Source organism: Cyprinus carpio, chromosome B9 (genome assembly GCF_018340385.1).
Source record: "Cyprinus carpio isolate SPL01 chromosome B9, ASM1834038v1, whole genome shotgun sequence".
NCBI lineage: Eukaryota > Metazoa > Chordata > Actinopteri > Cypriniformes > Cyprinidae > Cyprinus > Cyprinus carpio.
This window is the reverse complement of record NC_056605.1, coordinates 15889439-15961527: the sequence shown is the minus strand read 5'-3', so window position 1 is coordinate 15961527 and position 72089 is coordinate 15889439. Positions and strand designations below refer to the sequence as shown.

General features: G+C 35.8%; 2 long non-coding RNA genes across 2 annotated transcripts; both read left to right on the top strand.

Annotated features, from left to right (window-relative positions):
* Window positions 1–32291: 32291 nt before the first annotated feature.
* On the top strand, window positions 32292–42831 carry LOC122138475. Its single transcript, XR_006155602.1, has 4 exons — window positions 32292–32380; window positions 39677–39786; window positions 41551–42219; window positions 42312–42831. It is a non-coding gene; the product is annotated as an uncharacterized LOC122138475 (long non-coding RNA).
* A 2515-nt stretch (window positions 42832–45346) lies between these two features.
* LOC122138474 lies at window positions 45347–57362 on the top strand. The gene is made up of 4 exons (XR_006155601.1): window positions 45347–45473; window positions 45572–45711; window positions 45822–45912; window positions 56540–57362. It is a non-coding gene; the product is annotated as an uncharacterized LOC122138474 (long non-coding RNA).
* Window positions 57363–72089: the final 14727 nt, after the last annotated feature.

The window sequence follows — 72089 nt, the reverse complement described above, 5'->3', positions numbered from 1 at the left end:
CAAGTCAGGTTGGAGCTGGAGCTGTTCTCCAACAGTCTGATGAAACACGGGGTTGTTCGGCCTGTCAGTTTCTTTTTCGCGCAAGTTCAACTCCTACCAGCTAAATTATTCCGTGGTGGAAAAGGGGCTCTAGCTTTGGTTTGGGCGTTACAGCATTTTGACATCTATGTTGGCTCAAGTCAAACCTGTTGTCATTTATACAGACCCACAACCCATTGACGTTTTTAAATTCTCTTCACTGTCCTAACCAAAGGCTGATACGTTGGTCTTTGTTTCTTCAGGCTTATTGCCTTGATATTAAGCACATTAGAGGGTCTGAAAACGTTGTGGCAGACGCACTGTCACGTTCCCCTATGAATGATGCTTAAGTTGGTGTTAAAAAACACCATTTTTGCTCTGGTTGCTGTCCTTGGTACTTTATTTTTTTTTTTTCTGTATGGGGCTTATGTTTTTGTTTTAATTGTTTGTGTTTGTTTGCAGGGATTCTTAACAGATCCCTGTTCTAAGGGGAGGAGTGTGACGACCTGGGTATTCATTGGGTGTTTTTTCCAGTAGAAGACTGATGACTCCGCCCCCCCGTAACCCGGTTGCATCCGTGACACCTGTGCCCAATTTTCCCTTGCCTCTTTAAGAGAAGCAAGCTCGATGGCAGGGGCGCGCGGGGCGGCCAACTTGATTGTTTTTCGTTATGGTTTGATAATGTTTCTTTTTGCATACATCACGAGATTACAGCACAGCACATTACATTTTCACACTTACCCTTAGGACGCAATTACTGACTTTTGGATACTACCATACTTTGTTTTGTATATCCTATTTGTCTTATTTAAATAAAACGTTTCTTTACGAATTGGCTCTCTTATGTCCCAGTTTTTGTTGCGTCCCCTTTTGAGTCACGGGGCGTAACAGTCTGTCTGTCTGTCTCTCTGTCCATCTGTCCATCTGTCTGTCTGTCTCAAAAAAGTGCACTTCCACAATGTCCTATTTTCACGCACTAATTTTGTACTTAATATACTAAAAATTATTGTTTAGTACTTCTTAAGATAAATTCTTATCACCGACAGTAAGTGTACTCAGCTATTTTGGAAGACCATGAAAATAAATATATATTGTCTGTTTATTTGTTTGTTTTTAAATACAAACATAGTATGTTAAAAGCACAATTTACTTCATATTCATGGTTTCCCAAAATAGGAATATATATATATATATTGGCTCTACACTGATCATCAATCACAGCTGGAAAACACTTTCTGACGTTTGACCTTTGTGCATTTTTTCCTCCTGTTTTCCTCTGTTTTATGCTCAGAAATATGGTTCAACTGACATTTTCATAAATGGCTTCATAGCTGACCTGACAAGTGTTGAGTCTTAGTTTGAAACTACCATTAATAAATCCTATTATCTCACATTACAACACAATTATTGCAGAGAGAAATTTCCTGTGGGGAATTCTGTATCATTTCTCCCAAGAGACCGAGAGAGAGAGAGAGAGAGAGAGAGAGAGAGAGAGAGAGAGAGAGAGAGAGATAATAGAAATAAAAAGAAAGTCTACTGCTCTTATCACAAAACACGTAAAGCAAGCATCAATCACTCTGAAGATCTATCAGAATAACTTTGTTATAGAAGCTTGACACTTGAATCTGGACAGAGCACTGTGTGTTTAATAATGTATTTTATTTGAATAGTCACATCTGCTTTAAAACATTAAAAATAGACAGAAGCTATTGAAATGTACCCAAGCAAATTTACAAAAATCTGATTCTTCTCCCTCATATTAATCCCTCTGGACTTAATAGCTACCTTACAGCTATCCTGGTTACACTTCCTCAACCTGTAGTCTCTGGTTGTCTAAAATATCCTAAACTTCCTCTCTTCAGGGGATGACCGGTGTCCACAGGAGGGCTGACCGTACCCCACTGACCCAGGCCCGATTTCCCCAGGGAGGACATGTCTAGAGTGCCAGGCCATTGAAATCTGACCCTCGTTCCTGCTAGGACATCCTTCGATGGGCTAAAGGCAGTGAGGTAATGTTGATGATATTACACACGCTCTCTCAGTGAGGGTTATGGATCAGTGCGGTTCACTGTACGGCTGGTGTACACGCTCTGTGCAGTCATACCCTTTAACCTATCAGCATATGGCCTGAGTTAGAGCTCATAGTGCCATATGGTTTCTCCCACTGTCCAAACTTCTCCAACTGCACTATGCAAATTTTTTATTTGCAAATGTGTTAATTTATACTGCCTTTCTCACCAGTTTGTGTCAAGGCTCTCAACAGAGATTTTATAAGGTTGCTAGCTAGAAAGAAAATGGAAAGTGTACACAGTAAACTCTGAAAATAATGAAATTGTGTTGTTACAATGAAGAAAGTAAGAAAAACACCTTTCTTAATATTTTATGCAATTTTGCCTCAGTATCATATTAATATGCCATCATTTTTTTTAGCTATTAATATATTTGTAGCTTTTTTATTTATTTATTTATTTTGGTAATACTTTATTTTAAGGTGTCCTTGTTAAACTACTTTTATAAAAACAATAAATTATGCATAATTACATCCAAATAACCCTAAACCAAACCCTAATCCTTACCCTAACCATAAAGTACACAATTAATATTACTTAGTACTTAAATGTAAGCATAATTTATATAATTATATATCTTTTCCAAAAACGTTTAAGACTTTTTCCCCCTGTATAGACAATTTACTGTAGCATGAAAGTAGTTTTTGTGTAAAGTTACCTGTTTACATCTTTTTACTTTGTTTTATTCATTTTTAGCTTATATATTTAGTCATTTCTATGTTTGCTGTTGTTTTTTTCTTTTTAATCAATCTAAAAAAAAGCCAGTTTAATCTTTAACAGCTTCCCATCTTCTCCTTCTTCTTTTTTAATTTTTTTTATTATTTTTTTTATATATATTTATATTTTTTTAGAGAGACTTTTTTATCATTATTATTATTCAATGAATACTAAAGAGCAGTATTAGAGTTTTGGAGTGGTTCATACAAGCAGTATTACTGTCAGATTTAATTTCATGCTTAATACTGAGGTCATATTAAAAAGACACATGCTGTTTTTTCATCTGCCCTTGTCATTTATACAAAAGAGTGAAATGACAGTGTGAGAAAGAAAGGATGAGAGGAGGAGAGCAGTACACAGAAGGGTGCACATGTCTACTGCAAGTAATGAGCAGAGAGAGGGAGTGAAAGGTAAAGGTCAGCAGTCTCTCTTGATAGTCTATGATGGTGGGACTTAGCTAAATCTTCCTCCGCTTCATTTAAAAGTCATTCTTTTGTAAAGTTGTCTGCCAGAGAAGGAGCAAACTAAGTAGCCAGGAGATTTAGTTGTCTGAAAAGATGGTGCAATATACGAATGAAACTGAGTATACAGTATTTTATGGGCCGTTAGATCTATTTCACGTTAAGAGCACTTAAGCCTCTTTTGTTGGTTGCTAGAATCCCATCACTGATAAGCCGTCAGTTTGACCTAATCATGCGCGTGTGTGTGTGTGTGTGTTTGTGTGTGCGTGTGTGTGTGTGTGTGTTTGTGTGTGCATGTGCGTTCATGCACAAAATGAATGTCACAAGCAAATCTTCGTTGAGAACAGTTTTCATACACCAACTTTAGTCATAATGATTTATATCCAGACTACAATGTGATTGTTTGGCCTTCAAGCTGACAGAACGTAATAACACACATCATGTGACGTCATTTCCGTGGCCAATCAGAACACAGAACTGCCATCACACACATTTCAGCACTGTATTCTTGTTGTACCGCTCAACAGGGGCATGTTTGATGACAAAATCCAGAGAAAGAGCAGAAATCATTTATAAAAGACTGAAAAAGTGCTTTTAGAGGTAGTGCACTTACTGTATTTGTGTGGGAAAGGATACGGATGAAGAGAAAAACTCTTGCTGGTAATCCATCTCTGACCTGGCCTTCACATCCAAAGGTTATTGGGTCTCTATCAAATCCTATCATGTATATTGCAATCCCACAATGCTCAGAGATGGCGCCGGCACCAATTGAAACAGTGTTTCTTTGTGTTTTCACATGAGATTAAAGACAGGGACATTATAGATGGGATTAGAGATGTGTGTGTGTGTGTGTGTGTGTGTGTGTGTGTGTGTGTGTGTGTGTGTGTGTGTGTGTGTGTGTGTGTCTGAGCAGGAGATATTGCGCTTCAGTTACAGTATTTGAGGTTGGGCGCTAACGTTTTCCTGTGTGGCGTTGAACTCATACAACAGACAAAAACAGATCAATTCAGTGTTATAGCATCTAGCACTGTGGTTTGGAACATAAAACCACTGACTCATGAACCACGGGAGAAATGTTTCTTTGGAAAGAGGACTTGTCTTGGTTTGAGGAGCTTATGTCTGAGGAAATTAATAATTCAGCCTTCTTTTTCACTCCTACTCAAGACTGGTCATTTGCTCTTGAGGGTCTTATTTGAGGTAATATGGATTATTATACCATATTCTCTCAGTTGACTCAAAAACATCTAGATGTTAATACATGCATTCTCAATAAGAATTCATTTATCTGTCTTATAATTTATAGAAGAAAAAACAAACACTTTTTTTCAATATTTCAACAAATTCTGTATGAAAATTAAAAATAAATTTTTACTTACCCTTAGTTTTTTTTTTTTTTTTTCAATCTTCTAAAAACAAAAAAAGTCAGTGGCGTCCAGTGTTGTATTATACTGTATGGACAAAAGATGTTTTTATTGTATAGAAGAAAAGCAGCTTCAAAATATATTCAGTTGAAATGAAAGTAACAAATACACATAGTTTATTGTGATGATAAAAAAAAAAAAAAAAAAAAACTTTTACTGTGGAAATGCCATAATGGAGTGATGATACCATGATAATTTGATATATGTATTTGCTTATTACATTTTAAAAGTTTGTGGTCAAAATGATTTTTTTTTTTTTTTTTTTTTTTTGATGGATTAAATTTAAATATATTTACATTTAAATATTTGCTTTAAATAAATAAATAAATAAAGATAGTAAAGGGATTTATAATGTTACAAAAGATTTTTTATTTCAAATAAATGCTGTTACACACACACACACACAAAATAATAATAATAATAAACAGCACAGCTCTTTCAATATTAATAATAATAAATATTATTTGATCACCAAATCAACATTTTAGAATGATTTCAGAAGGATTGTTTGGCACTGAACAGTAAAGACTGGAGTAATGGCTGCTGAAAATCAGCTTTGCCATCACAGGAATAAATTACATTTCAAAATATATTAAAATAGAATAAGTTAATTAATTAATTTATTTTATTATTTTTTTTTTTTTACTGTTGTTGTTTACTTTTTTTTTTTTTTTTTTTTGGTTAATCAGGTAAACAAAGCCTCATATAAGATAATTTTGAAAAGTTTTGTATGGTATTTTAAAGAATATCCTGTCATGGAATCCGAAAATACAGTGTAGTGCACCTGCACATTTTGAGATAAACTATTATTTATTTATTTTTTGTTTTATTGATTTTGTTTTCATGTCCATTCCACACTGTAATGCCGAGTAAAAGCCGTAATAATGTGCGGAAAGCATGTTCTAGAAGGTTAAAAGTCTTTTGGCTGCATCTGTTCTTGTGAGAGCAGCTCTGTGTGCCGCATTAGAGAGAGGCAGAGCCACAGGAGGAGCTGTTGTCTTGACAGCCTGTCACCGTGGCGACCGAGCACATTCCAGGTTTGTTTCCTTTGATTCGGTATTCAGGGAAACGTGCATTAGTCAGAAGCTCGCAAAGCAGGAGACTGCTGGTTTTATTTATGTCCATCATCATTCTCTCCCAAACCAAGATGGATTAGTATGCTAGTGTACTGAAACACAGCCCATGACAATCCTCAAAGAACTGGGGAAAGCTTTTAATGGCTGCAGGTGCACAATATAAGTTTAATGAATACTCTGGAAGCACACATAAATCCTTATGCACACATTTGCAAAGTGACAAGCATTGATTTCTCTGTAGGCTCATGGCTTTTGGACTCTTACACTCTCTAAAATGATCAAAGAAAATGAAGCTTTTTTTCTGTTGTGGTGTTAGGCGGTTTCTTATTCTCTTCATTGGTTAGATATCTGCATCACTTTCTTGCATCAGTTTAATTTCCACGTGTCACTAATGAAAATGCATACATGCATAAATAAATAAATAAATATATAGAATATGTTTGTTTGTTTTTTTGCCATAGTAGTGTCACACTTTTGGAAATTACCACGGTAATTTTATGGTATAAGGAATTCATATGGCATTGCCATCTTATATCATCACTGTACTATGTACACATGCTATGTACTTTTGGAGTTTCTCTTGTTGGTTAGGGATTTGCTTTGAGTTTCAGAATTTGTTTTGGCAATATTTTATTTTATTTTATTTTATTTTAAATGTATTTATTTGTGGGCTTTGGATTTATTGATGTATTTCAATGTATTTATTTTATTCTTATTCTTTTAAAATTCTTGTATAATTTTATTATTTTATAAATATTCTATAATTTAAAAATTTAAAAATTCCTTTATTATTATTATTATTATTATTATTAATTAATTAATCAGCAACCAGTGGGTAATACACAAAGCATATTGCATATACAAATCAGGATCACGACAAAAAAGCCAATAATAATAATAATAATAATAATAATAATAATAATAATAATGATGATGATGATGATGGAACATTATTATTAAACACAATGGAATAAGGAACAAAAACATCAAAAAAAAAAAAGAGCGAGAAAATACATGCAGAATATTCACCATAACACATAATGATGGAAGCTTAATTTTTCTAGGGATATATGGTCTTTTATCATAAATAGCCATTCCCTATATAAGGGAGTACTACTGTATCTCCAACCCATTTATTCATAATGGCTTACCTTGCCAGCATCAACAAAGGATGAATAATGTCTTTATGTTTATGTAAAGGAGGAGGCAAAATGCCTAGTTAACACATAATAGCTTTAACTGTAACTTTAAAAATGTCTGAAAGGGCCTCACAAATTAAAATCACATTTTTTTCCACCTTCTTACATTTCCACAGACAATGGAACTGAGTACCAAAGGAATTTTTTAAACGCCATACAGTTAGGTGACACCTGTTTGTTAATTTTGCTATATTAATATGGTGACACATAGGCTTGATGTACTATGTAAAACTGCATTTCTCTAAATTTGTTGCAAACAGAAATATTAACAGGGAGTTTAATAATATTTTCCCATGAAGCAGCATCGATATCATACACAATGTTTTTACTCCAGTATTTCTGGAGATCAGTAAGCTTGTTCTGCCTATGCTCATTTAACATAGAGTAAAATTTAGACACATTATTTTGAGTGACTGAACTACAAAGAAAAAAATTCTCCAAAAGTGATCAAAAGTTCCGATGGAGAGTCCACCATTCCTAATTTCATAATGTCTAACTTGTAAATATTTTTAAAAGTATTTTTGCACAATATGAAAATGAGACATAATCTTATCAAATGTCATAAATTCATCTGTGTAGAATAGATCATATATGTGATTTACACCAGCTTGCTTCTATGAGAAAAAAATATGCTCCCATTTTAGGACGCAAACCAGAGTTTTCTACCAGCAAGGAAAGAATAGATACGTTTTTTTTTATTTTTTTTTTTATATATATATATATATATATATATGATATATATAATTAAGAAATCTTTAATAGCAGACTAAGCTTGCAAAGTTGCAAATAAAAAGAGAAAAATTCTTCATTTCAGAAGAAACTGAGATCTTATCTTCTAAGAGATTCACTAATTCAGAAGTGCACATATGTCCAATTTCTATTTCAACCTACAAAGCATCAGGAGGTTTATGAATCCAGCTCATAATTATTCATGTTTGTATTGCCAAATCATACAATTTTTGGCACTGCCCATCCACCTTTACCTGTTGGTAAAGTTGGTAGAACATCCAATTTAATCTTAGGTTTCCTGCCTGCCAATATAAATTTAGATATTAATTAATTTATTACTTTAAGATCATTTAAAGAAGATCAAAGAAAGGACAAGAAAAGAATATATATGATTCTGGGCAGGGTAATCATTTAAATTACATTTATCCGTCCTAAGAGAGAAACAGGAAGAGTAGACCAGCGTATCAAATCTTCCATAACCTGTACTATCAAAGGTTTATAGTATAGTGTATATAGTGACACAAGTTTCTGTGGTATACATATACCCAGATATGTTATGCCTTGGGGTACCCATCTAAAAGGTTCAATATATAAAGTCTTAGTTTTACTATACATACCGTTTGGCGTGATTTCAGATTGATGAAAGTTAAATACATATAAAAATACCCACCAAAAAAATTAGATACCTTTAACAATTTCCATCAGTGAAATTTCAGGCTAACCAAAAACCAAAAATAACTCGCCCCCATAAAAAATCATTATTTTTTTGTTGGTTTTTCCCCAAATAGAAACCATGATTTTTTTTTTTTTTCATTCTGTCGTACAGTACATGTATTGCTAAAGGCTCTATAGGAATAGCAAACAATAAGGTTGAGAGTGGGCAACCTTGACATGTTCCACGGTGAAGATCAAATGAGGATGAACCAATATTATTAGTTATTATAGAGGCTTTAGGATTCATATACAGCAAGCTAATCCATTTAGAGAAGTTATCTCCAAAGCCAAATTTCTTCATAACCTCAGACAGGTAACCACACTACACCCTATTGAATGCTAGTTCTTCTGAGAGAGCTTCTGAATGCACTCTCGGTGAGTTCTTTCAAGATGGCTCATAATATGAAATAAACGTCAGGTATTATAATAAGATTGACAGCCTTTTACAAAGCATGTCTGATCAGGGTTAATTATACTAGGAAGAATCGATTCTAATCGTTTTGCTTACATTTTAGCCAGTATTTTTATATCAACATTTAATAAGCTTATGGGCCTGTACCAGCCACACTGTTCAGGGTCTTTCCCTTTCTTTAAGATAAGTGAAATTACTGCTTTATTCATAACATCAGAAACAGATTATTCTTCAAATGCTTTAGAAAAGTATGGAGACAGATTAGTCTCAAATATAATTCACGCAAAAAACACGATTCACACATGCGTAAACAATTTCACATGCATGAAACCTAATTCACGTACACACACAAAAAAAAAAATCACGTGCATGAAAAAATATATATATATTCACAAAAAGCAATTCACATGCGCAAAATAAAATTAATATATTCATAAAATACATTTCACAAATGCAAAACACAATTCGTAGATATAACACTGTGCACAAAACCCTTTGAATGTTTAAAATGTTACGAGTGTCTGAATGTACAAATCGTCATTACTACTCGAATCCACTCGGATTTTGTGTGTGTGTGTTTTTGAACTTTCCTGGCAGACCTCTCTTCCCACGTGAGTCTGTCGTACTCTTTAGCCAATCAGATGCGAGCTTACCATTCAACCAATCATATCATAAGCCACTGAGAGTGCATTCAAGGAGCATGATTCTGCACACCTTTTTGCGCAATATGGATTAATTAGAATGGAAATGTAAGCCTTTACATCAGTACTAATCCCATAGACAGTAAAAGAAATGGACACAGCGACACAATTGGAACTCAATTGAGACAATTGAAGCCCATTTTTAGCGATTTTTAGAACTTCCGTTTCTCGACGCGCAGACTCCAAACTAAGCTGATGACATCAGCAACCTGTCTGACAGATGTAAATCTTCTAGTAGCTGTGCGTGCAAACTGCCAATCGTTAATCTTGCAGAGGCGGCGAGCTTGAGCGGGAGTTCTTTGGCGTGAGTGAGCACGGGAGTAAGTATTCTGATTAATTATTTTGTATAGTATTTTAAAATGTAACGCCAGGGACTTCTATGGGCTTCTCTCTTGACGTCTCCCCGATTGCCTGCGAGCTTCTGAATGCCACTCTCAGTGGCTTATGATATGATTGGTTGAATGGTAAGCTCGCATCTGATTGGCTAAAGAGTACGACAGACCCACGTGGGAAGAGAGCTCTGCCAGGAAAAGTCTCAAAAACACACACACACAAATCCGAGTGGATTCATAGTAAATGACGATTTGTACATTCAGACACTCGAAAATTTTAAACATTTAAAGGTTTTTGTGCACAGTTGTATATCTACGAATTGTGTTTTGCATTTGTGAATGTATTTTATGAATATATAATTTTATTTGCGCGCATGTGAATTGCTTTTTGTGAATATATATATTTTTTTCACGCACGTGAATTTTTTTTGTGTGTGTACGTGAATTAGATTTCATGCATGTGAAATTGTTTACGCATGTGTGAATCGTGTTTTTTGCGTGAATTATATTTGAGATTAATCTGTCTCCATAGAAAAGGCCCTCAAAATGTTACCACTAAGCTTGTCATGCAATATCTGAAAAAAATCAGCAAGAAAACCATCAGGGCTTGAGGATTTCCCCAGTTGTAGAGAAGAAATAGCAGATTTAACTTCCATCAAAGAGAAAGGGGATTCTAATAAATCATGCTGTCTAGTAGTTATACTTGGGACCAATATTTATTTATTTATTTATTTTAAAAAGAGCTGTCTTTTAGACTGTATGCGTTACCTTCAGATGAATACAATTCAACATATAACTGTCATCAGTACACCTTCTGCCCTCTCCAGCTCTCACCAGAGATACTGTTCTTTATAACTTTTGCCAACAAACAGTTGGGTTTATTTCCCATCTTAAATAAACATTGTCCAGCAATTTCCAGAAATAAAAAGTTTTTGGACTATCTAATAAACGTATAAAGATAGATCATAGCATGATCAGAGCTGATAATGGGACCAATATCTGCTTGACTGACCAAATGAGCCGTATGACATGAAGTAAATATAATTAATTTGAGAGGCAGTCTGATGCGGGTGAGGAAAAAAGCAAAAAAAGTGAACTCTTTAGAAGTAGGATTATGAAACCTCCAAATATCAAGAAGATTCTGTTCATAACATGCGTCACAAAGCAAACTAGGAACCTATGGTGCAAAAGTTACTGAGGGTTAAGAAAACAATTAAAGTCGCCACCCAAAGTAACATTATTACAATGTAAATTTGCCAATCTACTTGTACAAAAAAATCATTAAGATTATTAGGGCCGTGTATACACCCAAAAAAAATCCCCTAACAAAAACTAAAACCCTTAAAAAAAATAATCAAACCTCCTACATCAGAATCTTGTGTTATTAGTGTGAACAGGAGGTTTTTATGTAGTAATATACAGACACCACAACTTTTTGGTCTGGGGCTGCATGAGTGCAGCCAGCACTGGGGAGATACAGTTCATTGAGGGAACCATGAATGCCAACATGTACTGTGACATACTGAAGCAGAGCATGATCCCCTGCCTTCGGAGACTGGGTAGCAGGGCAGTATTCCAACATGATAACGACCCCAAACCCACCTCCAAGACGACCACTGCCTTGCTAACGAAGCTGAGTGTAAAGGTGATGGACTGGCCAAGCATGTCTCCAGACCTAAACACTCTTGAGCAACTGTGGTGCATCCTCAAACGGAAGGTGGAGGAGCGCAAGGTCTCTAACATCCACCAGCTCCGTGATGTCATCAGGGAGGAGTGGAAGAGGACTGAGGGTTAAGGCAGTGCTGGAAAATAATGGTGGCCACATAAAATATTGACCCAATTTGGACATTTTCACTTAGGGGTGTACTCACTTTTGTGGCCAGCGGTTTAGACATTAATGGCTGTGCGTTGAGTTGTTTTGAGGGGACAGCAAATTTACACTGTTATACAAGCTGTACACTCACTACTTTGCATTGTAGCAAAATGTAATTTCTTCAGTGCTGTCACAAAATATATAATAAAATATTTACAAAAATGTGAGAGGTTTACTCACTTCTGTGAGATACTGCAGTTCATTCATAGACAAAACATTAAATCATTTACAAAGTACCTTAAAAATGGACACCTTACATAATTAACATCCAAACATAGGTGCATATTACAAACAAAGAAAAAAAGGAGAAATAATAATACATCTGTCCCAAAGAACACAACACAAATAAAATAAATGAGCTATTAAGTAGAAAGGTGGACCAAAAGCTAAGAAAGACATACGTTTAACTACCACATTGGCTGTTGTAAGAAAAGTAGAGCAGAAACAAAGCTCCTCACGTAGCAAACACAACAAAGTTTAAATCTCCAAAACATATCTTAAACTTCCTCTATATCAATATAAATATAAACCATGAAAGATAACACAGTAGTAGTAATAATAATAAAAATTATAATAACAATATCTTAAAAATTAAAGAAGAAGAAGAAGAAAAATGAAAGTAGGCCCATTGCTGTATAATAAGACCTTCCCAAAAGAGTCCAGTGAACTACTTAGTCATAATTTCTGACTTACAGAGTTGCGTTGGTGGTCCGTTGAGCTTCAATCGAATTAAGACAAGTCTCTGAATCATTCGTATTGTAAAGGTACACCGCCTTCACTGTAGGAGATTCAATCACCTTGATAGTAGCAGGATACATAAACGCATATCTGAAACCAGCTTCGCGTAACCGCTTTCGGATCTCTGACGTTTCAGCTCTCCTTTTTTGTACCCCTATGGAAAAGTCCTGGAAAAAGTAAACCTTTTTTCCACCGATGTTAATATCTGTATTTCTCCTTGCAGCTTCCAGGAGGCTCATCTTGTCTCTATAATTGTGAAATCTCACCAAGACCACTCTCGGTTTGCCATTAGAACAGCTCAAAGGACTGATACGATGAGCGCGTTTATCGTTTACCTTTAAACGATATGCCAAGGATATTGGGGATCCAAGACTCGAAGAACTTAATTGAATCTGTCCCTTCTATTCCTTCTCTCAGGTTTACGATTCGTACATTCTGTCAGCAATTTCTGTTCTTTAAATCCTCCAGGCATTCCGTCCCTTTTTCCAGGTCCTTTTCTAGATCTGAAACCCAGGTAACCATCGACATGCTCTGGTCTTCAAGATCAGAAATACGCTGCTCAGCATCACGTACTCTACTCTACCTAAGTAGAATATCGATTTTTGTCAGCAATTGGCTTGTGAAGTTTCCATAGTTTCATGTCCAATATTTCTGACATTCTAGATAATTCTAGATACAGCGTCTTCAGTCAGTACGGCAGTCTGAGAGCATGCCTCGTTTTCTTCCTCGGGCTCGCTGTCCGTGTTCTTAGTTTGGCAAGTTATTCTTCGCTGTACTTTCGCAGAGGAATCAGATAGATTCCAAAGTGTCTTCAGTGACATTTTATACTGTTTTTCTACATTTTAATCAGCATACAGCACCGATAGAAACAGTTTTGAAGAAGTAGTGACTTAATTAACTGAGGAACAAAATGCAGCGCATCTACACAGTATCACGCATTACCAGAAGTCTCCAAAATTCTTGTTTTTATTGCTGTGATTATTTTTTATGATTATTTTAATTCCTTTTATGTAAAGCATTTAAAAATCAATAAACTTTGCCTTGTCTTGCCTTGCCTTTTATTTAAATAATTCAACTTTTATTTAACTTAATTTATAACTATTTTTAAATGTTAAGTAAATCATTACATTTTTGCCAGTCAAGTAAGAAAAAATAATTTATATAATAATATATATTTCAAAATTATAATTCAAGATAGTTTTTCTCTTATCTTGCTGTAAATGTATTTATTTGTTTATTTATTTCAAGAAAACATTAATCAAGATACCCCCCTCCCATTCCTGTGTAGACATTTTTAGAACATTGAAGAAATTAAAATTATTTTATGATTTATTTAGCAACCAATCACAGTTCATTGCGTTTGGCATCACGTTCCGGGGCGTGGAAATGTCGCCACAATAACAGACCGGTGTGTAAAACTATTTTACGTATTTTAAAGATTCTATGCCGCAAACTTTAAATATTTTACATACTTTTGAAACTCCAGTGTTTAATTGATACTGATAAGTGCACCGTTGTAAAACCCCACGGCTTTCTTTTTTTTGAGGGGGTTTGGCCCCACAGCATCTTTGTTTCCAGTAGGAACGCGACACACACGTCTCCCGGAAATCCTGTAGAATTCAACCAATCTGATGACACTCCTGAAGTGTTTCCACTTTTGTGTCCCATATGCATCAGACATTTAGCCAACGGTCCTTGGGCGTGATGTCTGAGGCTGAGACTAATGGCTGTTTAGCTGCCCACAGTTTCCAAAATATCTTCTTTGTTTAGCAAAAAAATAAAAATAAAAAAAATAAGGCAATTCATACAGCTTTTGGACAACTTCATAGTGAATAAATGATGACAGAATTTACATTTTTAAAAATGTAAAAATAAAAAAAAATCCATGGAAACTATTTATGGTCAGCTGCTATTTTTATGCAGGAAACTCTCCACCAATGAGCTTGTCTTTAGATTAATAATAATTGAAACCCTTAATAATCGATTAATAATAATAAAAAAAAAAAAAAACTGCCAGTGAGTCGCCGACTCCTCAGGTTTTTGCTGTAGCTTATTATTTTCTGGCTGAAAAATGGAGAGGCTCTTTCTGAGGCTGCGCAGAGGGAACACTTAGGGCCCAAATGGGTCCTCACTTAAATGACTTCTGTATCTGTGTATCTGTCCCCTGCTGCGGCTGTCTTTCTCTCTCATTCGCTCACATATTCATATCTTAACACCGGGAGCGCTGAACACTGACGCTTTTGAGAAGGAATTAGGGGAAGATTTAAAAAATGATACGAACTGGCCATAATTTCAAGTCTCTCCTAATGTTTTATTAATTCGTTCAGATAAAAGAATATGAATTGAGCCGCTGTAACGACACCTAAAGTCTATACATTATGAAAATGGTTGGAGACGTTGTACACGTGTTATGAGAAAATATGAAAGAAGCTAAGGAGAGCCGGGACCTTTTAATGTGGAACTGAATGGGAGGTGGACTCTCTCTCTCTCATACACACACTCACACAAAGGTTTTGGCTCTTTGTATCTGGATGATTCAGTGGTAATTCTGGCTTCAGCTTTGAGAATCGGACATGTTCCCAGGCATGCCGCTCAGGAGGGTGTGAATAAATGAGCCTCTCTCTTTCTGGCCACGTACACATTCAAAAGCTTTGTGACAACCTCATTTATTTTCAGGAGTGAATCCCCTAAGTTATAATTCCATGTGTGAATGGAATAAAAGAGTGACTCCTACGACTCCAAACCTGTTGGCAGTGTACTGTAACTCTCCTTTGTAAACAAGGAAAGTGTTCAAACAGCTTATTGTTTTCAGTTTACCTGTTTACTGTTTTTACTATTTTTGATCAAATTAACATTAAATAACAAAGACATACTAATAGAACAAGACCACTAGTAAAATGCTTTTCTTTTGCAGTTTTTCTAGTAATAAAAAAAAATAAAATAAAATAAAATAAAAAAAAAGGAAGCCAGAGAGTTATCCAGCTTATTTAATGAGGAAAAGTGGTGATGTACTGCTGTTACCAACTCTGGCCCTTTACTCCGCATCATCTGTGGGACCTCCAGCCCATGGAGCTCCAGGTTTAGGTTCACAGTTCTCTCACAGCCCATGAGCAGCATCAGTGCTGCATGAGTTCTTTGTGTAGCATTGTTTCACACTGGTGTGAAGGAACACAAACACTGATGATCTTTTCTGTTTGTCTTCCACTGCTCTGAGTGCAGCACAGCCGTTAACGAAGGCCTGAAGTATGTGGTCAGACATTTAGAGGATACTATTGACCTTGTGCTGTGTGAGTGTGGCTTGTCTGGGAGCACATCTGTTCTCATTAGCTGTACATTGAAAGGCTATCTCAGAATGATAAATGAATACAAATTGATCACCAGAAAATCTTTCTGTAGTCCTGCACTGCTAGAATGTATAAAAATCAAGATAAACAGATTCAAGAGAGTTTAAAGATTTGAATCAAAGGCAGTAGTGATAAATTAATTACAGAAAATGTATACAGTATGTACATGTGAGTTGTAATTTGTACATGAAATAAAGAAAGCAGTCATCCCCCCGCCCTCTCCCAGGTTTTTTTTTTTTTTTTAAGCTTTGAACGCTCCAGTGCCCATTCAATGTAAATGCACTAAAAAAAAGTCATCAGTGCAGTTAGAAATGTCTTCTTTTTGTGTTCATGGAAGAAAGTACAGTAAGTAATATGGGTTTTAAATGATATGAGGGTGATTAAATGATGACAGAATGGTCATGCACTGCTTAAAAGAGAATTAAGGCAAACTGGGTTTGTTCTTTTTCGTTTTCACTTGTCTAAAGCATCTGAAGACTGTATTGTTTAATTCACTCTGAGACTAGTGGCAATCCATGTGTTAATTTCCCAATAGGAAATGTCCAAAGTCACACTGTGATAAACACAATCATCTCAATTATAATCAGCACTGTCTAACAAAAGCAATTATTTTGGGGGCTGTAAATCAGTTGGAATCAGTCGGATTAATAAAAGTGTAATTAATATTAATGAACTGCAGTACTGTCAACAGGGGACCATAAATTAAATGGAAGTTGAAAAACAAAGCTCACTTTGAGTTACACTCCATTTGTCTGCTGGTAAGACAGAGACCTTTTTATATACCTTTTCAGTGTTCTATCATGAATGTACATACATTTTATACATAAACTTCATTCATATATATATATATATATATATATATATATATATATATATATATATATATATATGTGATTCTAATTTGTGTGTGAAGAGTTAATTTGCAAAAGCAGATAACGCCATTTTCAAAAGTCATCTTTTTTCATTGCGTTTTCCAATTAAACTAAATCAAACTGCAGTTGGTTTATTTTAATTAGGTTAAAAAATAACTAAAAAATACAGCTAACTAACACAATAAAACAATAAAAACATGATAACATAAGAAAAAACTTGATTGTTGAATATTAAAAAAAAAAATCTGTTCATATATATATGTGTGTTTGTGTGTGTGTGTGTGTGTGTGTGTGTGTGTGTGTTTTTCTCGCTTTTTTTTTTTTTATTCTCCACCACTAACAAGATTCCTATTAACGATTTCACTAGACAGTAAACAAGACAAGTAAACAGCTTATAAACCATTATAGTTGACAGTACAAGATGAATTTTCAAAATTTTGGTCTGTATTTGACATATTCTAGAGAACGATCTGTGATCAAAATCTTAAGAATTCTATTCTATTTATTGTTTTGTTATTTACTGCCATCTATGTGAGCAGATTTTATTTTCAAGCTTGTAGACTCTGAAGGGAATTGGTTTGATATCTGTGCAATTCTGTAATGGTCATTACGGTCCCTTTGGAGTGAGCTCTTGTACACACTTCTGATATGAACATTCCTACAAATGGTATCACCGCCCTGTGTATTGGGTTCAAAATGTGTTTGGATCACTGTGTATGGAACTGAGAGGAGGAGGGCCATTTTAACTGAGATGTAGCTTGTTCCTAATGAAAACTTATGGGGTTTGCTGTTTGCTGAGTCTTCAGGAACCAACTGACCAATTAGGTCTCTCAGGAAAGCCAAAACACTCAGTGCAGGTGAGCAATAAACAACAAAAACATCTGGACACATAAGACCCTGATGCAATTCTGTAAACAATTATAGCTTTGTTGCATCATTGGCCCCCATGAGCCATAAACACAGTGGCTTGTAAAAACAGTAATACAGTGCTGTCCATATGTTGCAAGGTATTTCATGGTTTCACAAGTAAAACTATATTGCTTATCAAATCAGATGTGTACATTTGATATGTCTATCTTTGTATTTTTCATTAACACATACATGAAGTCAACAGTAATTGTCGCTAGCAGACTGTTTTGCTTTTTTAATGCGACAATGTGATTATTTTTCAGGAATTAACCAGGTGGTGAAAAGTGGTTATGACATACCAAAAAAAAAAAAAAAACATAATGAAACGCTTTTTTAGCTGTTGGTTTACATCAATATTATTTTAATAACTGGATTTTACTTTTTGTTCTTAAAAATACCAGAAACATTAATTAAGAATGTAAATTCTGTAAAAAACAAAAATAAATAAACAAATTAAAAATAAATAAATAAATATATGAGATGGCATAAAGTGTTTAAAAAGTGTCCAGATTGCATTAGAATTAAAAGACAGAGGTTGAAGTTCAGTTAAGATAAACATTAGTGAATAGTCCCATGCACATTTTATCCCAAACCATCTAGAGAAAATCCAAACTGTATGTCTGCATCTGTTTTCATAATCTAACACATTTTCTTTGCTCTGCTTTCATATTCTCTGTGCTTCCATCAGCTCATCTTGCATTCTCTAATCACCCCCGTGATGCCTTCATCCTGACCCATCACCTCTGCAAAATTAAAGTCCTCCTTTTCCATCTTCCTGTGCCTGTGTCATCAGTGCACAGCAACCGGCGGGGGTAGTCCTATTTGATTTGATTGTCTTCTGGATTGATTTGAACGCATGCAGGAGTTCAAGTGTGATCCAGGGGCTCATCTTGCTAGGTTGTGTGAAGTTTGTCAGCTGGAAATCACAGTGTCAGGGCAGACGTTCCCCTCAGGGGATGGAAGCAGATACATAGGACAGCCCTAATGGGGTATATTGATGGAAAATAAGTGTTTGCATGTGGAAGAGGAGGAGGAAAGATGTCAATGTATGTGGAAATATTAGTGCGATGCCACAAAAGTTTGAATTGAACGACTGGCTTTCTTTCAGTTCATGAGTGTGAACTGGAATTCAAATGGCCACATCTGTCTGTCTGTTCATTCATTCTGTTGTTCTATTAATCATACTGCCACTGGATTCTTGATATGATTTTGAATGGCATACAACCCTGGCAGATGATTCAAGGGTGTTGGTACTGATTGCATAGATGACAAGTAACATACTGTATAAGTGTGTGAATGAACGTGCTACCGCTAGAAGTAAAGGATGGCGCGTGAGTAGCTCCACATGATAAGGGCTATCTGCAGTACAAGTGTTATCTGTCAAATCAGACCTAGGAGCTGCTTGATTTAATCTGAACATGCTGTTTATTGTTGCAGATGCTCAGACAGCAAGCTTCAAAGCAAGAGTAGTATCTAAACCTCTCTTACTGTAGTACAATCTTGCACACTGATTAATTGCAGGATGTGCAGCCGCTGGTTTGATGGGAATGTAAATTTGGGGCTTAGTATATCTGGGAGTGCTGTAGGTTAGTGTGATGTATGTCTGCACTGGAGGTCTCTGTCCATGGCCGGCACCACATATCAAAAGAACAACCGCCTCTGTTCCTCTGCTATAGACTGTTCTGGGCTCCTTCAGAGCACTTTTGTAGAAAACATCATTGCTTAAGAGCTAACCCTGGTTAATATTTTATTATATTCTGTCTCCTGTGCATTCCTCTTTAATCTCGTTTTCTTCTTCTTTTTCAAAATTTTCCCCTCCTATTGGTGTTTTATGGAATTACACCCTAATTACACTCTAATGCTAATTTGCCCTGTTTAGTAAATCACTCCCAAAGTATGTCATGGCACCACTTTTTTGGATAGAAATGTTCTTAAAAGATAACAAGCACTATTTTCAAGTGAAATGTTTGAAAAAAAAAAAAAAAAAAGGTTTAGGTTTTAACAATAAACATACTTTTTAAAATGAATATAAAACATATTTGGACCCTTACTAGTTACCAAAGGTTAGTGGATCATGTTCATAGCTGAATTACACCTGTGGTTACTCTGCTAGGACTTGAAGAGAACTGACTTCATATATCTATTAAAAATGACCTTGAAACGAGTTGATTAAAAGTCACAAAAAAAAAAAAAAGGCTCAGAGTGAAGTGTCCTATTTCATTTCAGAGCCACTGTTCACATCAGATACCCATCCTGCTGTTTCCTCTGTTCTGTCAGTTTTTATTTTTTGGACAGTGTCTCCCGGCTCACACAGTATTAATATAAGGGATTGGCTTCCATGTAGTTTTTGGCACAACCTAATGGGTGATAAACCAGATATTAAAAAGGAGTCAAGTAAATCTTTTCCTGGAGAAAAGCAAATCTCAGGAGTATCATAACATCGGGTGATGTATTGGAAGTAGTGAAGTTATAATAGCTGAACAATCACACTGAAAATATATTTTATCCATCTAATAACAGAGAAAATGACAGAATGGAAGGAAGGCAGACTGACTTATATGCGCACACACACACACACACACACACACACACACACACACACTAGTCACTATATTAATATATATCCACTAAAGTAAAGGTCATCAACCCTCAAAATACCAGGAAAAGAGTAAAAATCCCTCAGCTTCCTCTTTTATTTCTGTTTGATATGTATTCACCGAATACTCTTTCTGAGTCTCTGACCTTATCTGAGATGCAGGCCGTCAACGCACCTGATGGAGAGCAAATTCATTTTTAGAGAAGCATGCTCTAATATGTTAAGTTAATTCCAGTTAAATGTCAAATGCAGTAGCGGTTAGGGCTGTGCTGCTACCTCTGCGCTCCTCTGAACAATCTGGACCATGTAAAGCACCGCTGATATTGATCGTTCTTTGTAACTTAACCTTCGACTCCATGGAATGGCTGATTTGTGGGTTGAAATTGTTTTATGCCCTTTGCTGTTGTTTAAAATGTGCAGCGACGAGAGTTTGGCATGCGTCACGTTGACCCGTCTGAACCTGTAAGCAACATGCTAATTCAAAACAGTTTCCAGTCCAGTGTGATGTTGACAAACTGCTGTCTCGCTGTTTGTGTTTTCCAGGTCATTTTTAAGCAGGTTTAGTGTCAGGGAGAGCAGAGGTGCTTGTAACACTTTTTTTTTTTTTTTTTTTGTCTAACTGCGAATAATAACCCTGGGAGTTTTGGTCCTAGAGATCTCAGTTTTTAACAAAAGGTAGCCTCATCAGTCTACTACAGATATCAGCTGCTTTTATATAAGTATAGTGTATTTTATATGCTATGTCTGTGTGACAGTAAATACAATTTAAGTTGTATGTTTACCCTCAAATTGGACATCAGACTTCAAGTGTTGCTTTTTTGCACTTTTCCAGCTCACCAGCGTGCACGCAGGTGTATGATGCTAAAATGGTGGCAGCTTGGGGTGATATGAAAAAATAATATTTTAATACTGATATGTTTGCTATTTTAATACTGATATGATATGAGTTACTTTATGGCTGCTATTATAGCTGCACAGGCTAAAGGTTTTCTTTTTTAGCTTATTTTCAGCTTGATTTTATCTACAGAAAATGACAAAGGAAATGCATCAGGCCTTGCAGACTTAAACTGCAGCCTTTTTCAGAATGTATCCTGAAATCTTTAATTCCTTATGTTTCATTTCTTATGATGTGTTTTCAGTATAGGTTGGTTTTACAAGGCTTTACAACTGACATTAAATTAATAGGAAGAAAATCCATCAAAATATATTTAAAAGGTTTTTTTTTTATTTTTTTATTTTTTATTTTATTTTATTTACCTTTAGACCATCATTCAGCAGATGTTTTTTTTTTTCAAAGTGACAAATGAGGACAATAAGCAATTAAACCAACAAAAGGACAACAATATGTGAGTCATGTGGCAATCCCAGTTAGTCTAAAATTGTATACTTAGCATTATTTATTTATTTATTTATTTGTTTATTTTTTAGGGGGATTCTTTTGCAAGGATGCAGTACATTGTTAAAGACATTAATACAGTTGCATAAAACTTCTATTTTAAATAAATGCTGTTGTTTTAAATTTTACATTGCTCAAAGCATCTTGAAAAAAAGTACCAACTTTGCCATCACAAGAGAAAATGGCATTTTAAAATAAATCAAAATGGAAAACAGTTATTTTAGATTGAAATAACATTTCACAATATTTGTATTTTTGCTTAAATAAATGTAGCCTTGGTAAGCCTTCTTTCAAAAACATGAAGCATTTTATTATTTTTAAAGTAAAAAAATGAACAGATTTTATTTTTCATTCTATCTAATCTATCTATCTATCTATCTATCCTTCTATCTATCTATCTATCTATGCTATCTATTATCTATCTATCTATCTATATCTATCTAAAACTAACTAACTACACTGTAGTGCATATACTTATAACAGAAAAAAAATCAGTAGTATTATATACATTTTTTTTTTTTTCACATTTTGTTTTACATGCAAATGCATTCACTTGCCACAAAGTAAACATGCTGATCTCACACGTCCATGAAAATACATCTTTATGGATGGAAGTTACTCAAGAACCTCCTGTTTCCACCCTCGTCTCTGTAGATCTCTCCCTCTCCATTACGATTATCTTTTTTCACCATTATTCCTCTTTCCAGTTGTCCTCCCACCCTGTTCTCTCCTCCCAGTCACTCGCCCTGTTATCGTTGGAAGCACCAGGCCTGTTTTTGTGACCAACAGAGTCGGACGGAATTTTGGCGGCCGTTCACTCCAAACACACAAGGCCTTGGCGCATGTAATTAATGCTCAGCAAACACTATCCAGAAAATAGAGAGCGCAGAGCGACGCAGGGCCGGGTGAGAGAGAAGGAGCAGGGAGGTTAGCTCCCAGATGGTGGACTTGTCTTTCATCACTTCCCCTTTTATTTTGGAAATCCTTTTTGTCGTGACAAACAATGGGCAGAATGGACATGTGTGTTTGTGATATGTGTGTATATGTGACATTAGAGTTGCTTTGCTGTCCTCGTCTGTTACGCGGACCGTCTGCTAGCGACTCGCTCTGTCAAGGAATTCAGGGCTTCCAGATGTTCTGTGTCGAAGGTGTCCACAGGCTTGACAGACTGCGGCCACTGTTTGTTGTGCAGACACTTCAAAGCATTCTTCTTCCGTCTGAGATGGACAGCATCTGCTAACGCTGCCCCTGAGCGATATGTTAAATTTGAGGATGGAGGCAGGATAAAGCTAGAAGGAGGGATGATACTGTTTAAATGCTATTTTAAAGTTATGAACTGTAACTACTGTAAGGTACAACTGTCTACATAATAGTTCAAACAAAAATTAAAAATCTGTCAATACTTACACACCTTCATGCTCCAAACCCTCATTCATTCATTCATTCATTCATTCTGTGAAAAAATCTGTTGGTTTCTATGCAGTTATTGGAGATTGAAGCATTGACCTACACACAGAAAAAGAAAAACACCATAAAATATAAAAATAATACTTAAATTTATGATACTTACTATAAAAACATTGTCATACCATAAAATAAAAATTGTTTCATCGTGTTAATCCAACTCCCAAATTTATTCCAGAAGGTTAGTGGTTGCTCTTTTCTATCGAGTCATTGGAGACTGAAGCTTTGTCACCAAAAATGACACAAAAGCACCATAAATATAAATAATAATTATTTTATGATATTTTTAATTATAAAAATGTCATCATACTATAACATAGAAATGTATTCAACATAGTCATCATCATTTAGTCAAAATATCATTTACTTTGTTTATAGGTAATTCTTAATACAATATATATATATATATATATATATATATATATATATATATATATATATATATATATATATATATATATATATATATATATATCTTATATTCTCCATAAAATAATGCTATTTTATTATAAAATTGAATTCATATGGTGTAATTCAGCTATGAACATGATCCACTAACCTTTGGTAACTAGTAAGGGTCCAAATATGTTTTATATTCATTTTAAAAAGTATGTTTATTGTTAAAACCTAAACCTTTTTTTTTTTCAAACATTTCACTTGAAAATAGTGCTTGTTATCTTTTAAGAACATTTCTATCCAAAAAAGTGGCAACATGACATACTTTGGGAGTGATTTACTACAAATTAGGCAAATAGCATTAGAGTGTAATTAGGGTGTAATTCCATAAAAACACCAATAGGAGGGGAAAATTTTGAAAAAGAAGAAGAATTAAAGACGAGATTAAAGAGGAATGCACAGGAGACACCTAACACCATAAAATAATGCTATTTTATTATAAAATTGAATTCATATCATAAAATATCATATATCCCTTGAACATTTTGACATATACCCTACGTTTTTATCTTTTTCGAAGATTGAAAGTCCCTATTGTGTGTAATAGTCTCATTGTATGAAAAAAAAAAAAAAAAAAAAAAAGCTAATTAATATGTGGTTTGCACTGAAATTTAAGAAACCAATATAGTTACTCTATTTAGACCTAATATACTGCATGGCTTATTTGGATTTACTTACAAGAAAGTTTACTTCCTTTAAGGGTATATTTTACTTCTGAAACATCATTACAAACAAGTCAAAATATGCAAGTTAAAGCACCTTTGCCTTTTAGCCTGTTGTTGCCTGAAACACTTAAGAATTGAATGTTGTCTTAATCAATCAACTTGTGATAGCTGGTAGGACAAAATGAGAGGTCTGACTGACCCTGCTGACCTGTAGTCATTGAACCATGTTTCACAGAACTGGAAATGTGTCAAGTGTATCAGCATAATCAAATGAGAATCTTTCTTTATTATGATAAGTAATTGAATAATTACTTCTTTCGTTCTTACTTTGAGCCAATTGACCCCCATTAACATTGACTCTTGAGACAGTAAGAGTCATTTTTATCTCACTGACAATGGGCTCGACTAATCCTGCAATTACAACAATGTTAATCACTCACACGCTTTCACACACACACACACACACACACACACACACACACACACACACACACACACACACAACACACACACACACAGACACACACACACACACACACAAACAAACACACAAACACACACCTTAGCCTCTGACATTTAAACAAACTCTCAAAGAGCTGTTCAGACACACACACACACACACACACACACACACACACACACACACACACAGATGCCAGTTGAATAAAATTAACATGAAATATTATATTTAGAGTACCTTGGAATACAATGACTATACCATGGTACCGTATACAAATATTTGAATCATTCAGTATTATAATATACATAAAATTATATAATACCATCACTATGCAAGCCTGTTTACGCCGCAGGATGAAAAAATAAAACACGTTATTGCAGCATTTTATCTCGTTTATCTCAGACTTACTTTCTAATTATTATTGTTATTATTATTTTTCCCACTAACAAAATAAAAATAGGTACAGTAATTGTACACACAATTCAGACTTTTCTTCTCAAAAAGGTTTTTATTATTTTTATTTTTTTATTTTTTTGTTATTATTATTATTAGAAGCTCCATACATCACTGTTTGATGGTACCACAACAGTACTTATTTGTAAAAGGAATACACACGTTTTGAGTGGTGCAACAATCCACATTAAATGTCTAGGATTCAAAATCAAATTTAAATCTGGAAATTAAGTAAGTTTCTGAATTTAAAAAGGCAATATTAAAGATAAAATAAATAAATAAAACTTTCTGCAGATTAATGCAATTTGAGACCTTCGGATCATCTTAAAGTGTGCAGCTCACACTGTGTGTGTGATCAGAACATGATCATCATGTTTAACAGAAGCTTCTGGAGTTCAAGTCTTAAATTAGAAAAATGCAATATAAAAGCATTTTCACTAGTTGACTTTTATGCCCCCCTGTCTGTCTTGTACATAAACATGAATAAATAAGCCGCATAAATGTGTGGGAGGTACTGTACACACCAGATTTTTCTTCCGCCCTCAAAACAGAAATGCACTGATGTATGTAGCATAAGAAGGATTTGTCTCCATTCTTCAGGGAGAGGCTTCGTCTCCATCTCAATTAGTATTGGAGAGACTGAGAAGCAGTGTTTTGAGAGGGAGACATCTTTATTCATGAGTGCATCACTGTGATTGGCATGGCCTCCAGACATGATTTCTCCCTTCTCAGGAAGCCAGCCAGATGTTATTGATATTCACAAATATCTGAAATTTGCATCTGAATCTGTTCTCTACCCAGACCGATATTACAACATGAATGAGAGCCATGGCATTAGGTTCAAGGTGAGGTGGGATCGGAGAACAACCGGATGTGAGCTTAGTTTATTGTGCGTAAACTGTGTGTGTGTGCATTTCCCGTGGCATCTCTGATCCTTGCTTATGTGCAAATGCAAAAGGGTTGTTTTGTTTCGGTGTGAACATGCAGTGCATTTGTAAAGGTGTGTAGTGTGTGTCTATTATGGCATATACTGTATGCATGCAAAGTTGTTAACTGTGCAGTCTTTCTTCCTTTGGTTAATATGGAAGTGTGGTTGTAGTTTTACACATCTCTCAATCAGTCTATCGTTTGTTCGATTTATATAATTATTAGAATGATGGCTGCTGAAAATCCAGCTCTGCATCACAGGAATAAATTACATTTTAAAATATATTTACTAGAAGAAATAAAATAAAATTATATATATATATATATATATATATATTATATATAATATATATATATATATATATATATATATATATATATATATATGTATGTATATATATATATATATATATCTATATATATATATACAAAACAAACAAACAAACAAACAAACACACACATAAATTAATTAATAGTATTACTGTTTTTACTGTATTTTTTCATAAAATAAATGGATAAAAACAAACAAACAGAAAACAGTAATGTTGTGTATAAAATTCACTTAAATTTGTTTTAACGTTTTGATGATGAAAGAAGTTTCCTATGCTTTAGATTTCATAATTTATAACTTTCATAACACAGATCTGTGTTGTTTAGTGATGTGCCTTCTCACAGTCTTCAGCAATACTGATGACATGAAGCAGCCCGCTAATACAGGAAGTTGGGAAATCTGAGCCCTGCCCAATCAGCAATCATGCAAATTGACGATGAGCTGATTGAAGATAGGGGCTGTGTTCTCACAGCGCAGATTTTACAGAGCACATGAGACAACATGATCAAAGAGTTCTTGATTAAGCAGTAAGTTTGGTTAATGGAAGCTTTTATTGATTTTGCCTTTGCTGCACACTCTGCTACTAGGAACCGTAATTGAAAATATATTATTGTGCTGAGCATCAAGAACAGATAACAAGAGATTCACGCATTATGAAATGAAGGTTCTGGGTATTGCTTGTAAAGTTAGGGCATTTAAATCGAACAGTACCATCAATCATAAGCATTTACATGAAACTACCTCATTTTTCTTTCTGTGGAACACAAACGATGATGTTTCGAAGTTTTTAGAATACACTGAAATACAGTGGACCCATACATTGTATGAATCATGATCCACTAAAGAAAGCAAGCCATGCAGGTTTGGAAAGGCGTGAGGGTCAATAAATGATGATTTTCTTGGGTCAGTGTTCTGGATCTATGTTTTGTATTAAGCCCATCCCCTTGTAGATCCACATCCATAACACATTAAGCTAACTGCAAATGCTTCACCACCTGTTGTTTGGCCTTTTGGATCAAGCACTTCTGTCAGCACCAGCTACTGTATTGAATTTACAGTATTTACATAGTGTTCAGAAAATCTAAATTCAACAAATGATTGATAATTCATTAATTTGTGCATGTATCCAGATCAACTTTGCCTTCTTCAGAAATAACCCACCGATTTGGCATCAGTACCGCTATCAGTTCAGCTACCGGATTAATTACAGGATAATACATTCATTTATCCTTTCCTTTGGTGATGGTTTGAAGGCTGATCTATGATTGAGCTGTACAGTTTATAGAGATTTCGCTTCAAAAATCTTAACTGACAGCAAACCACCCAATAAGCTATTACTGTTCCACTCAGCACCTACCAAAATATTTAAAAATGAACTATAATTATGGGTAATGGACTTAGTGTAATATTTACAGTTATGTGAGCAAATTAAAAAGTCATGAATACTCTTTTCGGTTCCAGTTTTTCAGCGCACTTGACTGCCGAAATCTTTCATGCAGAGTTTATGCGTGTGTGTTTGATTAGCAGTCGATGCCAAGCTCATATGATAGAGTCTAGTGCTGACCCGAGGTCAGATTTGTATTTTATTTTTATTTTTTTTAAGCTCTATAGTTCATTTACGACGTGAACAGTGTCGGCATGCTGCGTTAATCTAGTGTTTTCTCAGTGGTGTGTGCCAATGTTAACATTAATCCTGATTAATCCTCATTACCCCTAAATGCGCTGTACTCTAACCCCTCCGTCCTGCCCAACCAGACACGTCTATCAAACCCTGGTGCCGTTCCTCGCCTTCGATCTCTGCGCTGAACATCGCCAGCTAATCAGCTAGCATAAATAAACTGTTCAGCCAACTCCTAGCCCCAGCTATTTCCTCAAGGAGTGAACAGTTCAAATGAAAGGAAAGGATTTGTGTTTCTCTCCAAGTAAATGGAGAAACTGCAGTGTTTGATCTCTGCTTCCCTCTTGTTTGAAAAAAATCTCCTCCAAGTACTGTAGATCCATTTATCGAATAATTTTTTAGCACCACTTAAAAAACTGTTTCAATAAAACCTTCTAGGCACAACAGCGTCTTAGAGGTTATTAAATATGATATTGTTTGTGTAAACCGCTTATGATAGAGAAATAGGAGGTGTGGTTTGGTTTCACCAAACTTCTACTCACTGGAATGCACATCATATTCCTCGACGCCCTCCCATCACTCTCTCCTCCCTCTCTTATTTTCTTTGTTCCGCTTGGCTTCCATTAATATAGGGCCCATCTGGCTTTCCAGTGGATATTTAAAATGAAACCCCATCAAGGAGTTCAGTCAAAGCCATATGCTGCTGCTTCTACTGTACACGGTGGAAGAGGAGAAGCATTTAATCAATGGTGATTGAAAGGTTGAAAACCTGTATGATCAGAGTCTCCCTGCAATGGCTGGAATACACGGACAGATTTGCTTTCAGACGTGCAAAGTCTTGGAGATTTGCTTCTAATATGGTGGTTATGAAGTGTCCTTTGAGTTTGAGCTGAACATACAATGACGAAGCTATTGTGAAAATTCTTTCATCATTTACCAGAGATGGAAACTGGAGTCTGTGACCTCGAGTCACTCTTAAATTGTGAATAACTGACTGGAGACCTGAACTTGACTTAAAGACCCAAGTCTTCATTTAACAGCATCAAACACCATATTTTTTTCTATTCATTGCTCATTCATTCATTCCCTATCAGTATGTGCTGCAGCAACAAGTATCACAACAATTGTTCTCTAAACACATCAAGTCCGCATTATTGAGATGCATCTAAGGCATGCATGTTCATCACCCAACTGGGAATGACTAACAATATAGCATAGGCTTACCTTGGGATAATCTTTGTGTCATTTAATTTGAAGTGTTTCTCATTAATCGCCTACTCTGGTGGCCAACGCAGTTTCACAATGAATGGAATATATTTTTACACTTTTCATAATAACATAAACTGCCTTTGAAGTTATTGATTTGGCAAAGCATCTGTCAAATGAACAAAAATCAAAAGCGTGGTTTGGCTTAGCGTCCTTACCCCATCAAGGAAAAGACTTTGATTTAATTAAATATGTATTCTGTTTGTGCTGAATGTGTCAATTAGAAGCGCTCATGTGATTAGCTTGTGATCCAGTGTTTGTGGTGTATCAGTCAATGCACTCTATGTGCTGTAAGTTAAACAGGCATTTAGGAAAGCAACAGGCACCATTATTTTCACATTTGCATTTTTTTTTTTTTTAGTATTATTATTATTTTTTTGTAGACAGATTATTACAGTATTTCACCAGATATGTTATGACACATTTTTAAACCTGTTTTCTCTGAAACCGTAGGTTTCCTCCAGAAAATTAGCTTGATGGTTTAACTCTTGCATGTGAAAAAAATTAAGACAAAATTTTATAAATTTTCCTATTATAAAATTGAATAATATATGTATTATAAAATATTCATTTTTTATTTACATTTATTTTACATTGAGGTTGTATTACAGTAGTAATATATTACTGCATACTACTACTAATATATAAACACAAAGTATAATTATTATATTTTAATTGCTTAGCTATTGCTAAAAATAGAATAAAGGCGTGAGACTTGACTTGGACCTTAGGAACTTGTGAACATATCTGTCATTTACTCACCCTCATGTAATTTATAAGAAAGTGAAGTGGAAGTAGTGATATTTGCCAAGTATGGTTACCCATATTCAGAATTGGTTCTCTGCATTTAACCCATCCAAGTGCACACACACAGCAGTGAGTAGGGAACACACACACACACACACATACCGTGAACACACACCCGGAGCAGTGGGCAGCTATTTGCTCCAGCACCTGGGGAACAACTAGGGGTTCAGCGCCTTGCTCAAGAGCACTTCAGCCTCATTGAGGGTGGAAGAGCGCTGTTCTTTTACTCCTCTCACCTACAACTCCTGCCGGCAATGAGACTCGAACCTGGGACCTTCGGTTCTCTAACCATTAGGCCAGTTCCACAATTTCAAACCTGAATGACTTTGTTTTTATCTATGAAACAAAAATAAATGTTTTGAAGCTTTAGTCAGCTGGGGCCAAAACAACATTTTATTTTATTTACCTTTTTCAAAACACCTTGTCTTTTTGTGTTCTACAGAATAATGTCACACAGGTTTGGACTGACATAAGAGTTACAAACCCGATTCCAAAAAAGTTGGGACACTGTACAAATTGTGAATAAAAACAGAATGCAATGATGTGGAAGTTTCAGATTTCAATATTTTATTCAGAATACAACATAGATGACATATCAAATGTTTAAACTAAGAAAATTTATAATTTTAAGGGAAAAATAAGTTGATTTTAAATTTCATGGCATCAACACATCTCAAAAAAGTTGGGACAAGGCCATGTCTACCACTGTGTGGCATCCCCTCTTCTTTTTATAACAGTCTGCAATCGTCTGGGGACTGAGGAGACAAGTTGCTCAAGTTTAGGAATAGGAATGTTGTCCCATTCTTGTCTAATGCAGGCTTCTAGTTGCTCAACTGTCTTAGTTCTTCTTTGTCGGATCTTCCTCTTTACGATGCGCTAAATATTTTCTATGGGTGAAAGATCTGGACTGCAGGCTGGCCATTTCAGTACCCGGATCCTTCTTCTACGCAGCCATGATGTTGTAATTGATGCAGTATGTGGTCCGGCATTGTCATGTTGGAAAATGCAAGGTCTTCCCTGAAAGAGATGACATCTGGATGGGAGCATATGTTGTTCTAGAACTTGGATATACCTTTCAGCATTGATGGTGCCTTTCCAGATGTGTAAGCTGCCCATGCCACACACACTCATGCAACCCCATACCATCAGAGATGCAGACTTCTGAACTGAGCGCTGATAACAACTTGGGTTGTCCTTGTCCTCTTTAGTCCGGATGACATGGGGTTCCAGTTTTCCAAAAAGAACTTCAAATTTTGATTAGTCCGACCACAGAACAGTTTTCCACTTTGCCACAGTCCATTTTAAATGAGCCTTGGCCCAGAGAAAATGGTTATGGTTTTCCAGCTTTGACCCTTACGCACAGAGATTGTTCCAGATTCTCTGAATCTTTGGATGATATTATGCATTGTAGATGATTATATCTACAAACTCTTTGCAATTTTTCTCTGAGAAACTCCTTTCTGATATTGTTCCACTATTTTTCGCCGCAGCATTGGGGGAATTGGTGATCCTCTGCCCATCTTGACTTCTTAGAGACAGTGCCACTCTGAGAGGCTCTTTTTATACCCAATCATGTTGCCAGTTGACCTAATAAGATGCAAATTGGTCCTCCAGCTGTTCCTTATATGTACATTTAACTTTTTCTGGCCTCTTATTGCTACCTGTCCCAACTTTTATGGAATGTGTAGCTCTCATGAAATCCAAAATGAGCCAATATTTGGCATGACATTTCAAAATGTCTCACTTTCAACATTTGATATGTTATCTATATTCTATTGTGAACAAAATCTAAGTTTATGAGATTTGTAGATTATTCCATTCCTTTTTTACTCACAATTTGTACAGTGTCCCAACTTTTTTGCAATCGGGTTTGTAGTAAATCATGCCGATTTTGATTTGTGGGTGAGCTGTTATGTGTTGATATGTTCTGAGGTTTTGGTCATAATCTATTATTTGTTTCTATATAGTGTTAAAGAGGGTTAGTAAATGTCATGGATTAGACTTTATTGTATTTACCCCCTGAAAAATAAATTATTATAATAATTCCTTACATTTATGTAGCGCTTTTATGTAATTTATTGGGGGGAAGGGGGGGGATCTCCTCAACCACCACCAGTGTGCAGCATCCACCTGGATGATGTGACAGCAACCATATTGCGCCAGAACACAGATGAGGGTTATTTTGCCCCATACAGTGAATTGGAGACCATATGGAATATGTTTCTAGAGGCATTCATAAGAGTGACCTCATTTAGAGATCTTGGCTGCAAAGTATGTTGAGAAAACAGAGTCATTTTCAGTCTTCCATCTAGGACGATGGTTCTCAACCTTTTTACTCAAAGGGTGTCCATATAAGGTAAGAAATTTCTGGTATTTATGCTGCAATTATGTCAAAACTGTTGATCAAAAATACATCAAAAACAGTAATATGAAAAATTATTACAGTTTAGAAGAATTGTTTTCTGTTTTTACATATATTTTAATGTATTTTCTTCCTGTACTGGCAAAGCTGAATTTTCAGTATCCATTAATCCAGTATACAGTGTTACATGATCCTGCATAAATCATTCTAATATGCTGATTTGATGCTCAAGAAATATTTCTTCATAGCTATATTGACAATATAGAAATCGCAATACATTTGTCAGGATTCTCTGATGAATAGAAAGATGAATAAATGTATTTATTTATTAAAAAAATTAATTGATTGAAATCTATTGTAACATTATAAATGTATTTACTTTTGATCAATTTAATGTATCCTTGCTGAGAAATTTTTTTACTGACCCCAAACTGTAGCCTAGGCATGCAGTTTCTCTTCCTGTACCTGACAAACACTGAACTGTGTTCAACATGCAGCCTGGCATCAGAGATAAGAGGTTCACTGTCAAATGGCAAACTGGAAAGGTCATGGTGGACCTCGGTCTCCTCAAACCTCAGATAGCTGTATGTGTGCTCCATTTCCACTCTGAGATCTTGAGGGTGCACATGTGTGTCCATCAAAGAGACAGTTTGTGTCCCAAAAGCAGTTCAGGAGCACTGTGACAGTTGCTCCAGCTCTTTCCGTATGACCAGCTGAAATTATCTCTGACTCCAGCGGCGATAAACTCAGACGGGTCTGCCTACTCCTTCTATTTTATCAAAATTTCTCTCATTTCCCCCCCGCCTCCCAGTTCCTCAAGTCATGCTACTTTAAGCCAAAGCATGTAATTTCTAATATATTGAAAGTTGCAGGTATATTGCACCATTGGACCATCCTTTGAGACCACTTATGAGAAGCACCACTTGGCGCTTCACACAAATAGGCTACAAAATAGGGCCTCTCTTATACTCTTATTATTACTTTGTTTATGTATTTATTTATTTTCTCTCAGTAGTCCAAGTGTTTTAGACTGTAAATGTAAAAAATATGTATTAATTTCGTAAAAATACTTTATTTATTTATTTATTTATTTGCTTGCTTGCTTGCTTATTTATTTTAGACCCTGAGTAACGGTTGCTCAGTATACACTACAAGAGTGAAAAATTGGTAAAATTAAATTAGATTTAATTTACTTGTGATCCTGCTATGTTGGAGAAAGGGTTGAAATAATCTTGATTTTGAGGATGTCGAATTTTAAGGACAGCTATTATTTTGTTTATTTTAGAGATATTAATTTCTGTCAATTTGTCTTGCTGACTATATATAGTCGGCAACTACACGTGCTTATAAATGAATGAATGAAAGAAAAAATGAATGAATGAATGAATGAATGAATTGTTGAATAGGTGCCCCCATGAGTTAACAGATATATCTAGCTTATTTTACCAAAAATTTTTTGCATATATATATTTTTATATAATAAAAATTATTATTATTTTATTATTATTATTATTATTATTATTATTATTTTACTGTAATGGATTAAACATTAATTTAGTCATTTATTTTATTTTATTTTATTTTATAAAAAAAAAAAAACGGCACAAAATACCCTGATGGTGGAAAGTGCTACTTCCACTTTGTCCATGTGAGTGATTTTAGTCGACAAATGTGTCATTGCCCTGTTGATGCAGTCGTGTCTGTTCGCCCCCGATAACCTTCGACCTGATGCTAGAACAGTCATGCTTTCTTCCTGCTCCCTCTATCTCTATCTATCCCTTTATTTCCTGCCCACTGACATTCCAAATCTTGCTTACAGTGGCTTTGGTCCAGGACACACTGAAACGTGTTTCTGTAGCCAAAATAATGACTCAATACATTGGTAAGGACAGCTTACATTTTAGGAGATCTCTTGAGCCATTTTGCAACTACCAGCCCAAGAGCAAATAGTATGTTGATTCCAAAAATATGACTAAATATTTTATTTGTGTGTATATGCACTGGCATTCAGGTAACGGCAGCCGCTGTATGTTCTCATACTCCTCATCCAACTCTCTAACACTCTCGTTCAAGCCCAGACCTGTTTCTACTCCAGCATACAGGCGTATTTTCTCTTTTTTAAAACGCTGAGCTTTATAAATAAACCTCTGATTCTGCTCATCTCTCACGTCGCTGCTCTCCACTGTAGTGCCTCCAATACTGGCCACGCGCAATTTCCCCTGGCTTGGCCGAGTCTCCAAAAACCTCGGTCCCTCTGTCTTTTACAACAACAACCTACCTATTTATACTCCCTCTGCTTCGGCTCTTTCTTTCCCTGCTTTTCTCCGATCCCTCTTTAAAAGCATCGTGTCAGATTTCTTTCCTTACTGTTTATTTGTCTCGGCATCCTAGGCCATCCTGGTGAAAATAATTGCTGATTTTTTCCCCCTCTTTTTTTATAAAGATAGATGGTTGAGCCAGAGGTTTGATGGATGTTCTATCACAACAAATAAAAGCCAGAGAATGCAAATAAAAAAAAAAGAAGTTTGGGATTCCAGTAGGAAACCGGTTTGGATGGTGCAGGTGGCAGTGCGAGGATGATATTTCAGCCGAGATCGGTCCTCTTAAAGCACACACGTGCATGTCAGAAGCCATCATTTTGATGCAAAGGTAATCTCAGCATTTTGTCTTTGGAGATGACGTACCTTATCCGCACCATATGCTAACCGGGCCTGTCGTATTCTCTGGTAATTTCTTTAATAAATGCCATAAGCAGAGACTGCTGGGCTCACTGTAACCATACTCTCTGCACCTCCACTCTATGTGGGAGTTTTATATTGAGCGCAGTCTGTTCAGCTTGGCAAGAGGATGCGGGTGGCTGGCATTTGGAGCTAACCATGCATCTCACCCTATTACAGTAAATGTTACTGTGTCAGGCAAGCAATTCAGCAACAAATAAAGCACAGCAAACATTATTTCAAAAGCTCCAAAACAGGCAGAATGGAAATGCTGCCTTTTTTTTGTGTCCAGTGATCCTTGAATACATGAGATTCACTATCAAAACTGGAACAAATTAAGAATATGCATCATGTATTTCATTAAATGTGTCATTTGTCATTTCTGGTCTCTATTATTCGATTTTAGAGAAGCTTTTTTACTCATTAGAACTATTTTCTTGCTCAAATCATTAGTGTTCAACAGGTCAAGTCAACATGAAATAGCTTTACAACCCATTTTGTTTTGTGATTTGACTTACACTAACACATTTTTTCCTCACTGAACATCTAGTTTCGGTATATACAGTAGGATGTGATTAGAGCCTAGAATATAGAATAATTTCAGTGTAATTTTAGTTAAACTGTGTTAAAAAGCTAAACAGCTCTCTCTGGCCATTGGTTTACATACAGTAGTTTATTATTTCTCAAATGTGAAAAAATCAGTCATAAGGGTCAGTTTTTTGAAACTGAGATGTATAAATAATCTGAAAGTTAAATAAATTAGCTTTCCATTGATGTATTGTTTGGACAATATTTGGCCAAGATACAACTATTTGAAAATCTGTAATCTGAGGGTGCAAAAATATCAAAATATTGTGAAAATCACCTTTAAAGTTGTCCAAATTAAGTCCTTAACAAATCAAAAAACAAATCAAAAAATAATTACAAATAAATTTAAAAAAAAATTACATAGAACATAAACTAAAAAATATACTAATGAAATAAAAAATTAAAATAAAAACCCAACAAATTTACCCTACAATGTATTGTTGGCTATTGTTAAAATATATCTTTGCTATGTATAAAATTATACATATTTTGCAATAGTTATATTGTTATATATACAGTCTCAAATATAATCGAAATATATGGCAATAAAATTATACATATTTTGCAATAGTTATATTGTTATATATACAGTTTTCTTTCCCCCTCTCGCTCTTTGGAATAACATGCATTGATTAATTGTGCACAATAAGAAAGTGTTAGGGACATGTACTAAAAAAGGGGGTGATTTTATGTTGACTTTAAAATCAACAGTCTCATTATATTTCAGGCAGCATGTGAAAAGTAAAAATGGCTTTTTATGGAATGTGGAAGCAGGTGTACAAGAGGAAAAGGCATTAGGTGAGTGGGATAAAGTTGTGTTAAAGAAACAGATGGAGGGAGATTTATAAAAGGAATTGTGAAAGAAAAGCAGGAGACATTGGCAGTACATTAGCAGCAGTGATCGAGTGGCCTTGAAATAGACTCAATTTTTCCTTGAGTGTTGAGGACAACCGACCCGACAACCACAGGGTGAGCAGTGTCACCAGCCGACTGTGTAAGAGCGCGATACATTGATCATGTCATATGTCTGGGCTCATTGGGTAGTAATTTACTCCATGAGAAAGAGTGTGTATGAGAGAAAAAAGAGAAAGGAGATGGTTTGGCAGCAGATCCTGAACGTGTGGCTTTGGTTTGGAATGAGGTAATCTAGGCCATACCACAATCCCATATATTCTCATAATCGTCACCCTCTCTCTCTCTCTCCTTCTCTGTTTGATCACCCTCATTCCCTATTTTTTTTTTTTATTCATGTTTTCACCCCTGAGCCCTGTTTTTTTTTTTTTTTTTTTTCATAAAAGGGGATTATTTTTGTTACAATATGTAATTGTGGCATAAAACCTCCACAGTCTATGAGCTGCACTTCCTGTACACAGAGTCTCTCATTAGTCTCCAGTTGGCTGACCTGTTTTTGAATTGCCATAAATTCAGGAGTTATTTCATCTTAACAGATTCACAAATATACAGTGCGTGTTTAAAAAAGTATTGGCCGCATGGTTGATTGACCAGAGGGAACCTAAATATGAAATTGAATCTTTTTTAAGGCAGAAAAAAAGTAGACAGCTACTAAACAGTATAGAGAAATCACATATAAGTTTACACAGTACAATTTTGCATGTTGTATTAAGTGTGAGATGCTGAAAATACACAAGACGTGAGCACAACATTCAAGCATGTCAGTGCTTTGGTCCAAAAAAAATAAATAAATAATAAAATCAGCTCAATGAAATGTAAAAATTAATTCTGTATTCATGGCCCCTTGTTGTTTTCATTCAGTATCTACAGTATGTGATATTTAATCATCAGTATATATATACATTTTTTTTTTTTTTTATCTTTTAAATTCAAATCACTGATTTACAGTGGAATTCCTTCTCTAAATCTTCATTCTCCAACCGAAATCTGGTCAATATTTTGCCACCTCAAATCTGAACCACACTGGTAAATTCTTCATTCTCCAACCGAAATCTGGTAAATATTATGCCACCTCAAATCTGAACCACACTGGTAAATTTTTTTTTAAAAACAGTATATGCAAAAAATCACCTGTTTTGTTTGTATGGAACAACAGCAGGGTAAATAATAACAGAATTTTCACCTATGTCTTAACTTAGTCAACCTTTCTTGCCTTTATCTCCTAATCTTTACTTAGTCAACCTTTCTTGCCTGTTCTCAAGCTGCTTTGTGGGAAGGGTGCATAGAAGGGAGGAAAAGGGGTTATTTTATTTTTCTACATTGTCTCCCAGTGAGTAGAGGGCAAATACACAGATGCTGACTGGGTCAGTGTGATCTACTTGTTATTGAGAGTGTGTTTGTGTGTATATGTGAGGTGAGTGTGTTTATGTGTGTGAGTTTGTTGAATTAAGGGGAAAGAGTCTTGCCCCTCACTTCCTGCCCATACGCCTCCACATGACGCTGGACAACCACAGAGAGAGAATAAAAGACAAACTCTTGTGTGTAGAACCTTTGTGTGCTTATTTGTGTGGGTAATGCAGAATATCCAGCGGGACTTACTGTAGGAGAAATGCAAACACAAATTGTGCAATGCAAATCGACTGTTAGAGAACAATACTTTTTTGTGTGTATTATTACATTAGAGGGAGAGAGTGAATTTCAGTAAACAGTTTGTAAATGTTTAGATTCAGAATGATTACAGGATCGGCATGTACACAGATGCACACCAGCATGTCAAAACATATATCAGATCAACTCAGTAGAGTCTGCCTGCAGCTCACATGCACTCTCTGCTGTCTGTCATTTCATGTGCACTTGCAACAGAAAATCCCGGAACAAGTTTTCTAATGGAACTGAAAAGGTTTTAACAAAAGACTGTTGTGGTTATACATAATAACTCTCCTATTTTAAATCACCACAGTGCATTTCAAAGTGACATCAGTTTCATCTGATATATCTGCCACAACAACACCCCCCCCCCCCCCCCACCACACACATCCAGCAACAGAAGTTAAATGAAGTGGCCCCCTGCCTAAAAGTGATTCAAATCGTAAATATGTATTTTCAGATATCATCGTAGCAATAAAACATTAATTTACTGTATACAAAAATGATGTTTATGCTATGTTTATGTTTCATTCGTTCATTTTTAAGAAAAAAAAAATATTCAGCAAAGATGCAATATTGATCAAATAAATAAATGTTATTGTTTTGAACTTTCTATGCATAAAAAATCCTGGAAAAATTAATTTATGTTTCCAAAAAAACTATTAAGAAATACAACTGTTTTCAGCATTGATAATCATAAGAAACATTTGAAATCAGCGCCAAATCAGCATTTTCAAATGTATTGAAATAGAAAATGTTATTTTAAATTTAAAGTATTTAAGAATAGTTTTTTACAGTTACAAATTTCAAATGTATTTTAAATAGAAAATAATTGGCCAAAAATAATATTATATAAGTAATATTTAATAAACAGAATTCATCAATAAATGACATAGACAAATCTTTTAAAAACGATAAAAAATTAAATACATACATACATACATACATACATACATACCCACCCACCACAAACTTATTAACAGTAATGTCCACCTTTTTTGAGTAATTAAACACCCACTTTTCATTAATCTGCACAGAGTGTATGTACTGTATATATGTATGGCTCACAGCATTCATCTCTATGGATATGTCGTGGATACTGATAGGACAGTGGCTCTACAAATACTGTAGGTCAGTTACAAACAGTGTTTTTATGTCCTTGAAAGGCACTATGGAAAAGGAACACTACTCAAAGAGTCCTATTAGAAAAAAAATAAAAAATAAAAAAATAAACAATAATAAAATGGACTCAGCTTTGCGAAGGGTAAATGCAAGTCACTTCAAGGAAGGACATTTGCATTTAAGAGCAGCTTGACCTTATGATTCAGTTAGAAACTGTAGTGATACACATATTTCTACAAATCTATTCTAGTCTTTAAAATACTACACATTTTATGTTTTGTTTTGTTTTGTTTTTTCTTCTTAGATATGCAACTCCAGCTCTGTGGTCAGTGCTTGTCGGTCTCCCTTTCACATTCTTGGCTGGCTAAAGGGCAGAATCTGACAGAAAGAGTAATGATGCAGCCTAGTGTTAATGTGAGCCTTTATCTGCACTCATTATTAGCCTCATCTCCACAACGTCAATGTACTTTTAGTGCTGCCTCTTCTAGCAGGCCATGCTAATTGACAGATAGCTACAAAAAGCAAACACGTGGTTAAGCCTTGTAAGACACAAACGTTTCCTGTACCAGATAACCAGCCAGACCTCCCATTGCATCCATTGCCTTTTCATTCGCACATACACACATTGTCAGTCTATCCATTTGAAGTCTAATTCAAAATTACTCTGAGAAGCTCTTTTAATAGCAGTGACGCTGTGGCTTGCGGCTGTGTCTGCGGCGTCCCAGCTCTATTAGGCCGCGCTGTGGGAAAAAAAAGAGGAATCGATATCATATCAGCATCCAACGGAACACCTGACAGTTCCATTTCGCAGCCATTCTTGAGAATCGATTGCATGGGAATAGTTTGGGACCCTCTCAAAGGTTGACTGTTGTAGTTAATCTATAGCACCATTTGCACGGGTCACTGCATTCATGGTCATTAAGACTGTATGTAATAACTGAGTGCTACATGAAGGCTAGCACCTTTTTGCCAATAGTTTGTTTCTAATCGAGATAAACAAATACTAAATACAAACATGTGGCGTGAAGGATGTCATGCTTCGTAAGCTCTTACAAATCTATTCAACGTCTTGATCTTAGACAAGTCTGCTACATAATCATGCTTGAAGTGATAATGGAGGACATGAGGATGAAGACAAAACAAATGCTTTTTGAAGTCATCTGTCCTTGAAGTGTTGCCAAATTTGGATGATTCTGATCATAGTTGAATAAGGGAAGACACTCATATAATAACTTGCATCATCTCTCTAATATGAAGGTTTGATAGAACAAATTGACATGTTTCCTAATTTTCACTCACAGGCAGGATCAGATAAAAAAAGTTAGATTGAAAAAGCCCTTCTCATTGATGAAAGTCAACCTTTGTTTAAATAAATGAGAAAAGGAGGGGATGGTGGGTAAAATGACGCAAGCTTCTGGAACTGAAGCAGACTTTTAGAACTGATAAATGCCCAGCTTATAATGGCATTGCACTTTACAAGGTATGAACAACATTATGAATGATCCTTAAAAGGACAGTTAACCTAGAAATGATACATTTCTGTCATCATCTACTCACTCTAATGTTCTTCTAAACCTGTATGCCTTTATTTAACTTTATTTAAAGGAGATGTTCTGAAATTGCTGCTAGTTGCTTTTTATCCATCCAGTAACTCTCAACAGGGACTGAAGCTGCAAAGCGTCAAAAAGGATGCAAAGTACCAAATTATCATAAATATATGCATTAGAATAATGCACTTAATTCCAGTCTTCTGAAGTCAAATGTAACCTTTTACAATACACATTACAGATGTAAGTCATTATGAGCTATATCAGTCCAAGTCATCAACAGATCATTTCTTTTTTACTTTGAACCAGATCAGTTAATCGATTGAGAAGATCCAGTTTAAAATAATGCTTCTTTGATGAATCGAACATTGCTTGTCTCATGATGTCAAATGTCAACATTTTAAGTGGATAGCATCTTAAATTTCTTACATTTATTATTTATTTACTTACAGTACTGCAGACTATCAAAAATGATGATAATAGGCTATGCATTGGATCTGAATGAAGAGTTGAATCAAAATTGACAGCAGAATTATAAAATAGCCAAACTTTGAAACTTTTTTCTTTAAATATTAAAGGTTGTTAGCAATGAGAAAGCCACTTTCTTCTTCACTTCTTTCTGTTGTAACAGTAGGACCTTTCCTGCTGTCGCTCCCCAGAAGCGCTTCTCTCTGCTGGGCTACGGTGGTGTTTCTTCAGCCTATTAAAGCTCCAGACGCTGGGCGTGAAGTTCAGCTCTGTGGCTTTCTTCTTTGAATCCGCACAATAGGGGAATGGTTTGATGAGTCTTTCAATATTAAGAAATAAGGCCTCTGAATCCTATAAAAGAATCTTCTGGAAATTTAAGTCAAAATTTGACACTAATACTGCCGTGGTTTGTAATTACATGGTCTGTTTGTGTCATAGTGCATTTGATTTGTAGTCCTCTGAAGGTATTAATATTACAAATACTTTTGTGAATCTGAAGCAACAGTTGTCAGGTAATTTTCCACACATGTTAAATGCATGAGCACACACACACACATGTACAACACATAAACACTATTTCCTTATACACTGAAAAGTGATTATAAAGTGATTTTCTCACTCCCACACAGACACTGTGGCCCCACCACAGTGTGTAAAGCAGAGGTCATGATGGCGTCACTGTGGGATCAGACTCAACGGGAGAGGATGATACCCTCAATAAACCCGTCCAGCTGAAAGCTGTAAAAGTCCCAGGAATGCTACAGCAGCGTGGTGCGAGAACCATCAGAGACGGAGAAAACCCTTTACGGGAGAAGCGCGACTCCAGAGCAGGGTGGGTGTGGGCTGCTTACCGGCACTCCTTTAGATCATCCGACTATCGCTCTTGCCAAAATTCCACTCAACCGGAATTCCGATCCCTTGCAGAGCTCCGGGAGATCCGGGAACGTGCTATCCACAGAGCCCGGCAGCGGATACAGGCCCTGGGCTGTGAAACCCAATCAGGCCATCCTGGACACATGTGATGGGTTGAAGTAGACAGGGTCACTGTTCCATTACAAAATATGCACATCTGTGAGAGTCGTCCAGTGATGCATCTATTTGATCATCTGAAATCGTTTGACATAAAAGACACAACCTCATAATCTTGGGAGTTTATTGTTTGATTAGCATAGCATGTGGTGTAAAAGCAGCGTAGCATGTAGTCTCATTGTTTAATCTCTAATGACACACACCTGAGGCACGAGCAGGATAAATTTATGGAATTTCTTTCTGTTTGATGTCTTCATCCAGTAACTTTTACAATAACTTACCTACAATCCAACTGACCCTTCACTGGGAGTTTGATTGATGGGGGATCTGACCAATCATTATGCCTAATCTGCCATATCTGTCCAACAAACAAACCAGACAGGAGGTCAGATTAACGACAGTGGATTTAAACCTGAAAAATGCATTTTATTGTATTGTATTGTATTGTATATTGTGTGTATGTATATACAATATATATATATATATATATATATATATATATATATATATATATATATACATACATACACCTTATTATTTATATAGCGCATTTTGACTAGTGTAGCGCTTTACATATGATACTGTATATGTGTCAGCATCCACCTATGATGTAATGGTCACATCTTGTGCCAAACGCTCACCACACACCAGCTTTCTGGTGGAAGGAGACACAGTGATGAAGCCAATCAGCAGATATGGGTGTTAGGAGGCTTATACTGAATGCCGATACCACTCTTTTCGAAAGACTGGTTTTTAATACCACAGATTCGGTTTAACGATGTGTTGTTGACAGTTTAGTGGTCCTCATAACTTGGGGCGCTAGGACCCACCTGTGCTGTGGCCTCACTGCAGTGTCCAACCTGGGATTTTCCCAGGAAGTCTCCCATCCAGGTACTGACCACTCAGCCCTGCTTAGCTTCAGTGGGCAAAGCTGATTTAATACACACACACACACACCACGTGAAGTCATATTTTATGTGTTCATATCTATGTGATGTCACATCTTTGTGCTTTACATGGATTTTCCCCTCACCTCCTATCACCCAAACCTACTTTATTAAAAAACACCAATTTATTACACCACAACTCCTGTTATCCTCTGGTTTCTAATTTAACCACGTCACTCCATTTTGTGTGTTCTATTGAACCTTTTTCTGGAATGAACTTAAAATGTCTGTTAGAAACCACAGAGCCCTCACCTCCTGTAGGCAAAGCTCTGTGAGAAGTGTGTGTTCCTCTGTGTGTGTGTGTGTGTCTGTGTGTGAGCCAAAGTGTGAGTGTGTGTGTGTGTGTGTGCGTGTGTGTGTGTGCGTGTGTGTGTGTGCGTGTGTGTGTGCGTGTGTGTGTGTGTGTGTGAAATAAGTACATAAATCTAGCCTGACTGAAACTGCTGCTGTGGGTGCAAATGAATTGAACTGATCACTGAGATGAGTGTAATGATGTGATGAAGGTCGGATTGTGTGTGTATGTGTGAACGCACGTGTGTGTGTGAGAGTGAGTGTGTGCACACACGCATTTGTGTGTGTGTCCTGTGGGGCTCTTTATGGCTCTAAACAGAGTAATGAGGCCTGTGTTAGAGCCAGAGCTGTGGGACCATACACACTCTCTTCTACAGATAATTACACTTGCTCTCTTTCTTGATCTCTCATCTCACTCTTTCTTGCTCTCATAAAACAGTCATTTATTACATGGATAATTCTTGTAGTAATCAACCTGTTTGTAGCAATTAATACATTATTAGACCCAAATGTTTACTGTTCTTACAGTCAGTCTTTATAGGTTTGGTTTGAACTGATGTTACAGCATCTCTGACCTTGATGAAACTGTGAAATATTTAAAATCTGTTTGAACAACAAGAGCGGTGGAGTCGGCCAGTGTCTGTTTATTAAAACAGTACACATTGTTTGGAGATGACCGTATAGGCCAGACAGTTCTAAGAACACTGTTTTGGTTTTATGCCTCACTCAGAGTAACATAGAATAATGAGTCTCATATATTTTAAACATATATGAAAAAGGAATATTTTATCACTCTGTGGTTGCTCTTTGGGAGCTTGAGAGACTTAAAGTTTTCAGTTATGTTTCATTTATTAAGCAACAACTTTTGAGACGGCTCTTCTTCTGAAACAAATGAGAAAATTGTTAATGTATAATATGAAGTTATCGCTACAGCATAATTTTGGATATTGCACTTTACAGTGCTGTATAGAAATACAAGATGCAAATAAAGTTTCCAAAGTTTAAAAAAAAAAACACACACTCAATTGGATTTTATATCCCCCCCTCCAGTAGGATGAGATTAGGAAAGCAACAAAATGGCATAATTCATGGAGTTTTGAAACCAGAATATTTTGGAATTGTATTTATAAAATGTTTAATTAGATATGTGTAGTTCTTGCATAAATGTACATCTTGGTTGAAAACATAACCTGCAAATGAATGGTACTATTTCCTTTTATTTCCAGACGAATTGTATTTATAAAATGTTTATTTAAAGCTGCAGTCGGTAACTTTTGGGGCTCGCGTCTGGCGGAAGAACATTGTAGCTGGAGCTACTTCTCTCCAATATAAACTTCTGGTCCAATCAGCGCAGGGCTGTTGTTTTGTGTTGAAAATGTAAAAATATATATATATATAATGAGCGAGTACATCATGAATCCATTTTCCAAACCGTGTTTTTGTCTTATCCTGAATCACTACGGTACACCTATAATAAATGTTTATATTCGGACTATTTTAGTCTTGTTGGGGTCGGCAAAGCTGCAGAGTAGCACAGTACCTGCGTGACTCACCATAGATGTAAACAGAGAGAAGTAGCTCCGGCTACAATGTTCTTCCATCAGACGCGAGCCCCAAAAGTTAAAGACTGCAGCTTTAATTAGATATAAATATAGTTTTTGCATAAATGTACATCTTGGTTGAAAACATAGCCTGCAAATGAATGATAATATTTCCTTTTATTTCAAGACTTTAGAATCTGAACACAGTTTGAGACATTATTCAGATTTGTTGAACCCCTACAGAAGACACATCAGGAAACAAATCTCTAGTTGTTCTCGTTGGTGTCAATGAGGAAATGATTAAGATATTAAAGATTTCTTATTTCTGACGTTTCTTTCCTTCAGTAAAACTCTCCCTCTCTGCATTTGTCTTCAGTCTTCTTCTTCATCCTCCTCTCTACCTGCCCATCGAGGTCTGCAGTGGTCAGCCAGGAAACAAAGTGCACATGACTCTACCACTTGTTGGACGAGGTGAAGGGGAGGGTGACGGGGACAGGAGATGCTAAGATGGAAAAGGTGATTGCATTGTGCTGTGGCACAGCTTGTACCAATTTCCTGAGTTAATGGGATATTTTTGCCTCACTTCCCCTTCCATGTTTTCTTTCGCTCATCTCATTGGGCACTAGCAAAAAAAGTTACCACCCTGGCTAAGAAAGATGGACAGTCTGCGAAATCGGTGGATGGGCTCTCCATGTGTAAACAGTTGTTGATTTGGAGGTACGTGATGGGGACCGTTGTCAGGTAGATGGAGGATTGTGATTAACTTGCATCTGTTACACACTTGAAATACAAGATCATAGACAAGCACAGTGTGAAGAAAACAAGGCCAATATTTATTATATTTTTGAAAGAAAAAAAAAAGAAAAAAATATATATACAGTATATATATATCAACATTATTCATAATATCTTCTATCTACATGTCTATTCAAACTATCTTCTATCTTCTATCTACACTATCTACACCTACAAACAGTTTTGGTTCCCACTGACTTCCATTGTATTTTTGGCCAACATTATCTTCAGATATCTTCAACAGAAGAATGTATGGACTATCCCTTTAAATCAACCTATAATAACTGCTCTTACAAAGTAGTTGATATAGACTGTCAACAATTGTCTCCACGTATATCAAACAAAGAAATAATCTTCAAGGTTTCAGTCAGAGAGGGTATATTTTCCAGGATGCATGAAGACAAGAGTGGGACATATATTATTTTGGGATGGGAAGTATCAGACAAAAAGAATGACAGAGTGTGAAAGAGAGTAGGAGAGAACATTGTGTATCTGTTTGTGTTTGCGTAAACACAGCAGCCAGACGCTGAGTCACCATGATGCTGGACAGTTATGTCCCTCTGTTGAACAGTTGTGTCCTTCTGTTCCGTCTCGCATGGTTTACTCTCAGGTTGCTATAGTGAGCGTCCATGACTCAGGACGACTGTCGTATTTCACAAAAGTGCTCTTCAGCTAGCAGTCTTATCAGATAGTTCAGCTTGTTCCTTGCATATTTACTTTTCTTTAAGACTATTATAGCCTAAAATATATAGAAAAACCCTTTCTGTTGATTTAAACATTAATGATTGATCAAACATGATAGTATAGACAATATTTAGGTATTTCATATCAGTCATCCTAAAAATATGTGATTATAATTCTGGAATTGCAGTCATTTTAGTTAGGAATGTACACAATTTGGAGTTGGGCATGAAGGCAAAAGATTTCACAATGCAGATTTTGCAGCATGTTTAAGCTGATGATGCAAATTTGCAGCATTTGCCGTGTCTAACACCAGAAAGCTGCTTGCTTTGAAATTGGCTTCTGTGTAATTGACGCCTTATAAGCTCATATATTACTACACTATTGACAATAAAAATTTGACCTAATTTGTACACAGAAATGAATTGCTGCTTAAATAAAGCATTGCAGACTCATGACCACAATGCTGACTGGCTGATGGCACTATAAGAACACTCTACAAATATGCTTTGACATATAAAGATATGTTTATGATTTATATGCTGCATGCGCCAAACAATATTTGGCTGAGATACAACTATTTGAAAATCTGGATTCTGAGGGTGCAAAAAATAATAATAAAAAATAAATAAAAATAAAAAAATTGAGAAAATCCTCTTGTCCAATGAAGTCCTTAGCAATGCATATTACTAATCAAAAATGTAGTTTTGATATACAAGGTGGGGAATTTACAAAATATCTTCATGGAACATGATCTTTACTTAATGTCCTAATCATTTTTGGCATAAAAGAAAAATTGATAGTTTTTACTCATACAGTGTATTGTTGGCTATTGCTACCCGTGGGACTTAATTTTTTATTATTAGTCATTTTTTATGACAACTTTTGAATGGTTGTTAAAGCAAGGGCTAATCTTGCAATCATCTCTGTCATAATGTACATATCAATTTTAATACTGGTAATTGCAGAAAAAAATCAGTTTGCAAATAGCAGGGAATAGCACAGTTTTTTTCTCATTTTCAGCTTATGTATCTGTATTGATTTTTACTTGATGTTTCAACTACAGATATAAACTGAGCTTAATTTTCTAAAGGTCACTTTACAGTATAATTTAAGCTCTAAGTGTTATTTGTTAGGCCGACACTGTTAATAATGCCACCTAACAAATGTACACAAACTCCATCATGACAAGTTCAGGACAATCCATGAGTCACGTCCCAGACTGACCTTCCTGTGTCTTTAGAGTGAGAGGGATAGTAAAACTGAAAAGGAAGAAGGGATCGTAAGGATGGTATTAGTGGATGAGTGGCCTGACAAATGTGTCGACTGGCACGCTTGGGGCTCAATTAATCTCCTTGATGAGTCTGGGCTAATGGGAGGAAGACCTTAAAGAGGACAGACAACCCCGCACCCACCTCCCTCCATGACACCGAGGCTCAGATTAATGTTCTGCAGCAGAAAGATATTAACCATATTCTCGCACATGCAGCTCAGATCAAAACTGAAGAATTGTTGTGGATAGACATAGTGTGCACTTGACCAATTCACATGAGTATTATCAGCTTTTAAAATCAGCTCAGAACTGATGCTGTAGTGATGCCAGTGAATGCCAATGATGATAGCACATAGTGTAGTACAGTTATGATATATAACTCTGTTTATTTATTTATTTATTTTTTTTTTGCTGTCAACTATCAAAAATATAGATTTTTGCTACTTTATTCAGTTAACATAATTAAAATGAACTAGTCCATAGCTAACTACATAACTAAATTTATTTGCTAGTGTTATTTTAGTGATATTTATATATTATTTCATAGTATTTTGAAATATTTATTTATTTATTTCCTTGCTTGCTAGAGAAAAATATACAGTATAATGCCATTGTTGGTAAACTATATATTATTATTATAAATAATAAAAATTGCTGCCACCATATGTTTATAAAGATCTGAGGCTGAGCAACAAACAAATAAATTAACAATAACAACAACAACAATAATAATCCCAACCTACATCCATTTCTAACTTTGTTTTCTGACCACTCCACCCGTAGATGTGGCAGATGTGTTTCTCTCTCCATCTGTCTGGTTTGGTGCCTCCTGTCTGTTTCCCATGTCATCTGTCTTCCAATGCACTCTCCATCCAGACACCAGACAGCATTGAGCAGTGCCTATCAGAGACATCACTTCCATTCCTCGCTCCAGAACACCTGAGAGAAAACTGCAATAATGACGTTTCAGCAGTCCTGAAGAAACCTTCAGAGTCAGCGACTCTCCTACCTGGTGCATTAGACTAGGGCTTTGATATCCTCTCACCTTTCTATATGTGTGTGAGAGAGAGAGCGTGCGAGGTCAGGGACAGAAAGGAAACGTTGGCGCTCGATGTTGGGACTCCATTACAGAGGAAATGGATTCAGGAGGTCACAGAGGTCAGCTCAACCAATCGGACGTTCTGTCAAAGTAAAGCCCTGAGCAACATTTTCTGAAACTTTTCACCATGCACCTTCACTGTGTGTCCGTGTGTCAAACCAAATGTCAAAGCAAGCAGAATGTCAGCCAGGCTATGAGCCCCAATGCGGTCAAGGAAGTAGGTGCTCCTCGTCCGTGACATTTGCTGACACATTGAGAAGGGCCGCAGTTATACAAAAGCTTTAGTCCCAACGGCAAGAACGATCATTTGACCCTCTCGCTCATGACTGTTGCCGCTCGCTTTAAGATGAAGGTAACTGAAAACCATTTTTTTCCATTCAAACTGACCTGACGCTGCAAACTTTCCTCCAAATGCCTGTGAGATGTGTCTTGACCTCAACTACCAGGTTCAAAACCGGACAGAGGCTTCCAGTGGGCCTCTGATGTTAATGATAGCTCTGCTCGCACATTACCCATAATGCTAAGCTCTTTTTGCTGCACTAACTCGCACGCAATTACCGCTGACATTTTTAATGTCACCTTGTCTGGAGGAAAATTGCTCCATTTATTCTTTATTCCCATATAAAAGCATGAATTATTCCCTGCTGCATTTCTATGTTCATTTCCTGTTCATTTCTTCTCGCGCTTCTCACTCGCAAACAATTTTTCCAGCTGTGAGCTGCATTTGCTTGAGTTCAGGCGTTCAAGGATGAAGTTCTCCCCTCTGGTTTTTAATCTAGCCCAACTTTCTCTACCTTAATTGTGCCAGGAAAACCCCATTGTCCTTGCTTTTGAATTCCTTGGAATAAGCGATTGTCCTGGATACAGTTTCACCGTTGGCTAGAGAGTTTTAGAGGAGTAGGGCCGCAGCATGACGACAGGGGTTTAAATGTATACTCTTTATCTTTTGAGTGCCAAGGTTGCAGAAATAGTACCATTCAAGGAGCTTTACATGATAATTTGACAGCTTAATGATATAAAAGCATAATGAACATGATTTATTGTAGGCTTCCAACAAAAGAAAAGTACAAGACAAGGTAAATGCACAGTGGCTATTATTTAATGTATATGTGTTACTAATCATTTTCTTTCAGAAAAAATTAATGCTGCTTACATTGATTTTTGCACAGCTCTTGAAGTGAAAATGTTTTTATCGCCAATTTCCAGATCCAGCAAAAGATGCATCATAAATGAAGATGAATTAGTCTTTTTAAATTCAAGGTAAAGCATTAATATTTACATGACACAGAAATTTCTTACAGACCTGCATTTTCCATCTTGCTATGGTTGGGCAGGCAAACATAATATGTGTGTGTGTGTGTGTGTGTGTGTGTGTGTGTGTGTGTGTGTGTGTGTGCACTAATATAACTGTATTTTCTCCACCCATTGCGTGTGCGTGTGGTTTGCCTTTTGACTAGCCAGTAGCAATGCTCACTTTTTTCTAGCTCTGGTTGTTATGTTGGTTAGCATAGCAGGGAAAACGAGCTGAGTATATAACCCTGATTCATTCTTCCATATTCATCTGACTGTACAAACACCTGCTGTCCTCTCAACTTCCTGGATGGGAAATAAATAAATAAATAAAAAACAGCTGTCTCACAAAAAGCTAAAAATAAACAGCTAGTCCTGTCAGTCTAAGTGATTATCTGTGACTCACCAACAGTATGAACACTGTTATTCTTCATGTTTAACTCAAAAAGTTCAAATTAGAAAAGACTAGTTTGCACAGCTATGTAAATTCTGCCATTTCATTTTTTTTTTTTTTTTTTTTGCTTCACCAACAGTTGTTTATTTTAAATATATACATTGAACGCAGAACTTAGTTATTGCAAGTATACTTTAACTCAAAAAGTTCATATATATATAGTTTTAAGGACTAGTTGTTGTTCTCATTTTTATTCACCTGAGGAGTTCAGATGACATAAAATAATCAGTCACCTATCACGTATATCCTTTGTTGATTAATCATGTCTGTTTTATGAAATACTGAATCTACACACACACACACACACACACAATCATCAGAGCACTGATTGGAAAACCCAATTAGGAAAGAATAATCCCAGTCCAGACAAATCAAATCTGAGTCCCTCTTACAGCATTCTCAACCACAACTGACAGTCCTCATTTTCTCAACTCTCTCTCTCTTTCTCACTGTCTAGGCAACAAGCAATGAAAAACACAATTAATAAAAATAAATGAAAGTCTTATTAAAACAAACAGACTTTGCTGCTGAAGTCCGGCTTATCATTAGCCCTCAGCTCTGTTCAGATGTTGGATATGTTGGGTGGTGAGGTCACATCCAGCTCCCCTCTCCGTACATTGTCATTTGCCTGTCTGTCAGGCCCGAAATGATTGGTTATGCAAACCATAATTCATCAGTGACAGCACGCAGAGTGGTTACTTTTTCTCTAACGACCCTTCGGATGGAAAGGTGGAATCAATTCTGACAGCCGCACCTCATCTCGACGCCCGCTGATCTGCATAACACTAGACACGTAAATCAACCGCAGATGTGACAAGAGAATTAATTTGAGTGTGTATGTGTGTGCAGGCCGTCATGCATCTAATGTTTTTTAGGGGGACCGGGGGTAGTTCTGGCACACTTTGTGCCCAAGGCAAAAAACCTATTAAGTTGCATTGTAGTATGTAATGGTATGGTTTTTATGTAGCCTAGTAAAAATCTCAACCAATATAATATAAAGATGAGATGAGATGAGATGAGATGAGATGAGATGAGATGAGATGAGATGAAATTTAACAAAATAACCACAAAAACAGAAAAATAGAGATTAATTAATTAATACTATATCTCTTATGCTCACCAAAGCTGCATTTACAGTATTTGATCAAAATTACTATAAAAACAGTACTATTGTGAATTATTATTATTATTATAATTTTTTAATTGTTTTCTGTTTTAAAATATTAGAAAATATAGTTTATTTCTTTTAATGTGTAATATTTTCTTCTCATTTATTTATTCTAATGTGCTTATTTGACACTCAAGAAACGTTTCATTATTATCATCATCATCAACATCAATGTTGAATAAAGTTTTTCAGGATTTTTTTGTTTGTTTGTTTGTTTGTTTGTTTTTAAATGAATTGAAACGTATTCAAATGTATTTTAAATTCAAATGTATATATTTTTAAACTCATATATATATATATATATATATATATATATATATATATATATATATATAGTATTATAATATATATATATATATATATATATATATATATATATATAAATATATATACATTTACATTTGTATTTAAAATACATTTGACTCATACATTTGAGGGGATTTGAATTGGCATGATGCCTCTCTCTGTGTGTGTGTGTGTGTGTGTGTCTTTGTGTTATATGTCAGTGTTCTAAGTAAATGGAAGCTCACAGTTCATAGTCATATGCCCCCTTCCTCATCACCACCTAGTTGATGTATCAAAGTCAGCGCTTGACCTTTTCCTTTGTCTGTAAAGATTTTCAGTATGATGCACCATAAGGGGCTCAGTCGATGTGTGAAATGCTCAATATCAAAACCACGCAGTGTAGCAGGCAGCCCTGTCCAATATACCTGCTAAATGATGGCAGATCGCTTAATGAAACGGTTCAAATCAATGGCTGTTACACAAGCCAGTTAAAATCAAAACATCCATTCATATTTGTCCCTGAGGTAAGAGGGAATGAAAATGTTTTCACTCTGTCGTACTGTTAATCACTCTATTCATCTTAATTTGAGAGTGTGCTGTTTTTATTTCCTAACAGGAGGACAATCTGAGAGAACAGTGTGCCGTAGACAGCCATATGCAGTCTTGGGGTTTGCTAAGACTCGCATACACTAAACAGCTTTGTATCTGTTTGTGTGCTGTCTGCTTGAGTCAGGAAACACTGAAATCTCAAAATCTGTAAGCTAAGCTTATGTTTCAGTAAGAACTGTCATATAGATGAACTAATCACAATTTTGCAGTCATACCGGTTGATTCTGACATCCTTCACTGGCAGCAAGTTGTAAGAGATGAATGAAGAAAAAGGAATGAAGTTTAAAAACTTCCCTGGCGGAGAGAAAGAGAGATGATCACTGTCAACAGATGACAGAAACCCAAACTCTCCAGGTTTAAGGGTTTGGACATTAAGAACTGATTTTGACAGGACACAAAAATAAATAAATAAATAAAAATCATCAGAAAATATAACATGAGTGATATCAGTCTCTTCAAGAGAAGAAAAAAAAAAACTTTATTCAACAATTTGTCTCCTCCGCATCACCCTGGTACCATTTTGGAGAATATCTCAGCTGCTGAGATATTCTCCAAAGTCATTTTTTTTTTTCTTTTGCACACAAATGTATTCTCGTAGCTTCATATGTGGATGAACCATTAATGTCACATGGATTAATTCACAGATATCCTTGCTACGTTTCTGGTTTTGGGAACATTTCAGTTGCATTGCTGATTATGCAGGGTCAGACAGCTCCAGGTTCCATCGAAAAAAATCTTAATTTGTGTTCCGAAGATGAACGTAGGTCTTACGGGTTTGAAACGACCTGAGGGTAATTAATGACAGAGTTTTCATATTTGGGTGAACGTACCCTTTAATTTATTCATAATTTATTTGTGTGTGTGTGTGTGTGTGTGTGTGTGTGTGTGTGTGTGTGTGTGCAAGTTTAGGGTCAGTAAGATTTTTTTTTATATTTCTGAAAGAAGTCTCTCATGCTCACGAAGATTGTATTTATTTAATAGAGAAATACAGCAAAAACAGTATTGAAATCTAAAATATGATCACTAATATGATGCACATTTGTAAATATAAGACAGTTGTCTGAAAAAGGTGGAAATGCAGCTGGGAGGTTTTTATTGATATTCACAAAACAGAGCCTGTTCACTAAATTGTAAATACATTTCTGATGATTTTCAATGTACAGTACCCTCATGAAACTCTAGCGTGTCAAGCCGGCTGCTTTGAAATGAACATACTGAAGTTTCAGCTCTCTTGCTTACTGAAAATGCTTTTACAGAGGTTAGTGCAACTGTGCTTTAAATATGCAGTGGTCTGCTTTGAGCTTAATGTATCCAAATTTGAGCCTTCTAGCTTTCAGGGAAGACTTCACAAGAAAGTCAAAGCATATGTACTTGTGTACTTAATTATGAAAGTGTTAAAATTTTGCAACCTTAAAAGCCAGTGTTGCAATTTTCCAGCACATGAAAATATGCATAAACATCGTGATTTTTTCATGATTTTTTATAACCAGTGGCTTCCAAAAAAAAAACATGTTTAAGAGGGGGGTAGATAATACAACTCAATTTCGGTGCTTAGGGTCTCTGAAAGTTATCATCCAGTGGCAAGACGACAAATAATTTTAAAACAATTTCATTTACCATGTTTCTCAGTAATTGTTCCTGCTCGTCGTCAACACACAAACTAATTCTTCCCAGCAGAGCTTCTCCTTGTTAAGCGTTTGTCAGGATCACTGAAGCTTTCTAAGGCTGTGAACAGTAATTGTCTGCAAATGGAAACCCTTTCTCAGATTATGGTAATGTTTCACCATGGGGGCTTTTTTTTTCTTTCCTGTTTTCTCATTCAAAATACTATAAAATATGACTAATATTCTCTTTGGTCCACCTAAAGCACACATCAGGGGACAGAGAAAGAGAATTTCTTCCAAGGTCAATGCAGTGGGCTCTGCTTAAACAAATTAATCCTTTAGCTTCAGGGTTGGAGGGAACATCTATCAGCGGTGTAATATGATAACGGAGCAGGAAAGCGGGAGAGAGAGGTGCTTAGCCCAGGCTTACACTGATTCATTTCCTATCCTGACACAGAACCAGGTATTATACCGACATACACACACACACACACACACACAGAGCTGTTGTAGATCTGCGGCCAAGGTTATTACACCACTATGATTTGTTCAAGGTGACAGCACAATCTGAGACATGGGCGCAATATGTAAACATATAAACATGCACTCAGGATAACATAAAGAAAGAGTATGAAGCACTTTTCATGAAAAGTGTACAAAACGGTGCCTGAAACTTTTATGTATGTATGTTTTTCTCTTTTTCAACAAATGAAAAGTGAAAGGAGGAGGTTATCCTTCAATAAAATGGTCATCAATGTAAGGAGGTTGACCTAAATTGTATATGAGCTGGTTTATTTTCTATGCATTTATATTGAGGTTTGGGACATGTAGGCCTAAAAAAAAAAAAAAAAAAAATATATATATATATATATATATATATATATATATATATATATATATATATATATATATACACACTTCATTTGCGTAAAAAGAAAAAAGAAAAGTTTATACAAATGATGACAACTAATTGTTAATTTGTGATATAGACAAAACCTATAATGTAGGACAGTTCACAGTTACTTGAGACTTTATTTTGTCATATGAATGTTTGTTTCTGCTACATTATTATTATTTTTATTTTATTTATTTTTTTAAGAATAGATAACTGTGATTTTATATCTTACAATTGTGATTTGATTTCTCATTATCGGGCCTTTATATCTCAAAATTTATAGCTCACAATTTCACTTTATATTTCATTAGACTTAATATGTAACTATGTCAGTTTATGTCTCAGGCTTTATATGCAACAACTTGAATTGACAGTGGTGTTATTGTTAACTGAAACTATTTTTATCTTTTGTAAAACATAAATAATGATGGAATAAAATAAAATAAAAATATTGTAAAATTAGAAATGTTTTAGAAATTTTTAAAATTTAAAAGCACATAAAATTACTTAAACATAAAAAAATAAAAATAAAGTGAAAATGCATAATATAAATGTTAATGTTAAAATCTTTCAAGTTTTATCTAATACGTTTAAATAAATAAATGAATAAAATATCTTAAAAAAAAAAAATAGGTTTGTTCCTTTAATGCTTTAAAATAAATTATTGGGACACCAAAGTATACTGTATCCATGGAATGTGCTGGTAAAGTTTGTGTGTGTGTGTGTGTGTGTGTGTGTGTGTGTGTGTGTGTGTGTGTGTGTGTGTGTGTGTGTGTGTGTGTGTGATAAATAAATCCTCTCAAAGTCTATAGTAGATATGAGTGAAGCAGGTGAATTCTGTTTGAGTGGACAAAGCTCCAGAGCCACCATCGATGGGCAGTGACATTTAAAAACGCACATGCATACAGTAATGCAGTCTACACATGTCTTTTTGAGGAAGAGAGAGGTGAATTAGAATTAGACAGGAATAGACTGAATGATTCTCGGTAGGCCGATCCAAGGTTCTGCAATGGGAATAACTGGCATTTAGACAAAAGGGTAAATGAAGACACTGTCTGCTGTGATTTTCACATTCTCTCCCTCACTCTCTCTCTCTCTTTCGTCCGTCTAGCTCATAATCACTACCTTCTGTCTTTATTCCTGTCTTCCTGTCGTGCACTGCATCTCACAATCCTTTGCTCTGCCGCACAGGGTTTGGTGAAAGCAGCGAGCATTTCATGCCTGATTCCTCGGATGTAAGGCGTGTCTCCTGCATGCAGCCAGGCGGAAATATCAGTGCTCCTCTGAGGAGAAAAACTAGAATGAGAGGAAGAAGAAGGGAGTAACATCCCCACCCATCCCGCTGCAGCTGTTTCCAACAACCTGAATTCAAATCAGAAGAGACAATGCTGATTACAAATACTCTCATCTCTCAAAAGTCACCCCCAATCCTCACCCCAATTATTACTGAGAAAGAAAGATGGAATGAGATGTTGAAAGAAAGAGAGGCAGAATTTGTTATTAAATTTGTTTTGACAGAGTGGCAACAATTCATCTCAGGGATTCACAACCATTCCTGAGAGATGCTGAAAGCCACTAGTACAAGCCTCCTTGAATAGATTTCTCTTTACTACTTCTCCCACTGAGAGGATCCCACATTGAGCTACAGAAAATTAAAGGAACAATTTACTTGCAATGAAAATTCTGTCCCGTTTACTCATCCTAATGAATGACTTTCTTTCTTTGTAACAGTAATCAAGAAGTTTGGAATAAAGCACGCAATGACCAGGGGCTATCGAGTTTCATAAAAGCTATACTGTATAAAAACTTAATACAAATATTCTTATTTTATGTTCTTATTTAAAGTCTTCAAAAGCCATACAATAAATCAGCTTTTATATTTGAGTTTTTCAGTGACTCACTTCTAAAGTGTTGCTTGTTCTGTTTCTGAACCAGCAATTTTGAGGCAATGATTCACTGAATTGCTCATAAAGACAGCCTTTTTTTTTTTTTGAATGAATTAATCTTTTGAATAAATGATTCAATGACTCATTCATGAAGACCATCACTTGTTAAGTTTCTGATTGAATCCGTGTTTTAGACAGAGTTGTTTAAGTGAATGACTGAATGACTCTTTCAAAAAGACAATGATCTAATAGTTTGAGAGAATGAGTCAGTGACTAACTCATAAAGACAGTTGTTGAATTCAGTACTGCATACTAGCATACAGCTTTGAATATTTGTGCCATAGAATGAGTAGTACACTTTTCTTTGGTTCTGAAGCTAGTCTCTTGTTTCATTCCTGAATTAATCATTGTTTTTGAACATATTGTTTTAGTATATGATTTGATGACTCTTTTATAAAGACAGTCACATGTTTGTTTCCCAAATCTTTCCCAAAGGTTTTTTTATTATTATTATTATTTTTTTTTTTTTTTTTAATAAATCTGATTAAATAATTCACTAACTCATAAAGACTGTTACATGTTTTTGATCAAATCGATTGAGTCAATGATTCATAAAGATGGTCAGTTGATTCCTTCCTGAATGAATCTGTTTTTGATTCAGAAATTTTAATTAATGATTTAATGAGTCGTTCATGAAGACAATCACTTGTTTAGTTCCTGAATGAATCAGTGTTACTGAATTAAGTGGTTAAATAACTCACTTGTTTGTTGCCACCTACTGGCATAATCAACGTGTAGATAACGTTACAAAAAAATGCATTGCTAAAAAGAGTGAATAGTCACAGTTTATATGCTATATAAGTTTGTATCGTTTTAAACGACAAAGAGGATGAGTTATATTTTTGGTGAATTGCTTCTTTAAAAATGTGTGCGTGTACGGGTGAACATGTGTCTGTACTTATTCATTTATGACTTACGACCCAACCGTCATACAATCTAACAATGACAGGAAGAATGATGTCATAGATAGATGAGTAGAGGGAGGGAATAAAAGACAGATGGCCAAAAGACAGAAGAAAGAGGGATGGCAAAGCACACATCACACGAGCGGCATGACAAAGCTCATGACATGCCGACCTCCCTCAACACATCAATGCCAAACGCTCACTTAACAGCATTCTTAAAAGAGGACAAAAGCATTGTTAATTCAGTGACTGATTTCATGCAGATTACTTTCCTAATTATCGCTGCATTAGCAATGCTAAAACATACATAGACAGGTGTGACCCCCCCCCCCCCCCCACAATGTCACACACACACACAATGTCACAATGTATAATTAACATTCAGGCAGCTGTTGACAGACACAGTGTTGAGGGGTGAAGGCAGTGTTTAAGACTCAAGACCTTTATCGGTTCATGTGGGCTGATGCGGCTGAAAAGACAATCATGTCCAGGTTTTCTATTTTTTCTTTCTTTATTTTTGGTATTATGATTGATTGATTGATCCACTGATTGATTGATTTGGATGTTTACAGATCAGATGCATAAGTGAATTAAATGTTAATCCTATAGCCTATATGTACAATATATGAACTGTAATATGCAATATGGATGAAAGTGTAATTACTCTCAACATCTGCTATTTTCTGTCTCAGGCATTTAAATGGATCTGAACATCTGAGGAGTGGTGGTTCTCTGATTGGTTTTCCCCGGAGAGCTGAACTTTGCAATAAAAGCCTCGGTTCTGTCCTCCGCCCACCCGCAAACAGTAGCGAAAAAACATCCAGAACCCTTCAATTATGTTTAAGATACACCACTTGAAAATCACTCAGGGGAAAATGAAAGTCAGCCTACAAAATTACATTGAAATTATATAGCAGAACAACCACTTTAAAGTGTGCTTTAATAATTAACGGCAGCTTTGCTATGTTTACAACCTGTAAAAGTGCTTAATATTATTTGCTTAAATCAATTCTGTTTCGCAGGTATACCCAGTGGGTGAATCTCATGAGAATAATGAGAATTACAAACAAAGCTAAAAGTACAATAACTGGAAAATTAGAAACGAGAAATTGGGTGGAAATGTCACAGTGCAGAAATCTTAATGGTCCTAATAATTTTATAATTAGTACATAATTATTAGTACATAATTATAAATATATAGAACACAGATTTTCGTTAAAATTAGTTAAGTGCCATCCTGCTGTAGGGTTACGGGCCAAATGAATTCTAAATGGCAATTGAATTCTGGTGGAAGAATGCTATGATTGTTGTATTTTACCCCATTCTTCAAAATGGATCCAAGCCGTATTTATCTAACAACCTTGAATAGACACCTAAGAAACTGTTATTATTTTCTGTTATTGGTCATGTTGTTGTGGTTGAGTTGGACAAATGAAAGTCCTTTGTTGTGACTATCTCAGATTAATAGTAGATCTCTATGCCTGCTGGTGAACGAGTGTGTTGAGCCATATGTTTTACTGTCTCATGTATTTTAGCACAGCTTGGGTGCTTTATTTACCAATCAACATTCAGCTCTAGAACTATCTTTATTATTATTATTATTATTATTTTTTTTTTTTTTATAAATGACTTCATATCACCGAGCCAAGTATTGATTTGGGAAAGCTGAGAGTGTTGATCCTTTTACTCTTCAACTGAGATTGCAGGAGGAATGCTGAACAAGTAAGACATGTATGCAGTATGCAATAATACATGTCACATATGGTCATCATTCCTCCGGTAATCTCAGTATATCTTCGATCTTAATGGAGTGTATGTGGCTTGCTACCAGACGTTAGTTACAAACTGGCTTAGTGGACCAGACTAAAAACCCAAGCACCCCAGCTATATCACCTGCTACCATCTGTCTGCTCATCAGGTCTTTTTAATTCACTAATTTTCTTGTTATTATAGGGCTCCTGTGTTGCCATAGGTAGTCTGTTGCTGCTTTGGCATGCGCTGGTAACTGTTAGTACAGGATCAGTTTCAAATCAAAAACATACTTTAATCAGACCTTAGATCATTGGCAAGATATGAGTGGGAAACACCTCAACCTGCTAGACTCGAGCCCTGAACTTAGTTTATCCTACAACTGTAACTGTTGCCATTGAATTTCCAAACAAATCATACCAGTAAAAAGTTGTTTAAATGTTAAATAAGAGAAATAAAAATGGTAATACAGCATAGCGAAAGCAACAGCAGCCTAGTAAAATAGAACAGATATGCACTAACACACTCTTCCTTTCTTTCATGCAATTCTACCTTACCAATTTTTACTTCTCAACAGGAGGTGGCTTATTTTTTATTATATCTCTCTCCAGCTCCACTGGTAGAAATTTATACATGTATCTTTTCCCTGAATGCACCAGGAGGCTTATGGACAACAGCCCAGGTACGTGAGGGTACAAGGATCATTCTTATTGCCGTCATTAAATTACCAGAACAGATGCTTCAACTCTTCCTCTCTACATTATTTACTGGTCTTATACTGGTGCATATATGCTACTATGGTAATATATATTCACATACGCAGGGCACGTATTGCCCACAACATCCCTATAGCCATGCAGGACGGGTGGAAGTGGGTAGCGTGCATCCGGTGGTGTGTTAATGCAGAAACATTGCATGAAAAATGACAGGACTGGAGGTGGAAAGACCTCCGTGCACGTACACACAGTCACATTTACACATGGTTGTGAATGCTCTCCATGCATTTAATGCAGATCCTTCAGGAGGAGTTATGGAGACCTTGAGGAGTTGTTTGGGCATGAAGTAGATTAAGTGCACATAGCATCCCGCCGTAAAGCACCTCACGCTGGGGTGACACCATACTTTACAGCGAGGGTCGACCTTCTGATCAGCAATCAGGAGTGTGTGTTTGTGTGTGTGTGTGTGTGTGTGTGTGTGTGTGTGTGTGTGTGTGTTTTCAGAAGTGCCGGCTGTTTTCAGAAAGCACAGATCTCATTTATTATACCAATGTACTAATATACACATACTAATATATGAGTGTTGCGTTGTTGGTTCTAAATGCTTCTCAAACTAAACAGTGAAAATATTAAATGAAAATAATTGAATATGCTGAATAAGCTGTCATTTTACGTTTGCAAATGGCAATATGCAAGAAACAAGATTATGAACACCAAATTAAATGATTTGTAAGTCATGACGGATTTCCATTAACTGCCTGTCAGTTTCTGAGTATTCTGTGTACCACAGTGTTTTTAAATTACAGGTTCTGTCAGTCACGTACCTGTGTATCACCATTTCCATTATTGGCCATTTGTTGCAAAGCCTGCCCATTTGTGAGCTTACCTCAATAATTAAATTGGCCCACAGACTGTTTGCAATAGATACATACCATATATACAAAATATTAAAAATAGTAATATAAATACACTACAAAGAAGTCTTATACTCAAGGCTGAATTGATAATATGGATCAACAGTAAAAACATTAATATTGTAAAATATTATTACAATAGTAAAAATATATATTATATACATATATATATATATTATTTATTATATATATTTTTTTTTGGAATGTTGGTTACTTATATAGGACAACAATTCATTCATTTTCTGTCGACACTGAAAGTGGAAATTCTACACAATGTGCCAAAATCTAAAGCATATAAATCAATGAGGAACAAAATTTTGGACCAATGAGATTTAACTGTAGACGGGGTTACTTATAGCATGATGAAACAGAAATGAAATCCAGGTTACTGACAAAATTACTTCTCTAATTATTCACTTGTCAGACTGTTAAGTAATGTCAAAGTTTTTACACTCTCCAGGAAGTCAACTTACAAATGGATTATGTATGTAATTGTCTCCTGGATAGGAAAAGTAGGTTAACATGCAAAAAATTACACACATCATCTTTGAGAATATTGCTGTCCCCCCAAGCATCTGTCTTTAGCATTGCGTTTTGCTTCCACTGAAATTTGCTGTTATCGTTTCCTCTCTCTACATTTCTCTCAGTCTTATCTGGTTTCTCTCTCTCTCTCTCTCTCTCTCTCTCTCTCTCTCTCTCTCTCTCTCTCTCTCTCTCTCTCTCTCTCTCTCTCTTCTCTCCAGGCATTTGTCTGTTTTGTCCTACTCCACCTTTCACAGCTTTTTGTAGGTTTAAACAGGACATAAGCGATAAGGACGCAGCTCTGACAGAGACTGATGTTCGACATACTACACTCTGATTGGACACTAGAAACACAGGCCACGACAGAAGATTCACACACACACACACACACACGCATGCACACGGCTTGATGACTAGTTGCTGGGATGCAAGGTATTCTCATGGGATGGACAGACTCATTTGTTGCTGACAGGACCTGTCTTAGTGAAGACCTTATGCATGAATGTCTTAAAGGGCCTTATGACTGTCTATGCACATTTGTTAAAAAATGCAAGACATATACACATACACATAAATATAACTTACTGATATAAAAATTATAATTAAACTTTATTTGGAGTACTTTGGGCTGTCCTTAGCTGACGCGATGTAGGGAGCGGGGCCCCCCTCGGTCTGTTCATGATCACGTTCCGGGGGGGTGGGGGTTGGGGGGTCTCCCCTCGGTCCATTTGTCGCAACCACACCAGTTACACCCCCCTGGGAGTACAACTTGTGCACAATGCACATTTCTTAATTTTAAGCCTAAAATGTATTTCAGTGTCTATTTATGATGTTTGTATGGTCTTTGAATAATATCGGTCTTTAAATGCAAGATATTTAAAGTGTATCTAAAGTATACTTGCAGTAGTTCCACTTTACCATGATCAAATATACCACAGCACAACAAAATAAAAACAAAGCAAACAAAACAAAAAACAAACAAAAAAAAAAACCTTGCAGAATATTTTTATTAAGTACATAAAAATGTAAATATATTTGTATTATACTTAGCATGAAATAAATGTATTTAAAATACTTTTTTTATGTTTATTTTTCACTAGGGTGTATATTGTTAGTGTTAAGGTATTAGTCCAGTCTATAGTATGTATAATTTGCTTTATTTAAAAACATTCCATCGTCTATGGTTTGTCCTCATTTAGTAAACTGACAAACTTGTCATCTCTGAAAAACAATGATGCAGCTCATGAAGGGAAAATGTCACATAAATTATATTTTTTGCAATGAAACAGACTCTGAGAAGCGGTGCTATTAGTCACATCAGACAGTTTGTCTGATATTGAAACATCGGTGACAACCCCCCAAAAATGTCTTACATTTACAAAGTTTACAGACAGCATGAATGCAATTTTGCCTTAGACACATGATAATTAAACAAGAAAAATATTAAAATACTGCAATTTACGATGTGCACAAAGTGTCTAAAAACAACTGTCTAGAAAACATGAGCAGAAGAGAAAGACTAATGATAAAATTAATCTGATGGAAATGTGCAAGTATGGAAAAAAAGTTTGAATTTGAATAAAAAAAAAATTAAAAAAAAAATTAAAGGTGTACCAGCATACTCAAAATCTATTTAAAAATATAGTACACTTCTTTCTGAATCTCATTTTGTCCAAACCAATGATCATATGCCTTCTTTTCTTTGATTTGGTTGAGTGTCTTTGGGTCGGTGCTGGTCTTGGTTATTTTAAGCAGATATGCATCATGCATGTTTAGTCTTGCGTGTTTGATGCAGCTGTTGTGTTTCCCAAACTCACCTTGATCGAAAAAATATGTTGATTAACAGGCTTCTCATTACTTAAACCAATAGAGGAGAGTAAGATTTGGGTTTATGTATTACGGTTGTGCTGCATAATATTCATTTATTAATCAAGATGTTTTGATTAATAGACAGTTCATTATTTGGTGTGGCATAAGTTGGTGTGGAGTATTAGCTTCAGTTTTAGACTTACTAGGGCCTTTCGCACTGCTTTAGTTCCAGAACTAAATGTACAGTACTAAAGTACTGGGACGATTTTAAGTGAACTGTTTCCCAGTACCATTTAAAGGGTTGCATTCTACCAACAGTGTGTACGAGGAAGTGACGTAAGCCGGTGGACAGTGATGTCATTTGTGCGCGGCTTTCAACAACGTTAACAAAGAAGAACAACGTTAACAACAGGAGGATGGAGGACACTGTGATCAGAGCTGTGTTTTTGTTGTGTTTCTCGGGTTTCACAATAATGGACATGGAATGTCGACCTATATGTAAAGCGATTGAAAGAATGGAAAGGAGGACTAAGAATCTCCACATTTGCCACAAGTGCTGCTACAAGTGCCTGCACTCAGGGGCAGACATAAGTTGACACAATGTGTTATGACCGCTAGGGGTCAGCCATAACAGGAAAAGGAAGAGAGTCTCGGAACCAGAGAAATGTTGAATTACAAGAATGTATTTACAAGTAAGGGTTTAGCATCAGGGGCAGACAAGGCCAAAATAACAAACAACATTTTTTTTTTAATGCTCTACACTTCCTAAATCAAAATTAAAGAAAACAAAAATACAGTTTCAACTTACAGTACCTGACTCCCTAAACCAAGAACAATGTGAAAAGTGGTTTCAAAATAAAATGGCGTCTAACCCCCTACATCCCTCAACTTAACCAAAATGATTTACAAAATATTTACAAAAGATATATACAAGTTAACAGCCAACAATTTACAATCGGAATCCAAAATCGTAGTCAATCAGGCTTGGGTCAAGTTAACAAGGAATATCACAGAATGGAGACAAAATACTATCACAGAACTATCACAGAATACAATCACACTCACAATCTTAAGCACCAACACACTATCTCTCCTGTAATACACTCAAAGACGAATGACAACGGCAAGGCACAAAGGCAAACTACAGAGTTACACGCGATGGCACAATCATGGCCCCAATTGAGTGTTTGGGGCAGTCCTTATATCTGGGTCATGTGAAGAGAAGAACCAATAGCAGCCTCCACCAAATTATCTCAAGGAACCGCCCATCTGAAACACAAACATACACAGAGAGATCACGAGAGGGCAGAATGGAAACAACGAACAAATGACTTGGGCTCATAACACAGTGTTTACAGTATTTTTAAATACGCTTTAATAATGTCTGGGTTACATCAGGCCAGTTTTCGACGCGTTTGGCCAAAATGTCTACTCCAGTTCAGGGACAGTGCGAAAACGCCCAAAAGTGAGGTACCACAATTAGTTCTGGTACTCTGAAAAGGTTCCTGCGGTGCGAAAGGCCCTACTGTGGCCTTATTTAACTATATATATATATATATATATATATATATATATATATACTATTACAGTACAGGTCAAAAAGTTTGGAAACAGTCGCTCTGTATTTATTGTGATCAAAAATACAGACAGTAAATTTTGAAATATTATACCCTTAAAATATAGTGTCTATTGGAATATACTTTAAAAAAAATAATTTTTTCTGTAATGCATAATTTTCAGCATAGTACATGTAACATCCAGTATCACATGATATAGAAATCATGCTAATATTCTGATTTATTATGAGTGTTGGAAACAGTTATCTAATATTTTGATAATAAAAGGTGGAATTTATTCAAAAAAAAAAAAAAATATAATAATATATATTCTAATCATATATTTTCTCTACTATCACTTTTTTTATCAATTTAACACATCCTTGCTGAATAAAAGTATTCGATTTTATTTAAAAAAAATCTACTGAAAATTACTGACCAGTAGTTGTTATATATTACAAAATATTTTTATTTTAAAAAACACATAGCTTCTTTTTTTTTTTTTTTACTTTTTATTCATCAAAGTGTTCTGAAAAATATTATGTGTTTCCAACTTTCCACTTGATAAGTCATCATATTAGAATGATTTCAAAGGACTCTGTAATAATCCTTTCAGCTTGCATCACAGAAATAAATGATAATGTAAAGTATAATAAATTTAAAATGATTATTTTAAATTGTAATAATATATCATACATTACATTTTTTTTTCTGCAATAACGCAGGCTTTCTTTCTCCAAACTCTGTCTATATATATTATATATATATATATATATATATATATATATATATATATAAACATTACACTAATTAAACTTAAAAATATTCTATCTTGTGCTATGTTGCTATAGTACGCAAGCTCTGTCTTTCTCTGAACAACGGGCATATTTTTCTCTCTGTCTTTCATTTCCTTCCTCCAGTGCAGCGTCACACATCACTCACTCATGCAGGCCTCACCTTTTGCAAAGTCACACTTCCTGTCCACCTTGGGTGCCACATGATTAATGGCCCCCGTGGAACTGGAGTGGCACGAAACACTGTGACATTTGCTCTTCTGGTGTCCTCTGAGCCAAAGGTGGCTGGCAGGTCGTGGTGACAATGCCTACCCGTGCTACGGCATCTGTGTCGCCGCATGCGGGTGTATGTGTGTGTTCATCTAGAATGGATAATCACCCCCCTTAACGCTCCAGCATCTGCCAAGTGAGAGGACAGATCTGCATGTGCATTTATGAGCAAGACGTCTCATAAACTCGTTGCTGTGTGCATCCTTTGCTTTTGTTATTATCACATCTGGGAGCTCTTCAACACTCGCGCCGCGGTGAGAAAATCCTGATTGTCCTCTTCAGGCAGTCCGATTCGTTCTGTGCCTGAAGGTTTTGTCATTGTAATTACTGCCGTTTAACACAGAAGCCACAAAAATACTCTCTATAACAACAAATCAATGACCTGCAGCAGGAAAAAAAGACATTAATATCACCATGACAACTGAATACATGAATTGTGCGCTCCTAGCAACAGTTGGAGATGATAACACAGTACTGTTACTCTTTTTGTAGCACAAATGACCAATCCATGGATTCTAACAAAGGCAGGTCTTAATTATATCCAGCACTGTTGCAAAACGGAGAAATTCGCTCAGGAATATTTTTACTGATTGTAGCCGTACGTGATGTACTGTATGTTGGTTGGGATTGAAAGCAGAAGGAATTTTGGCTGAGACTGACTCGATTTTTAAAGATGGTCGGTCTGTTATTTGCATTAGCTATATCAGTGCCCAAAGTGATTTAGCTGATGGGTTCTGCCTTTTTTTTTTTTTTTTTTTTTTTACATGTAAAATGTGTCTTTGTGTCTTTTGATATATTGTAGCTGAGATATATTAAACGCACTGAGCGTTTTTATTTAAATAATCAAATCCAATAAATGGACCCGTCTGCTTCATATCTTTCATTTGCCATCAAAGTGCACCTGCTCTTGGTTACATTTGCGATGGCAGAAAACTCAGACGCACATGGAGGAAATAAATGCACATGACTTCATTAGATAAGCATTCTCTGAGCGGGGCTCTGTGTAAATGAGATTGTCAATGTATTGTTAGTGCTGAGCAATCAGAGGAGACTCTCGACGTGCTTTCCCAGCATGCCCTGGGAAATCTGATAGCATTAGCGCCATATGTTCCTGTTGGATGTCCCTCTGTTGTAATAACATTTAATCTTCCTCCTTCCCTCCCTTTCTCCTTTCCACTGTCTCTCACTTCCTTACTATTTCCCATTTGTCTTAAAGACTGGATTTTAATGTCATCAGGGCCGGCCCACAATGAGAAAAATGTTTTAATGGTCTCGATGGGTAATGTGGAGGATTTCACAATGAAGAAATTGAAAATAAACCCGAGATGGGCTGAAAGTCACCACATAAAAGTAATCAGACATCAATGTGCTGTCTGACTCACCTCTGCCTTGCCTGCATTTATTATGCTGTACATATGCTTGAAGGAGACCTATTATGCCCCTTTTTTACAATGTGTCTCAGGTGTCCCAAGAATGTTTCTGTGCAGCTCAAAATACCCCACAAATTAAAATGCTTATTTTAAGTGGAAGCAGAAAGAGGCTGTTTTTGTGGATGTCTCTTTAAATGCAAATGAGCTGCTGCTCCCCGCCCCCTTTTCCAGAATAATGCTGTGCAATAACTATCAGGGCAGTCAAACTATTGTGGGAGGCGCCTGTCTGTGTGACATCACAAAGACAGGCATCTGAGATCAGCTCGATTTGAGAAAGGGGTAAAGATTTTAGTAAAAAAAAAAAAAAAAAAAAAAAAAATACCCCGGGTGGATTTTTATCATTACAGGGTAGTTGTGTACACATACTGCCAATACACATTTCAGTTCAAACAACTTGTAAAAGTGCATGTCGCATCCGATGACCCCTGTAATAGTGAGAATTGGACTTAAAAATGAAGTGTGAAAACTGTGTTCAGATTTGTTGTTTATAACACATTTGCCACTCTCAGACTCCTAACGGGTCAGGAGCACGTGACCGTGTGCTAACTTTCACACTTCAAATGCAAATGGTTCCTGGTACTGATTTCTCTCTGTATTGTTTAGTCTTCATGACTACCCCTTTTTCCAGTCGCTGTTGTCATGGCAACTAATTATTATTTCTAGCACTTTGTTGAACTTGGCAGCAACTTGCTGCTGAGAGACTTAAAATGCTGAAGCCTGAGATCTGAGTGAGAAATTGTTTCAGCAGTAGTGATTATTCATTACGTTTCGGGCTGATGAAATGTGTGCATGTGAGAGAGGGGTGTGTTTGAATGTATTTGATTTGTGTTCAGTATGTCTTTTGCTCTCTGTGTGTGTGTTGGGCTCATTTGGCTAATAGTGATACACGAGCTCCACTCACAGTCTTTCGTACTTCTGCCCTTTTTATACAATTCTCTCTCTCTTTAGCGCTCTGTCTGAGACCTATGAACACCTAAACATGTCCTCCACATTAGCAGTATATATATACTGCATAAACATTTAGTCACTGAACAAAAACTCTAAAATTAAAAATAATCATATTCTACATGGTGCTCCCACAGACATACAACATGAAATTTTGGACTATATTTTATTTAAATACATAAGCTACATTAAACAATTATGATTATGAATATTTATTCAACTGTGGGCACTGTGGACTTTTAGAAAATAAACTTAGTTTAAACAGTCTGCTAACAATACATATAGATGAATCACATTATTCACAGTATACTACACAGTACGCAGTACACAGTATAATATTCTGTGACATTCAGCATTATTGCAATAAAGGAGTTATGTTATGGCTAATTTTATAGCTAGCATTTTAGAAAAATATACATTGAAAAAGTATTTTTTCTCACATATATTTAATCTCAAGCATGCTTATCATTGACACTGTTGTCCTCATTTGTAAACAAAAAATATAGTACACCTAAAAAAAAAATATTTTTTTTTTTTTTTTTTTTTTTTTTTTGCTTAAAGAGGATCTGATTTTTGGTTATGATGGAAGTGACACACCACAACTGAGGAACAGTTATAACTTAACTGGAATTATAAATCATTTTCACACAATAAATATTGAAATAGTTTATTTCACTCTTTATTCAAATGATCATAATTTATACGATGTACAAAGTGACATTAATAGTCATTTGTGCAATAGTTTTCAAATGTTATGATTGAAAGATTCTGGGACAATGGTAAAACACAGAAACAAAAAATCCAGTTAAAAAAAAATATATAAATAAATAAATAAATCATGAAGCCATTATAAAACATTTCCCAAATACTTTTTAATCATTTTATTTTTACTTGTGTCATATCCTAATGTTTATTCATGCATATGTCTACATAAGTCAATGCTTGGTTTGCTTTCTGATTAAAACATTCCCTTCGCTGACAGTACAGCTCTATTCTGAGCTGTGTGCATACACACTAGGGACTCGCGTCTGGGCTTTGTGGTGTGTGTGTATGTCTGTATATGTTGACAGAACGGCAGAGTAGAGTCTCATAAATCCGGGGTCATGCTTGCAGGCCTTTGAGAAAGAAAACAATGGGTATAGAGATAAATCTACCAGCATCGCCTCTTTGATACGCTGGCAGTTCATTGCTTATTTAGTTAACTGTCATGGCCGTACTAAGCTGAGTAATATCTCTTTTCTTGAGCAGTGTGTTTGTGTATGTGTGAGGCCACACCACACCACAACACAACCCAAAACAAAAAAACAAAACAAAGCTAACACAAAAAAAACAAAAAAAAAAATAAAAAAAAATTGAGTATGGTTCTAAAGATAGAACCTACTGTATGTTGTTTCTTCTACCATGCAGTAGAGATGACAGTAAACTGCTTTGACTTGACTTGAATCTGTCAGCTACACTGTTATTTGAGCTTGACAACTGAAGTAAATAATGTCAATGATATTGCCTGTAGTTCACCGAAGACAAACTTTGAAGACCAAAGGCTGTCTTCAGTCTATCATCACTGTGATCATCTTTGCGATGTCCCTGAAGCTACTCTCAGTCATGCAAGTACAGCGCCTATCTACTTGAAAATAGACTGACTAAAATCTCCAAACTGATTTTTAGCTTGCATGTGATTTTATGGATTTGTTTTTTTTATGAATCATAGTTACAGAAAATCAAGTTTAGACTAGGCAGCAGGGTAAACAGTGATCAAAAGTAATGGAAAGAATGAATATTGTCAGCTTTCTGTCATCTAAAATGTAAGTTCTCCAAGCTTCGAACATCATTTTGTGAATAATAATAAAAAAATAAAAATAAAAATAATAATACAGCATTATAGGTTGTTGCCTTTTCATTTATTTGTTTATTTATTTATTTATATATTTGTCATTTTTGTAATACCAAAAATAACTCAAGACACTTTGGTGTAGTCATAGTTTATTAGCATTAAAGGGCACCTGTTATGCAAAATCCACTTTTACATTGTGTTTGGACATAAATGTGTGTTGGCAGTGTGTGAACACATCCACCCTACAATGATAAAAATCCACCCACTCTATATTTATTTAAACCCCCTTAGACCATGTCAGTCTCACTATGCTGTATTGATTCTCATGCAGTGTGATGTCACATTGCATAGGGCGGGGCCATGGGGGTTGATTGACAGCTCTGCATTGCTATAGTTTTCGCCCTCAGCGGTTACACGCTGTCCTCCTTTTCTCTGCTCTGGAGCAGCTGTAATGTCAACAATGTCTCGCAAGCAACCCCGATGCTCTGTGTTTGGATGCAAGACTGACCATAAGAATCTTCATTTTCTCCCAACATCTGAGCTCCTGAGGATGCTGTGGATTGCTTTCATTTTTCAAAGTAATGCGCCTCAAAATCTACATAAATACGTGTATCACTCCAGACTCCATTGTGAATGTCATGTTGTTATAGTGCTTAATGTTGTAACCGCATTTGTGTGCATACATTTAGTATTTTTTAGCTGATCAGCACAGCGCTTGTAAGATTAGTTCACGTCGTTCGTATCACGAGATTCATTCTGTAGCGCTGTCTCATGACTCGGTCCATTGATCTGCACCTATGACAAATCAGAGTGGTGCAAGCTCTGTAACATCGCACTGTTTCATCCCACTTTCAGTGCATTTGGCTTCCCATATGTACGGCTAAACACAGGTTCTCTTGCTCTCAGTTATGCTGCTTCTTCCAGCTGTTTATTGCTGTACATATGCAATGCAGAGAGATGTTTATGTGACGCCCTCTTCTGGAGACAGGGCGGGAATATGAAACTCATTTGCATTTAAAGTGATACAGCTCCAAAAGAGCTCCCCAAAAAATTATATTTCCAGCTTTTATAATAAATGATCTGTTGGGTATTTTGGGCTGAAACTTCACAGACACATTCTGGGGACACCCAAGACCAATATTACATATTGTAAAAAGGGGCATAATAGGTGCCCTTTAATTAATAATTCACAAGTTTACAATACTTACAAACTGTTATGGTATTGTAATTTTTGGACCACGTATCTCTGAATATTGTGAAGTACTATGGTATGATCAAATACTATAGTAGAAACATATGTCCATTGCAGTACTTTTTCTAAGGGATTTTTGTTTAGAAGAACTTATTTTGCTGT